The sequence below is a fragment of the Delphinus delphis genome, chromosome 15, assembly GCF_949987515.2.
Source record: "Delphinus delphis chromosome 15, mDelDel1.2, whole genome shotgun sequence".
Classification (NCBI taxonomy): Eukaryota; Metazoa; Chordata; class Mammalia; order Artiodactyla; family Delphinidae; genus Delphinus; species Delphinus delphis.
Window position 1 is genome coordinate 30353886 of NC_082697.1, and position 60138 is coordinate 30414023.

Sequence of the window (60138 nt, forward strand, 5' to 3'; positions counted from 1 at the left end):
AGGAACAAATAAAACCCACATAAGCTTAGAGTCTAGGTAGATGCCCTTTGATGCTTTGCAGAATTCCTGAGGTCTTCTGGAGCTCGCCAGGGTCTACGTCCTGGCCTGATTGCATCCAACTATGACGGTGAAGAACCAGACAGACATGGGTTCAGGGGCACAACTCCATCACTCATTACTGTGTGACTGGGGCCCATGCTTCCACTAAGAAATGACTCATTGTCTGAAATTCAGATTGAACTGGGTGTCCTAAATTTTTATTTACTAAATCTGGCAACCCTTCCAAACCCTCCAAAAGTTGGCCCCCACCTCCAACCCGAGGCCATCGGTAGCAGACCCTGAATTACTTTGAAGTCTGGCATTTCATCTAAAAAACTACATAAAATTTAAGTTCATCTCCATGTTTCTATCCTTGTTTTGATATAAAACAGGTATTAAACTATTGGGTTAGAAAGCAAACATATTTCACTTATTTACACCTGGTTTTGGAGTTGTTAAGGCCTTCCCATCTCAATGGCCAACTTTCCAGGTGGACAGAAGGAGGCCCTGGGCTGCACACGGGGCCCTAGGATTCTCTGCACCAGGTACCAGTGAACTAGGAAAGGAAGAGCAGGAGGGTGGGACTTTCACAAGGTCATGTTTGTTCAATTTAAAGGACTTCATTTTTGTCTTCTTATTTTACCTTTTTGATTGGTGTTTAATTGTCTCTTCTTTCACAAAATGGGAATAATTTTAGTTAAAAAAATTAAATTCCCTTACTTGGTAAAGTAAAGCATAGGCAGGCAAGCAGAGCCAGAGCCTCCAGAAAAGCAGGGAGGAGGCAAGAGGGCACAAATCCCCTGAAAACAGCAGAGGGTGTTTTCAGAGCAGTGGCTACACATTGGAATAATCAGGATGCCCAAGTGGTACCCCAGACCCCCTGCATCAGAACCTTTAGGGGTGGGACCCAGGTGTCAGTGCTTTTTAAAGCTTCCTAGGTTATTCCATTATTCAGCTAAGGTTGATACCTTTGCTTTGGAGCTTTGTTACTTAAAGTCTGGCCTGAGGATCAGGGGCATCAACTTCACCTGGGAGCTGGTTAGAAATGCAGAATCTCAGACCCCACCCCAGAGCTGCTGAGTCAGAACATGTATTTAACAGAGTCCCCCAGTGCTTTGTATGCAGTCTGAAAGAACATGCTTTAGTGGATCTGTCAGGAGGCTCATCTTTTTTTTTAATTAAAAAAATTTTTAAATCTTTATTGGAGTATAATTGCTTTACAATGCTGTATTAGTCTGTGCTTTATAACAAAGTGAATCAGCTATACATATACATTTATCCCCATATCTCCTCCCTCTTGCGTCTCCCTCCCACCTTTCCTATCCCACCCCTCTAGGTGGTCACAAAGCACCGAGCTGATCTCCCTGTGCTATGCGGCTGCTTTCCACTAGCTATCTATTTTACATTTGGTAGTGTATACGTGTCCGTGCCACTCTCTCACTTCATCCCAGCTTACCCTTCCCCCTCCCCGTGTCCTCAAGTACATTCTCTATGTCTGCGTCTTTATTCCTGTCCTGCCTCTAGGATCTTCAGAACCAATTTTTTTTTTTTTAGATTCCATATATATGTGTTAGCATACGGTATTTTTCCCTTTCTGACTTAGTTCACTCTGTATGACAGATTCTAGGTCTAGCCACCTCACTACAAATAACTCAATTTCATTTCTTTTTATGGCTGAGTAATATTTCATTATATATATGTGCCACATCTTCTTTATCCATTCATCTGTCGATGGACACTTAGGTTGCTTCCATGTCCTGGCTATTGTAAATAGTGCTGCAATGAACATTGTAGTACATGATTCTTTTTGAATTATGGTTTTCTCAGGGTATATGCCCAGTAGTGGGATTGCTGGGTCGTATGGTAGTTCTATTTGTAGTTTTTTAAGGAACCTCCATACTGTTCTCCACAGTGGCTGTATCAATTTACATTCCCACCAACAGTGCAAGAGGGTTCCCTTTTCTCCACACCCTCTCCAGCATTTATTGTTAGTAGATTTTTTGATGATGGTCATTCTGACCAGTGTGCGGTGATACCTCATTGCAGTTTTGATTTGCATTTCTCTAATGATTAGTGATGTTGTATCCTTTCATGTGTTTGTTGGCAATCTGTATATCTTCTTTGTAGAAATATCTGTTTAGGTCTTCTGCCCATTTTTGTATTGGGTTGTTTGTTTTTTTGATATTGAGCTGCATGAGCTGCTTGGAAATTTTGGAGATTAATCCTTTGTCAGTTGCTTCATTTACAAATATTTTCTCCCATTCTGAGAGTTGTCTTTTCGTCTTGTTTATGTTTTCCTTTGCTGTGCAAAAGCTTTTAAGTTTCATTAGGTCCCATTTGTTTATTTTTGTTTTTATTTTTATTTCTCTAGGAGGTGGGTCAAAAAGGACCTTGCTATGATTTACGTCATAGAGTGTTCTGCCTATGTTTTCCTCTAAGAGTTTTCTAGTGTCTGGCCTTACATTTAGGTCTTTAATCCTTTTTTTTTTTTTTTTGCAGTACGCGGGCCTCTCACTGTTGTGGCCTCTCCCGTTGCGGAGCACAGGCTCCAGACGCGCAGGCTCAGCGGCCATGGCTCACGGGCCTAGCCGCTCCGCAGTATGTGGGATCTTCCTGGACCAGGGCATGAACCCGTGTCCCCTGCATCCGCAGGCGGACTCTCAACCACTGCGCCACCAGGGAAACTCTTTAACCCATTTTGAGTTTATTTTTGTGTATGGTGTTAGGGAGTGTTCTAATTTCATTCTTTTACATGTAGCTGTCCTGTTTTCCCAGCACCACTTATTGAAGAGGCTGTCTTTTCTCCATTGTATATTCTTGCCTCCTTTATAAAAAATAAGGTGACCATATGTGCGTGAGTTTATCTCTGGGCTTTCTATCCTGTTCCATTGATCTATATTTCTGTTTTTGTGCCAGTACCATACTGTCTTGATTCCTGTAGCTTTGAAAAGTCTGTCTTGATTCCTGTAGCTTTGTATAGTCTGAAGTCAGGAAGCCTGACTCCTCCAGCTCTGTTTTTATTTCTCAAGATTGCTTTCAGAAGGCTCATCTTGATGGGGTGGTCTTAGCTGCAGCTGGCCTCCTTTAATGGGAATCTGAAGGCCACAGGTGCTGGTCCCTCCATTAGCGTCTGCTCAGTATCTCCTGCTGCTGGGTGTACAAAGCTGAAGACTTACAGCAATGGAGCTTGTATCCTTTGGCTGTGTCTGTTAGTGTATTTTCATTAGTGCATCATTATTCCATCAGAATAAATGTACAGTGACCAAGGAAGTTGGCTGAAGATCAGGGAATCCTGTCCTGGAGGAGAAACCTAAGGACACCAGTCAGGATGTGTGGTGAGGACAAGATAAAGTATACAGTTTGGCCTTGACTTCAGATGCAATATTAATATACTGCATGCCCGGTTTTGAGCCAAGTACTCTCTTGTTTTCTAACTCTTTCTTCAATCAGATGGAATAGACATAACTTGTAAAAGGCTGGGAGTGGGGAACGATGATACTCTTTATTTGTCCTTCTATATCAGTAGCTATTGCCACAACAGTGCTGTGCAACAACCATGAAACCTCGGTGGCATAAAACAACTAGTATTTATTTCTCATGTGTATGTGGGTTGACTGAGATGACTGTTGATCTCATGTATCTATAAGTTGGCTGGGTGCTGGCTTATCTAGGCTTGCATCAGACAGGCGCTTCAAGATAAATGGCCTTAGGGAGTTTGGCTCTAAGTGCTGGGTTGAGCTCTGGTCTGCTTCTTGTGTCTTCATTCTTTGGCCCCAGACTGAAGGGCAGTAGTTATCCAGGGGAGCATTTCTAATGGAGATGGTGAAAGCATAAGAAGGAAGTAGAAATATGCAGGAACTCTTAAGACTGAGGCTCACAACTGACACACTACCACTTCTACCCCATTTCATTGACCAGAGAAAGTCATACGGTCAAGCCCAATATCAGTGGGTGGGAAAATATACTCCACCTCCCTGAGTCCATGGCAATAATATGGGAGCACAATACTACACAGGGAAATGAAGAATTATGGCCCATACGTCAACTCACTGCATCCTCCAACCAGAAACTATACTGCCTTGGGAATATGTGACCCATCCCTTCTAGAACTTTATAAACTCCCCCATGGAAGAGGCTGCTGGCTCTTCACCAAAAATCACTTTCCTACCCTTCCTGGGCTCCCAGCTAGAACACATTTCCCAGCCTTCCTTGTATTTAGGTGTGACTATGTGACTTGTTTTGGCTAATGGTATGTGAGTTGAAGTAATGTCATTTTTCAAGCTAAGGCTTTCCTCTGCTGCTGGCATTGTGCAGGTGACTATAAGGCTCTAATGGTTGCTGTAGGCATAAATTGAAATGAGCCTAGATCCCTGAATAACTATGTGGAGGAAGGCCGTTATGAAATGGGAACACTTCTTTATCATGTGGGTAAGATATACATTTCTATTATGTTTGAACCACTGTATTTTTGGGTCTCCTTGCTATAGCAGGCAGCATTATTGTTACTAATACACTTTTTAAAGCCCTTCTTCAAGGGCTCTGTTCTCATAACACAGGGAGACCCAACTCCCTATGATGGTGGGTGTGGAAGTACATTGTAAACTGTGAAGTTCTCCACACACGTGAAGTCTATGATTAACGCTTTACTAATGTTTCAACTCAAAATGCAGTGTAAGTCAGCTGTACTGACGTGGCAGAGACTGATGTTAATAATTACTGATATCTAGAGGGGGCCTGATGGTTTAGACATCAGTTTTCACATCCTTTATTCTTTTAAATTTTCACCACAACCCTGAGAGACAGGCTTTTATCACTACCCCCATTTAAAGGATAAGAAAAGGGAATCTGGCAAACTTGCTAAAGGCCTCACAGCTGGTCAGGTGCCTGAGCCTGACCTTCTTCCTCTTGTCATTCTGGAGAAAACAATGAGGAGCTGTCTTAACTCCAGGCCACTTTGCACAAATCAGGCTCCAAAGTCTCCCTTGGGGGGACAGGAAAACAGGTTATACCCAAGGCTGATGCTGGTGGCTTGATGTGTAAGGAGCATTTAAAGTTCCAGGCCCTAGTTAAAACTGCCTACCCAAGGAATCTGTTCTTGAAGATAAGAGAGAGGTATTTCTTGGGGCTTCTGCTTTGTGGTAGATTATCTGCAAAGATGGTTCCTAAGGATTCCTTCTATTCCTGTATGCACATTTGTTATGGGTTGAATTATGTCCCTCCCAATAGACATCTTGGATATGTTGGAGATATATTGGAGTCCTAATCCACAGGACCTCAGAATGTGACCTTATTTGGAGATAGTGTCTTTACAGAGGTATCAAGTTAAAATGAAGTCATCAGGGTGGGCGCTAGTCCATTGGTGTCTTTATAAGGGGGAATTTGGGCACAGAGATAGGCATAGGCACACTGGGAGAACTCACATGAAGATAAAGGAATGAAGACTGGGGTGTTGCATCTACAAGCCCAGGAACACCAAACCATCAGAAGCTAGGAGAGAGGAACGGAACAGATTCTCTTTCTCTCATAAAAGGAATCAACCCCCCCCGACACCTTGGTCTCAGACTTCCAACCTCCACAAGTATGAGACAATACATTGATTAAGACACCCAGTTTGTGGGACTTTGTTGCAGCAGCCCTAGTAAACTAATATAGCACCCCACTTCCTCCCATCAAGAGGTAGAGTCAGTTTATCCTCCCCTTGAATCTGAGCTGGCTTTGTGACTTTCTTTAGCTAACAGAATGTGACAGAAATAATGAATTGGCAGTTCTAGGCCTAGGTCTTAAGATGCCTGGCAGCTTCCATTTTCACCCTCTGGGAAGCCAGGCTGCCATGTTGTTAGTATATTTTGTTGGAGAGCTCACATGGAAAGAGAAGCCATTTGGATTGTTTCAGCTCCAGACAAGCTTCCAGTTGATGTCCCTAGTCAACACTGAATGCAGCAGAAGAACAATCTAGCTGGGCCCAGTACACCAAAAGAATTGTAAGGAAGAAATCATTGTTCTTTTAAGCCACTAAGTTTTGGGGGTGGTTTGTTATACAGCAATAGACAACTGAAATGTGCGCCTTCATTTTTTGGCAGGTACTCCAGCACCTCTGCCACTGTTGTTCCTAAAGCCAGGTGCCACCAGTACTATTCTCCTCCTGAATGGATTCTGGGTGATGCCTGTCCCCAGACATTGCTCACTTCCATATGAAAATTTGCAATAGTGCATCTGGTTGGCAGGAGTTGGATGATGCCAGGAGATTGGGAAAGAGTGTTTCTGGCTTTGAAAGTAGGTGGTGCAGGAAAGCTTCCCAAACATAGAAGAATGTTCAGAAGGTAGTGGGCACCACTGAAACATAATGAAGGTCTTCAATAATGGCTAATACATTTTTGTGAACCTACTGTGTGCTTGGCACACAGTTTGGGGTCCATTCATCTTCTAATGGTAAACCCTGACTTCACCCTTCCTCACTCTCCATCCCTGTGGTTTAGATGGGATCGACCCCAGGGTTGGGCTTGTGATTCAGGCCCCAACAATGACATGTGACCCAGTCAGAGCCAACTTGCTGTAACCTTTGCTTTTTGCTGGGACAGCTGAAAGAAATGAGGACTTGGGCTGTGAGGATGGAGCCTAGAGTTGCTGGCAGCCATCCTGCTGCTGCAAAGAACAGAGATGAGAGATGAGAAGAGGAAGACCAAGTCGATATTTTTTTGAGCTTCTTGGTACTGGATCAGTCATACCATTGAAGTCTTCTGTTATGTGAGCCTGTACATTTCCTATTTGCTTACAACAAGTCAATTTAAATAGTTTCCCATCATTTGTAATTTGTCACGTCCACCTTTTTCTTTTTTTTAAAGAGTGTAAGATTTTTTAAAAATGAATTTATTTTATTTATTTTATTTTTGGCTGTGTTGGGTCTTTTGTTACTGCGCACGGGCTTTTCTCTAGCTGTGGTGAGCAGGGGCTACTCTTCATTGCGGTGTGTGGGCTTCTCATTACCGTGGCTTCTTTTGTTGTGGAGCACGGGGTCTAGGCGTGCGAGCTTCAGTAGTTGCGGCCCATGGGCTCTAGAGTGCAGGCTCAGTAGTTGTGGCACATGGGCTTAGTTGCTCCGTGGCATGTGGGATCTTCCAGGACCAAGGCTTGAACCCGTGTCCCCTGCATGGGCAGGCGGATTCTTAACCACTGCACCACCAGGGAAGCCCTGTCAAGTCCATCTTAATCTTGTTTAATACAAGTCTTTGGAGTAGAGACCATTTTACAGATGAGAAAACTGATACACAGATTAACTTCCCCAAGGCCATGTGGAGGCAGAATCCAAACCCAAGAAAGCTAATCCTGAGAGGCCACTTATAAATATTCTGCTCTCCTTGGTGACAGGGAAGGATTCACAAAGGAGGGTGTGACATTTAACCTGACATTTAACTCCAAGGGGACACAGCGGTTTGTTAGGAGCAGGGAGAAAGGCTTCTAGGTGGAGGGAATAGCTTGGGCAATGACAAGGACTTTGCACTAAGAAGAAACCTCACCTGAAATTCACCTTGTCCCTGGCCTGCAGTCTGTACTCAAGAGTGTCCTTCTTTCAGGGGAGCATCATACTCCATTTCTGCAGGGAACACCTCTGTCTTCCTGGCCTCTGGACCCATGTGGACCTGTGCTCTGCACTGGGGCCCGGTGGGTTCCCTGTGGGGTCCAGGTTAGGTGGGGCACCCTCCTCAGCCTGAAAGACAGTTCAGGCAGGGACCCAGCTTCCACAGAAGGCTTGCCCCCGTTGGACTGGATCTCTATCAGCCCCAGGAGGCCCTGGAGATGCTCACAGGTTAAACAGAATGAAATTGTCAGAGACCACTGCCCCCTACCCCCTCTTAAAGTAGAACAATGAAAGACTACTGGGGAGCAGAATCTCAAATAGAAAAAGAATAAACAAATAACCTCCAAATCTTTGATTTTTTTTAAGGAAAAAAATGACCCTCATACTTACAGTTGCTTCGGGTTTTATTAAATTCAGGACGAGGCAGTAGGTACCAGTGAAAGATATTTCTAACAGAGGCCACCTCTGCTCAATGTCGTGGCTGTGAAGGGACAGGCTCCAGCGATTTGAATGCCCCCTTTCCCCTTGCAGTTGAAGGTTCGAGATTAATGCGAGGAGGTATGGGAGGGGGTGGTGGTGGCTGGGTGCGGCGGTAGTGTTGCAGAGAAAATGAGGTTGGAGGTGGCCCCTTGGGGACGAGCCCTCTGACCACAACTGAGATCCAGTGGAGGGTCTGCCGGAGTGAAGGCAGCTCCGGGAGGAGAGAGAGGCGCCCATTCCTTTCAACAGGAGGGTTTCGAGTTCTGCGGGTAAACTGAGGCCTGCATCCTTGCTCTGCTCGTCACCTGGCAGGCAGCTTCGGCTCCACGTTACGCCCAAGCACAGGGCGCGCAAGGCTGGGCTGCCTGCTTTTCTTTTGGGGACAGGTGGGGACGTTCTGCGCCCAGCTTGAGGAGGGGGCCGTGGAACCCAGGTGGGGAGCGCTGGGCCCGGGTCCCTCCGCAAGGTGGGTCCCTGAGGTTCTCTGCCAACGCAGCCTCCAGCCTCCCCACCCACGGCGGGCGGGTCGGGGGAGGAGCTCGGCGCGTCCCCGCCCCGAGGCGGAGAGGGGGCCGGGCCTGAACAGATTGGGAGGGGTGGGCCGGGGACGCTAGGCGGAGCGGGGCCCCACACAGGCCGCAGCGGCTGGCTCGGGCCCCTACGGTCCCGGCGGCGGCTGGAGAAGGAAGCCAGGCGGCTGAAGAGAAGGGGAGGCGGAGGAGGCCGAGGTGGAGAGCCGCTCGTCGCAAACTCACTTCCCCGGCTCAGCAGGGAAAGGTACCACGCGCGCCTGCTCCCGGCTCCCCGATCCCCGGTCGCCGGCCCCGCTCGAGCGCAGGCTGGGGCTGCGTCCGCCGCGGGAGGGTGAGGGGCCCGCCGCGGCCCCGAGGGCTCGGCCGGCCCGGGGCTCCGGCAGCCGGAGCGGCGCTCTGGCGGGAGGGCCAGGGTGCCCGGCATTCCCGGAGGCCGGCGAGGGCTGTGGGCGCCGCGCCCCTTCGCTCGCGTCGTGGGAGGCGGCGGTCAGGCAGGGTGGCGGAGGTCCCGAGGCGGGGGGCTGTGGGAGGGTGGAAGGCAGGCAGGACCCTAGGGCTGCGTGCAGCTGGGGAGCACCGGCGGCGCCCGGCGGGCGCGCTCCGTGGGCGCAGACAAAGCCGGGCGCGGACGCCCCGCGACGGCTTGGGCCGCCCAGAGCATGGGCACTGGGGAGGGAAGAGGAGGCGCCGGGGCAACGGCTGGGACACGGGGAGGGGCTGGGCCGCCCTCCCAAAGGGCGTCCAGGTGGTCTCCTCGGGGTATCCCCTGGACAATGTGGGGAGCAGCTGTCTCCGAAGAGCCAACTAGGGGCTAATGGGCTGCGCTGGGCTAGGCGAGATCCAGGCTCGGAATGGGGTAGGGAGTGTCGAATGCTTAATTTGGGAGAGGGACTCAGAGAAGCCACTGCCCAGGGGTGGGGGCTGGGGCTCCGGTAGAGCCGGTGAGGGGCCTGGGGTCCCCCTCGGAGCTTGCACCAGGAAGGGGTGTATGGCCTGATAAGAGAAGCGCCGTGGCTGGCACCTGTGGTGAAATGTGCCCACAGGTTGGTTGAACAGTCTGCCTGTGGTGGCACATCCCGTGCCAATCCGCGGAGGGGGTGGGTAACTTGTCCGTGTTTGGAGCAGGCAGCAAAACGGGAAGTGTCTAGGGGGGTCACTGGAATGGGTAGGTGTGCATCTGAAAGTGTGTGTAGCGAAGGCCCCACGTCTGCGTTTTGCTTCTTTGCCCCCCTCCCCTTTCCTCTTGTTAGCTGGGCTCCTGCCACAGGCTAATGCCTAACTAGGGTTCCAAGATGGTCTGCTCCCTGTCCCCCATTCTTCAAGTTACTTCCCCTCTCTCCAGTATTAAAAGTGGCTACTTTCCCCCTGGATCATTCACAACAGTGTAAGAACATGCTTTGCCACTGCTCCCCTCCATTTTATGGCCCCCTTTTTTGCCTTCATCCCTCATTCTCCCCTAGCTAAAGACACACTTCTCCACTTCCCTTCACAGCAAAACTTCTCCAGAGAGCTGTCTGTACCTGTGGTCCCTGGGTTCTTCAGCTCACTTGACCTGGCTTTGGTCCCACCGATTCACTAGAAACTACCAAGTAAAGGTCTCCCTTGATTTACACTCCCCCACAAGTAGGTCTTCCTTGACCTCCCTTGGTCTTGATCATTCTCTCCCATATCTTTTCTTGGCTTCTCCTGGTTTTCTTCCTTACCAACCCCCCTTTCCCCCCACCCAAGCCCTTCCTTACTTGTCTTTAAGGACAACTCCTTCACTCACTCTGAATGTTGGAGGATCCCTGGGCTCTGTTCTCAGCCCCCTCCTCTCCCCTGAGTCCCTTCTATTTACATACCCCTCAAGCTCTCATTTTTTCTTATAATTCTTAAAATCAAACATTTATTTACAAACACAGGTCTTAAGTGTATATCATTTTCATTCTCATGATTTTAAGTAGCAAATTTTATCTCCAGTCCCAACCTCTCTATCCAGCCACCCATCTGATGACTTAAGGTGTCATAGGTATGAAAAAGTTAATATGGGTGAAACAGAACCCTGACTGTGCTCCCCAAGCATGACTCTCCGCAGGCCTTCCCATCTCAGTAAAGGGCCTGTAACCCACCCACCATTAAAGAAAGGAAACCGGGTAGCATCATCTCCTCCCTTTTCCTCCCTCTCCACATCTAGTGCTACAGCAAGTGCTTTTGGTTCCTTTTGCCAAATCTATCTCAGGCCTATTCTTCATGCTCTGACTCCACTGCTGCTGCCCTAGGCTACTGCCCCAGGCCAAGCCACCTTTTATATCTTGCCTGAATATTGTAGTAGCTTTTGCCTGCTTTCCCTAAGTCTGCAGTTGCCTCCTCAAATCCATTTTAACAGAGCAGCAAGAACAATTTAGAAAAATATTTAGTCTCATTGCTCTAAGACCCTCAATAGCTCCCTGTTGTACTTGGAATTAAGTTTCAAATCTTTTCCCTGGCCTTTCAGATCTTCCAAGGTCTGGTCACTGCTGACCTCCCCCAGCCTTATCCTAACACTGTCCCCTTTTCATCTTCCTAACAGTCACACCTGAATCACTTCTGCCCCTTGAACACCTAAGCTTTTTCCTGCCCTGTGTCCTTTGCCTGTGTTGTTTTCTCTGCCTGGAATGTTCTTCCAAGGTTTTCTACTGGGCTGGCTATGCTCCTTCTTATTTTTCAGGTCTCAGCTTAAATATGCCTTCCCAGTCTTGGTAGAAGCCCATCATTCCCTGTAATTCATCGTAGCACCTGGTTTACTTTCTTCATTGTGCTTATCACAGTTCATAACCATTTGTTGCAGTTGTCTGTTTACTTTTTCTGGCTTTCTAAGGGCTGGAACCTTGACTGAATGGCCCACTGCTGAATCTAGAGCATTTAGCACAGTACCTGGCATGTAGCTGATACTCAGGAAATATTGAGCCAGGTGGAAAGGTCAGGGCAGTGCAGGAGCCCCTTGTAAACCTCAGGTGATCCTAAGGATTTTTATTTTCTTTCCATGAAAGCAGTTGTGCAAATCACTGCAAGAATCTGAGGGGGTCAGTGGGAAAAAGGGAAGGCTCAAAGGCAGGCCTGTATGCCTAGTGGGAGATTGGGTGGGTCTGGGGGTGTGTGGAGTTGATGTGGGTTGCTGTGGGTTGGGGAGAAATGATTTCCTTTGCTCTCTTTGGTGGAAATCCAGCCTGGGTCAACAGAGCGGTGTGTGCCTGTGTGCTTGTGTGTGATTTCTAACTCGTGAGATGTGGATGGCCTGGGCAGCCAGGGCTTTACTTTACCCAGTCTCTTGGGTGGCTGCTGGGTGCCTAGCCCTCAGGGCAGGGAGTTGAAGGGGAGGAAGAAGCTGGAGTTGGGGGTCTCTGTAGACCCTTGTCTTTCCACCCACAGCTCCCCTTTTTGCACAGAGGAGCCAACTGAGAATTGAGCTGTTTGGCTAGTGCTCTCAGAATGGAGGGCTAAGAACTGAGGGACCTCAGATCTGGGAGAGGGAAGCTTGGCCCTGGACAGGGGGACTGGTGATGGACCAAGGTAACATTGGGAGGTGAGCGCTGGAACTAGGGGATAGGGGTTCAGATCAGGGCTGGGCTGGCATGCCTAGGAAAGGCTTTGAGCTAGGATAGATGGAAGAAATGAGGGTATCCTGGGTGGGAGAAATCAGGCAGAGGCCAAGAGGCTAGGCCAGGGCCCTGGTATACTCACTGCGTGCCAGGCAGTGTTCTAAAGACTTTGCAAATATTAGCTCCTTTGATCCTCTTTTCATTTTAATAAATTTATTTATCTTTTTATTTTTGGCTGCATTGGGTCTTTGTTGCTGCACATGGGCTTTTTCTAGTTGCAGCGAGCGGGGGCTACTCTTCATTGTAGTGGCTTCTCTTGTTGCGGTGCACGGGCTCTAGGTGCATGGGCTTCATTAGTTGTGGCACATGGGCTCAGTAGTTGTGGCTCGTGGGCTCTAGAGCACAGGCTCAGTAGTTATGGCACACAGGCTTAGTTGCTCCGCGGCATGTGGGATCTTCCTGGACCAGGGCTTGAACCCGTGTCCCCTGAATTGGCAGGCGGATTCTTAACCACTGCACCACCAGGGAAGTCCTCCTTGAATCCTCTTAACAGCTCTGTAAAGTAGGTCTTATTCCCATTTTACAGACTGGAAGACTGAGGCACAGTCATACAGCTTGGTAGTGACAGAGCAAGGATTTGAACCTAGGCAGCCTGGCTCCAGAATAAATGCTCTAAGACACTCTACTCTGTCACTTCTTTCATGCCTCTCAGATATGCGCCAGCTGAAGTCTTCTTAACAAATGTTTTTTCGTGACCCGCAGAGGTGCCTGGCCTTGGGGCTGGGGAAGTAGGAAAGAAGTCACACCCTGTAAGGTAGAAGGGGTCCTCACTCAGAGTGGGCAGCTGAGTCTCTCTGTTTCTTCCAGGAGGGGCTTTGGGCCCAGGCCAGGTAGTTGGATGTCACGCACACTGTGATTTCCGGGAGCTAGGGAGGACAACTACTTCTCGTACAAAAACAGCTCCCTGCTTGAGATGCCACCATTGGAGTGTCACTTCTCTGGGTTCAGCATTGCCACATTGCCCTCTTCATCTGCCTCTGGAGAGCCCAGAGAGGTGAGGTAGGAACTCTGCAGATAAACTGGCCTGTTTTGTATTCCATCTAGGATGTTGTGAGGTGGAGCTTCAGACTTGGCCTTGGGAAACCTGGATGGGGGTCTGAGTTGGGCTGGACTGAAGGTGGGAGCAGAGCTGGGGGAACAGAGAAATGGGAACTGAAAAGAGCTTAATCCACTTCAGTATTGTCCCTGTCCTTACCCCTTTTTGTCTGTCTGTAAAATGAGATTAGAGAGACTTTTCTTTTTTGCTCCCCAGAGGTTGTAGAAGCCAGGAACTCCTTGAGGTTACATGCTTGAGTACCTTCTTGCAGACCCAGGGTAAAGAGCGAGGACTCCCCATGGGATGCCCGTCTGTAGGAACTGGGCCAGCCAGTTCCTACAGACAGCCTTGTCCTTTGAGGCTTTCCTGTTTGGTCATGAGGACACCTCTGGGCAGGTGACTTGGCCTCCCAGGGGCCTGGCTAATAGGCTGAGAAAGGGTTTGCTGACCACACAGGGCTGGAGTCTGTTTGCTGCAAGTTCTGACCCCAGGGTTTAGGGGATCTGCTCATCTATCTCAGATCCTCCCAGCCCCCCAGGAAAAGAGGGAGGCAGACTCAGTGGCATTCTCTTCTGCATTTTGGGAAACTGAGGCCCAGAGCAAGCACATTGCTGCTGGAAGCTCACTAGGCCCATGTTTCTGAGGAGTGCTCCTTCTCTGGAGTATGCAGGAGGCTTGTCCCCACTGCTTGAGTCCTTGTCTGCTGAGTTGAGGTGAAGGCTGTGGCAGAGCCTGAGTCCAGCAGGCTAGAGCTGAGGGTGGACTTTCCAACAACTGGACACTGGGCCTTGTTACCTGTGGTTGGCATCTGGCATCTTCTATGCCCCACCCTGGTGCTTGGGGCCACTGGGAACACAGGACAGGGTCCCCACTCACCAGGAAATAAGAATGAGCTATGCCAGATGTGATGTAATGAGGTGCAGTTCAGACCAGCTTCTTGGAGGAGGAGGTGCTTTTAGAGCGCCCTGAAGGCTTGGGTAGCTTTGACCGACACAGGAGGGGATGGCATTCCTGAGGTGGAGGGGGAGCCCTGGACAAGTCAGTCAGAGCATTGATTGTCAGGCCACTGAGTCTAGACTTGATTCACTAGGCCCTGGGGAGCCATCGAAGCTTATAGGCCATAGGTGCAAGGAGTTGATTAGAGCAGTGGTCCATAAAATTACTTCCCAAACCCTAGCATACATGTGGACAGCTTGTTAAAATTCAGGTTCCAATTCAGCAGGTCTGGGGTGGGGCCTGAGACTCTGTGTTTTCTAACAAGCTCCTGGGTGGTATGATGCTGCTGGCCCATGGGTTATCTTTGTGTAGTGAGGGTTGAGACTGGGGACTTTGGGCCAGGCAGGTACAGGGATGGGCACAGATCAGGTGAGACCCGAAACAGATAAAGGGGACTGTCCTGGCTCCTGTGAACTGTGTTGGGGAGGCATATAGACTGCTTGTATGGGGGCAGGGCAGAGGGGAGCATGTGGAGGGTATGGGATGCAGGGGCTACTCTGTTGGCAGGGTGGGGCTGGGTGAGGTGCTTCTGGGGACTTGGATCTCAGGCTGGGAGAAAGGCCTGATTTCTAGGGTGCCTGACTTTGAGGAGCTCCCAAAACCATGAGAAAGTGTTTTAGGCGACTGCCCCAGGGCAGGGTGACATGGAGATGGCATGTAGGGTGTCTTATCTTTCCCCACAGCCAAGCCCGGCCCTGTGGTTAGCCAATCTGGGGTGAGCACTCTTCCTCCAGCCAGGGTTGGGCCAAGGAGATTGGGGAAACAGCTGACGCCAGCCTTAGACATGCCATCTTCCCCTGAAAGCCCCTAAAGTTCCCCCAGCTGTTGAGCTCTCACCCCCAGCGAGCATCCCTGACCCCTGCCTGGCCTGCGTGAGTCCTTGTAGCTGCCCTGATGGTTGCATGAGCTGCTGTTGGGGTCTTATCCCACTCAGGCCGCCTCCCCAGTGCACCTGGAAGTGGGGAGGCCTGGATGCTTCATTCTGCTCTGCCCCTGGCTGAGACACTACAGGCAAGTGTGTGCTCTGCTCTGAGGACTCAGTTTCCTGTAAATTGAGGGATTCAGTCCCCTCTCTGGGGAGCAGGGTGGAGAGTTGCAGGGTTTGTTGAGTAGAGCACTATATCTTCCCAGAATGGCAGCTTAATACATTTTAATTTTGGTTTACTATTGAAACTTGCGTGCTGATGATGGAGTCGAATGAGCAATTTGCCCAGAAGAGCTGTCCAGCTTGATTTGGGGATCTCCCAAGACCCCTTGTTCTCTGGGCTTTGCAGAGGCTGAAGGGTGGTATCTGATACCACTGGTCAGATGAGGTCCCTCTAGACCCTAGCAGGAGGGTAGGCAGTCACCTCACCCAAAGAAAGGTGGGAAGGGCAGACACTAAAGGCAGAGGTTCTGTTGCCCTGGGCAGTGCCAAGAGGGGCTTTCAGGCTAAGCTCTCAAAATGTCACTTATAACTCCTAAAAGGATAACCCCCCACCCACTCCCCCTCTTGATTCCTACCCATGTGCTCCCTGCTGTGCCAGGCTGTCCTGAGGGGGTGGGAGGAGGTGGCATTTCTCAAAGACTGTTCTGAGAAACCTCAAGGGTTCAGGGAACAAACAAGGGTAGAAACTGGAAAATCCACTCCACTATCCTATGGGAGATTCAGAATGCATTTAAGAGAATTAAAGGCTTTGACAAGTGCTGTAGAAAAGAAACTGGTGTTTTCTAAACTGATTAGACCATAGACAATTTTTTTTTTGAAGACATCCTAATAATGACCAACTGACCAATAGAACACCTGGTTGGAAGGGCTGATGTGGGAGGATGCTGCTCCATGAGAGACTACAAACACGGGTGATGGGTGGGCCCAGAAGTGCCAGGGAGGGAAGGTCGGATGGAACAATAGCTTCCTGGGGGAGGTGGACTTGGTGGGATGGGTACATTTGGAGAGTTAGTGGAAGAAAAGGGTACTGTAGAGGGAGGGATGGCCTGGAGGGGACTGGGGCCCAGAACCCACCCTGGGTTCTAGTGGCAGCAGCTTTGCTTCACTGGGTGGGTGGGCAAGGGACCCAATAGTAGCCAGGCCTGGGTCTTCTGGATTCTGGGAGGGCCTCCTACCCCATCCTTCCCTCCCATCTTCTTGCCCTGCAAGTTCTTTCCCAGCCTCTCATCTCAGAGAGTGAGGTTGTGATCCCTGGGCAAGAAGGTAAAACCTCTCTGTGCCTCACTGTCCTCATTTGTACCGTGGGGATAATGTTACCTCCCTGATAGGGTTGTTGTGACACCCAGATTCTTGTTGGCTGCTCTCAATGTGATTGACATGGCTGCAGGCAGTGTCTCCAGGAAGGACCCAGGGAAGGGGACACTCGTCAGGGATTTGAGAGGCACAAAGGTCAACAGAGAGCATGTCAGGCTCAGGATAGGGTCTTGATTAGAACAGAGGGGTGATTTTCCAGAAAGGCAAGAAAAGAGTGAGGACTGACTTCCTGAGGGAGTGGCTAGCAGGGTGGGGATATCTGGGCAGAGTGAGGAGACTTCACAGGCCACCCTGGGCCCTGTGGGCCTAGTCTGGGTATGGGAGTCCTGGGATCCAGTGGGTGTATGTAGGAGACAGTGGGGCTGAGGGCAGGGAGGAGGTGTCAGGGACCTGCCTTCATTCATTAGCCCACTGGGAGCCATTGAAGGTTTTTGAGCAGGGCAGTGGTTTGATCAGATCAGTGGTTTAGTGAGAAAAGTGGCAGGGTGTGATGGTGGGTTGGGGGTACAGGACCCCTCCCCCCTCACTGGGCTTCCTCAGAGAATTGCTGTGTGCTTTCATGTCTCAAGCATGGGGAGGGGCGAGTTGCTAATATGACCCTCAGATTATCAGAGCTCTGAGTCATTTTCCCAACAGTTTAGGAATCTCACTCTTGTCACCTTCCTGGAAGGGGTGTCTAAAGTGTAGGACAGGGAGAGTCCCTGGGCTCGTGCTCGTCCTGCCTCCCCTGTCGCTGGGAGAGAAGGTCAGTGAGGCCACCCTGCCTTGCCCCTCACCACACCTCATATCCTCTGAGGTGTGAGGACTCTTTGTTCAGCAGCTCAGGTGGAAGTGATGGGGTGCAGCATTTCAGACAGCAACCCAGAAGTTGCTGTAATGGTGCGATGTGGGTAACAGGCCTACGTAGTGACAACAGCCCTCAGGGAGACCCTGGTAGGGGGTGCTCAGCGAGCTTTCTTACCCAGTTCAGCTGCACTTTCTTCTTCCTTTGACCCTGTCTCTTTCTTCCTCAAATAGGCAGGAGCCCAAGACTTTTTCTTGCTCTCTCTAAATCAGGGGTCAGTAGGAGGGAGGATGAAGAAAAGCATTTGGGTTCAATCAGACCAGGGTAGCTTGGCTGTTGTGCGGCGAGGGTAAGTCCAGTACCCCTGCCCCTCAGTCCAGATTCGTTTATCATCTAGCTGCTTCTTGCAGGAGGGTGTTAAGGAAGGTGTGATTTAAGACCAAGAGAAGCAGCACTTGGAAATGAGTTGTAATTTATTAGGAAACAGAACGAAGAACCCAGCCACCCTCTGCAGCCTTGTGCCAGGCCCTGGTAGACCCATAATTCCTGTCCTCCCCATGTAGCCCACGGGGCATGAGCTATTTCACAAATAGGAACACTGGCAGTGCCAGCAAATGGCATGACTGGGTCTCAAGCCCAGGTTCTAGGACATCTGGTTTCATGCCCTTTCCTCAAGTCACAGACCCCTCAGAGCCCGTCTCCAAACCTTCAACCATGCCTTCCTACCCACAACCAGACCTCTTCCCCAAGCCAGCCCAGCCCAGCTCCCCCAAACTCCTGACTCTAGGGAGAAGACACTGATGGGTGCTCCTAGTGGACTGGCAAATAACTAGACCTTGAGTCAGCTAAGTAGGAGACACGCAGGACCACCAGTGGGCAGACATTCATAGGAAAGATTTTAAAATGAGGCCTTTAAATGTTAAATAAACATATCTCTTTTATCTTTTCTATTTTGGAAAATTAAAAAATCATATACAATTAATGGAAAACTTTTGAGTTAATCTGAGAAAGTAACTCAAGAAAAGGTGATAAACTTGATTCATTCCTCGGTTTTAAAAAAAGAGTAAAGCCTGAGCTTTAGTATCTTACTGAGTATATTTTGGAGTGCCTTATGTTAGATGACAGGTTGTGGAAACTCTCTGAAACTCAGTTTCTTCCTCTGTAGAAGGGGGATAGTGACATGAAGATTAACCGAAATATTCCACGTGAAATGCTTAGCATTGCCCTCTGTACCTTGGACGTACTCAGTGAAAAATAGTGGTAACAATGATGATAGAATTATAAGAACAGACATTTCTTGATTCCAAAAGCTCTCTTTGAACTCAATAAAAGAACTTGAAGAATATGTTTATTGTCTAAGCTCAGCGTCTTAACTCCATAGGTGTTTTATGGATTGAATCATGGGGCCCATGGGTGCATTTTGAAATGAACACCACTGGCTTTTCAGACCAAGTTCCAGCTCTTTCTGAGGTTGGCAGGGGTGGGGGAGGGTGGTGTTCTGCTTCAGGGTTGAACTTTATGAAGAGCCCTTTATTGGGTGATCCTGTGTCAGGAGATCCTGTGCTAGGACTTGTTAGGAGAGCACAGTTAAACCACCTTGGAGTTACCAGGAGGGGAAAATCTTGGGCCAGATGAACAGCAGGTGACTGTTTAGAGGGAATTATCATTTAGTTGCTCTTAGAATTTTCTTTTGTGCTGCCAAAAGCCATTAGACCACTATCCTTGTCACTCTTTATGGAGGATAAAATCAAGGGCAAAGGGCTGTGGTCTGGCCAGCCTTAAGCCAGTCCCTGTGGGGCAGGGAGACCAGGGTGGCTGGCCTGCAGCCCACCTGACTAACGCCCTGGCCAGGAGGCAGGTGATCTCCCGGCGGCAGCCCCAGTTTTGGCAGTGTAGCTGGGGTAAGCTGCCAGGCTTGGGGACACCTCCTGCTAGCCCCGGGTGCGTGGTACAATGTGTGCAGTGTCAGTGCGTGGGGACGGGTAAGACAGAAGTGCCAGGCTGAGGGCTGTCCTTAGGCCTGCTGCCCCGGGAGGCTGAGTGAGGGCCTGAGAGGTGGGCAAGTGCTGGGTAGAGAGAGAAGAGCTGAGCATTCTCAAGCCCTGCTTTACCCCTCACTCTGTCTGGGTGGCCTCCATCACACCTGTGAACCTTTCTGATATTTCCTCATCTATAAAATGGGCACCAGGTGTTTGGGAGGATTAAATGATGCCATGAATGGAAAGTGCCCAGCGTGGGACCTGGCACATGAAGGGCTTAATAAATAGAGATTTGCTATGGGGGTTATCTGTTGGCTGGATTTTTGGGGGATGTTTTCTTTTTTCCATGTTGTGTTCATGCACGCCACCTTTGCTCTGTGATAAACCATGCTGAATGGGGGTTGGGGGTGGGGGATGAGCATAGAAGAGGGAGCTTTGCAGGAAGAGAGTTTACAGTGGAGGGGACCCTCTTCCCACAAGTACTGCCTGAACCCAGCAAAAGCCTTGGACAGCCCAGCCTTGCTGTCAGGGCTACGGTCTGCCCTGTGGGCCAGGAGCACGAGTCCTGGGCTGGGCAGAGTGGGGACCCACCCGTGGCTCAGGAGAGAGGATTGGCCTGCAGGAGACCCCCCTCCCTCCCCCGCCTCCCCCAGGGGCTGGAGCCGAAGCACAGACGGGCTTTGTGCAGAGTCACGAGGGGCCAGCAAGGGGGAACTGCACCGGCTGAGCTGTCTCACAAGCCTCAGTTCTTGTCAGTGGTTTTGAAAGAGTCAGGGGAAAGTGCTGACTGTGCTGTCCTCCTTCCCTCCAGAACTGTGAGGCCTGTGGCTCCTGTCAGGGAGAGGGGAGGAGCCTGCCGGGAGGCTACCTCTTCATCTGCCAATTCACACCTCCCAGGCTTCAAGTGCCCCATCTGCTGAATGGGTGGATCTCCATGTGGGGACACTAACCCAGGTCAGGGGCTGGTCAGGGCCATGCCTGCATGTGATGCCCTATGCAGTGGGGCTAGGAGAGGGGCCCTGGGCTGTGTGTTTGGAGGCAGGCTCAGCCCTTCGATGGGAGATGGCCTGGAGAAGCGTTCCCAACTCTTGTGATAGCCCCAAGGGGAGAACTGGGCTCTGGAGTCAGACCACCGGGGCCCTCCTCCCACCTGTGGGTCTTGCACCAACTTTTTGTCTTTCCTACCTCACAGGCTTGTTGTGAAGGGGAAAGGAGATGACCACTTGACACAGAACTTGTAAGGGTTGGTCCTGGTGTCATGACTGGTCACCCAAGTCATCCTGACCCCATCCTTGCTCTTACCCCCATATTTCATCATTCAGCAAGTCCCTAGGAGGTCACCATAGCACTTTTTGCCCTCTGGTCCTCTCCTGCCTGTCACTTCCTCTGTTCTGGTGTCCCCTTGTCAGAGAGGCTTCCCTGACCTCCCTACACAGAGCAGCTGCCTCTCCCCTTTCCTGCTTTGCTTTGTGGCACCTGTCACCCCTGATCCTCCAAGGGGAGGCATCTGGCTGTTTCAGTATCTCGAGTGCCTGGTACAGAGTAGCACTCACTCAACTTTTTGTTGTTCTTGTTGTTTTTATTGTGGTAAAATATACATAACATAAAATTTATCATTTTAACCATTTTTAAGTATAGAGCTCAGTGGTATTAAATATATTCACATTGTTGTGCTACCATCACCACCATCCATCTTCAGAACTATTTTTCATCTTCCAAAACTGAAATTCTGTATCCTTTAAACACTAACTCCCCATTTCCTCCCTCCCCTGCCCCTGACAACCACCATTCGACTTTCTGTCTCTGTAGTTTGACTACTCTCTAGGTACCTCATGTAAGTAGAATCATACAGTATTTGTCCTTTTGTGACTAGTTTATTTCACTTAGCATCATGTCTTCAAGGTTCATCCATGTTGTAGCATGTGTCAGAATTTCCTTTTCAAGGCTGAATAATATTCCATTATGTGCATGTACCACATTTTGTTTATTCATCCATCGATGGAGACTTGAGTGGATTCTACCTTTTGGCTATTGTGAATAATGCTGCTATGAAGGAGTGGGAAACTGCCTTGAGGGAGACAAAAAATAAATCTCTCTGAAAACTTCTGAGTGGTAGCCTAATACCTATTAGAGAGCAGAGCAGGTGTGATGGCAATACTCATTTTGCAGATGAGAAAACAGTCTTCCCTGGGTCACTCAGAGTTAGACCCCGTCCCTGCACCCTGGGTTCTCTCTGAGGGAGCAGTCCCAGTGAGCAGAGGTACATTACAGGTGTTCAATGCAGAGTGCTTTGGGAGTCGGGCAGCAGCTGGGGAGGGAGGACAGAGGGAGACCCTCAGCCTAAGCTGGAAGGTGGGGAGTGGACCTTGGGTACTGCCTGGCCTTTCTGCTCTCTCTGCCTCCTCTACTCCTGTACAGGCAGATCCCAGATGTTCTGGGCTGGCCTGGAATCTGCATTTGGAATCTGCTGTAGAGAAGTGATTCTTAACCTTGGCTATATGTTAGCATCATGTAGAGTCCTTAAAAAATTTCCATGCTTGGACCCCACCCGGAAGAGTCTTAGATGACCCAATCTCTGGGCTTGGTATCCGTCTTTTGTAAAAATCTCCAGGTGAGTGTAATGCACAGGCTGGGAAGGCATTCCTGTCTCCTGGGCCTTGTATGCTGTAGGGCCTGGGCCAGGCTCTCTGCTCACTTAACCCCAGCCCTGAGTTTTAGAAAAGAGGGAGCTGGGACCCTGAGTAGGATGGGGAGTTTACCTTGGGGTCTCTACTCTGGGGGGTTTCCAAGGAGAGAGAACTGCTGACTGTTAGTTACCTGGTGCTGTGTAACAAACTACCCCAAAACTTAGTAGTTTAAAATGACAATAAACAGTTATTATCCTCATAGTTTCTGTGGGTCAGGAATTTGGAAGCAGTTTAGTTGTTTCTGGTTTGAGATCTCTTAGGAGGTTGCAGTCAAGGTGATGGCTGGGAGTGCAGTCATCAGAAGGCTTCACTGGGGCTGGTGGATTTGCTTCCAGGGTGGTTCAGTCACATGCTTAGCAGGATGGTTTGGCTGATGGTAGGACTCAGTTCCTTGCCTCTCAGTGGGCTTATGTGGGTTTCTTCACAACATGGTGATTAGCTTCCCCTCTTGTAAGCAGTCTAACAGAGCAAGGTGGAAGCCACAGTGTGTATTATGCCCTAGTTTTGAAAGTCACACTCCATATTTCTACAATATCCTATTGGCTACACAGATCAGCTTGGGAGGGGACTGTAGGGCATGAGTACCATGAGGGGAGGATCATTGAGGGCCATCTTGGAGGCTGGTGACCATACAGGTTGTCCTGTTTTTGCAGTTTCAGCCTCACAGACCTTGCCTGGGTGGAGCAAGTGCCCCCAGTAAGTGGTGTGGCCCTTCTCTCTTACTTCTCTATTCCTCCCCGTCATCAGACCATAGCAGTGCCACTGTGGGGTGGTGTAGTTCTGAGGCCTGGAGGTCTTGCTTTGGAGTCATCATGCAGGAGGGTCTGTGACCTCTCTACTGGCTGGATTTCCCATCCCCACCCATGTCTGATGTCCTGGCCCAGCCATCCCTGTGGTGACCCCGGTAGTGTGCAGACTTAGGCCTGTAGGAAAGCTAATATAAAAACCATTGCTGCTACGTGCCTGGCTCTGGGCTAAGCACTCTGCATTGTCACACTCAACCCTGTGAGGCAGGGACTCTTTATCCCCATTCTAATGATGAAGAAACTGAGGCTCAGGTCACTCATCTAAAAAGTTGTGGAGCCTCAAACCCCTGGTATTCAAAAACAAGGGCCTGTATGAAAACCATGGTGCAATAAGGTATTCCCAAAGGAGGAGGCTATTTAGCAAGCTGAGTCATCAAGGGAAACATAAGGGAAGTGTGTGTGTGTGTGTGTGTGTGTGTGTGTGTGTGTGTGTGTGAGAGAGAGAGAGAGAGAGAGAGAGAGAAAGACTAAAGGGAGGTGGGGAGAGAGGGAAAGGGAGAGAGAGAGAGGAAGAAAGGTGTCTTCCTGGGGTTCCCCAGGGGCCATGGTGACTTGGGTGCTTCAGAACAGGGCTGGTATGGTCTTGAGGCTGGTTTTCTCTCTCCAGATTCAGCCTTTCCCAGGGTAGTGAGTGACTGTGAGTACCATCTCCCATCAGCCCTCCGCTGCTCATGGCCTGATTTGATGTCACTAAGGGCAGTCTCACACCAATGTAGTCACTGGCATAGTAACCAGTTCTGTGGTCTCTTACATTTCTGTGGTTGATGACTTCCTAGGGGGGCGGGTTTAGAGTTTGGGTGTCACATCCTGCTCAGAGGGAGGGAATACAGGCCATGAGTTCTCATCCTAAGGATTGCTAAAGGGAGCCACAGTGAAACCTGTTCCTTTAGGACTTTGCTGAGGAAAAGGAAACTGGCTAATAGGGTCTGGGGTCAGGGCTGGCCTCATTCAAGGTAGGGGTGACTGTTCCCATTCTACAGATGGGGTGACTGAAGCTCAGGTGCTAATGGACTCACCCAAGGGAATGCTGGTTAGGGACAAAAGCTGCTGTCTGGGCAATTTCATCTTCTCCAGGAGTGGCAGCCATCATGTCAGACCCCTGACCTCTCTCTGGGCTGAGGGAGCGTGGGCTGTGCCTGCCTCTGGAAGATCTGGGATCTAAGGGGAAGAATGTGGGCCTTGCTTGCAGAGAGGTGACCTGGCCAGTTAGGACCTCTGTGTGCAGACACACACAAAGATGGGAAACCAGGGCATGCATGGATCAGAGATGGAAGCTGAGCTGGTGGGGCTGGCCCAGATTTTGAAAGGTTCATAGGAGATGCTTAGATGACTAGTACCTGATCTGATCTATTGTCAGAGCGTGATCCATTCATTTTTGCTGAAGGTGGATGGGATCTCTAGGATGGAGTTTGGGATAAAGCTCTTTGGGTGTGAGTATGGGGGCAGGAATGCAGTCCTGGACTCTGCCCTGGTCCATCTGCACCTCTGTTTCTCTCTCCACTGCCAGCTGAGCTTTATGCCCATCAGAAAGACCCAACCCTTTCTCTGACTTCTGTCCATGCTTTCTTCCCCTCCTCCACCCTCACTCAGGTAGTCTCCAGTTTCTGTCTCTGCAGGCAGCTATAAGCTGGGGGTCCTGAAACAATTCACTCAGGTCTATCCCACCTTGCAGAGCATCAAGGGGAACAGAAGCCAGCCAGAGCACTCACCTCTCCAGGAATACCTTCCCCTCCTGCCCACCAGTGCCTTTGTGGGCCATGCCTTTGGCTCTGGCCTCCCCTCCCTCAAACACTGAGTTTAGGGCTGTCTTTTTCCATGCAATACAGGCTCCCCACTTCTCTTCTGAAAAAGGCTTAGAAAGCCTTTTAAAATTGTGTTTTTAGGGACTTTACGCATCTGGTTGCAGGGAACAGGTGTGGGTAATAAAGACATTGTGCTTGGAGAAAAGTCTAAGTGCCAGGAAGGAAGATGGGGCCCCTAGAGCCCCTTCCTCATGTCGGCCTGTGAGGGCCAGAGAACATTGCTGGCTGGAGGGCTCTGCAGAACGAGGCCCCTGTGCCTTGTCTCTTTTATTGATTGAGCTTAGGGTTGGCTAACGGCCACTGTATCTGATGCCTACTCCCCACCCCTTCTCTGGCCAAGACTGGTGGGATGGTCAGGCTGAGTCAGGGTTGGGGGTCAGTCAAACACAGGCTGTGGGATAGTCTGACTGATGTCAATATCAAGGTCCACTCTGATATTAGGGTTGGGGCCAAGGTTGAGGCTGGAGTCTAAGCTCAGGTGAAGACTTGGGTTCTTTTACACATGAAATGGAGCTCTGGGTCCTGGGACAGGTGGCTCCCTCCTCCGTACTAGTCATTTAGGGGATTATCCTCCCTCTCCCTCCCACTCTGAGGGGGCCCTGGCAGGTGGCCACACCTTTTACCTGTGCTATCATTTAATTCTCCCAGCAGTCCCACCAGGTAGCTGTATCCCCATTTTACAGATGGGAAAGTTTAAAGACTGAGGGAGGCAGGCAGTTAAGCATCAGACGGGGCTTAGATAACTACGTCCAGGAGGCGGGGTACAGATGCTGTGTCCTTGGGGTGAGTTCAGAGGTATTGGCCAGGTGAGGCCCAGAGAAGGGAAGACACTGGTCTGGGGTCACCTGCCAAGAGAGACTGAGCTGGGGCCCGAATCCAGGTCTCTGGGCTCCCAGGCCAATGTTCTCTCCCTTCCCCCTGTGCCTTCTGGGCTGACAGGCTGCTCCTGCCCTGTCCCCATGTTTATCCACCCCAATCTACCTTCCGTGGCTGGCCAGGCCTGGCCCAGAAATCCGACTTCTTTCACTTCCTGGCTGACTGGCCTGGGTGAGGAAGACTGGGAGGGTCTGGCTGGGAGGAGTTCAGGCTCAGTCTCTCCTTGGGTTTTACGGGTGGGAGGAGCCTCATGGGCAGACACAGAGTCCCTTTGTCTGGGCCACTGTGCAAAGCAGCTGGTCTGGGATTTCTGGGCGTTTTTTACATTTGAAGAATAATTGCATTGTCTGGGGGGGTCCTCGAGAATCCAAATCTGCAGCCCCCCCCCCCCGCCCCCAAACTGCCAGGCAGTCCAGAGAGATTCCTCAGGACCAGTACCCCAGCTTCCCTCCCCCTCCCTTCCTCCTGTTAGAAGCCTGAGGCAGAGAGGGATTCCTTCAGGGAAACTGAGGTTGGGTTGCTGCCCTAGGGCACTAGGAGTATCTGTTGGGAGGTGACACTTGTAAGTCCCTGATGGGGAAGGTGCAGGTGGCCCCCAAAGCCCTGGACAGAGCTCACATGAGCAAATGTGTGGCTTGGAGGAGAGAAGCCTGCTTATTGGAAAGGGTGGGCCCATTTTTTTTTAATTAATTTTTTTTGGTCACACCATGCGGCATGTGGGATTTTATTAGTTCGCTGACCAGGGATCCAACTCGTGCCCCTTGCGTTGGAAGCACAGAGTCTTAACCACCGGACTGCTAGGGAAGTCCTGGGATGGGCCCATTTTAGAGTGCTTCAGCTGTTGGAGTCTGGACCCTAAGGTCCAGGTGGGCTAAATACCTTGGCCATACTCTTCTCTGGGAAATGGTCATTTATCCTGGAGTGACCTTGGGGAAAGGACAGGGAGACAGACATATTTGGGAGTAGGCGGTGTTCAGAAGGGAGCCAAGGATGGGCAGACTTCTTTTGTTTCTTCTGAGGGGCAACTCTGGAAGGGTATGGGGCACCTGGGAGGCTGGGCCCCTTGTGGCATTGTTTTTGTTGTAGTGGTCAGTGCTAAGGAGGGAAGTGACCTGCTGATTGCCTGATGAACTGAAGTGGACTCCAACACTGAGGAGGAAGGGGTGTCCTGCACCAACCTGGGCCACTGACCCTTCTTGTGATTCACTCCCAGGGCCTCCTAATCTTCATCCATCCTTCTTTGGTGACCCTGCCATGGGACAGGACCTTTCTTCCCTCTTCTTTCCCTGCTGCCTTCTTTCCAATTTGGCTTCTTGGGCAGGTTCAGTCAGGGTAGTGTTGGCTCTGGCCTGCAGGGGGAGGTGGTGGCCTGCAGGCCAGAGAAGTGGGGGTGGGGGTGGGGGTGGAGCGGGGTGGGGTAAGGGTGGGAGGCAGTGGGGCATTTGGGCATGTTGAATGGGGGTGGAACTGATTTCTTGAAGCTGCTAGGCATGGCCTGCCTGGGGACACAGTGGCCCCAGCCTCCCACCCCTATTTTGCCTTGGAAACAGGAGCAAGTAGGCAAGTGTCTGTTGCCCTGTGCCTCCCTCCTCCCCCTCCCTGCCTGGCTGAGCCAACACTTTTTTCTTCTCTCCTTTATCTGCTCAAAAAAGTTCAGGGTGTTCTGTTTCTCCTGTGCATACAGATCAAGGAGGGGGATGTTATTTATTTATTTAATTTACTGAAGGCAAGAGAAGGACAGGGAGGCACCAAGGAACATTAAGTGATTCTTCTTAGGCATTTTCTCATAAGATTAAAAAAATTCCAAAGGAAGAGATGACACAAACCAACAGAAAACAAATGTGCCCCCCCCCGCCCCGCATCCTGAGATAAGAGGGCCCAAAACTCCAGTTCAGCATTTAGCTGAGGGCCCAGCACACAGTGGGTGTTGCTACATACAGTTTTCTCTCTTCCATTCAGTTTGGACCCCAGGGTACATTGGCCCCATGGGCCATTATGGGAGACCATGAGGCAGATGCCTCATTTTTGCCATCTGTGGACTGTGCATGTGGTTTCTCTGGCTTCTTGCGGGAGCCCCAGGGGTTGACAGGCTCATCTGGGACAAGGCCTGCAGAGAGACAGAACTATGGGGTTAGCAGTGAGGGCCAGGGGAATAGGTGACCTATATGGTCCCTGTTTACTTGCTCCCACCATGGCACCATATGTGTGATGTCTCTTTGAGTTGAAGGTCTCTAATATGTTGGGAACTTGGGGTCCTTTCTGTGTTCATCTTAAAGGCAGACTGCCTGCCTGCATTTCCCACAATCCATTCCTGAAGCCTGTACTAAAGGCAGTGTATTCATAATTTAGCTACAGAACTTTACAAATGATTTTCCCGCACAAGGCTCTTAAAAATGCTGACAGTCTCTTGACATCCATATAGGGCCTTATTTAACTGTCACATAATGCAGTTAGGACAAGCTGGGCCACTTCAGAGAGAAGGAAAGGGAGGCTGGGAAGCCAGGAAGTTCAGGTAGCCCCCTGGGAATGCACCACTGCCCCAAGCATTCCTTACCTCTACCCAAGGCTGCAGTTTACCCTAATCCCTGGGTTTTCATAGGTGGTGCTCCAGGGAGCCTGGGAGGTTCTGCCATGAGACCTTAGGGACCTCCGGAGGTAGCGGGAACTCCAGTTTCAACCCAGTTACACCCTGGTCTCCACAGGAGCTTTTCGAGAAGGGGTTCCACCAGTAAGGTCTGAAAACCACTGTAGCGATCCCACCCCTTTACTGTGTAAAAGTGGTTGTTTTGGGGAGGGCCGCCTCAGGCTGGGGGTGGGACTGGAGGCCTAGAGAGCAGCACACAGGCGGAGCCCCCCAATCCTGGGGAACTGGGGCGTGGGGGCGAGGTGGGCAGTCTCGACTCTGGCTTAGCATAGCAGGGTGCCCAGCTGTGGAGGCCGACAGCAGCAGCTCTTAGCTCCCTGTGTGTTTACAAACCTGACGCAGAGCACGCTCCTTGCCAGCGCCGCGGGGCGGACTCTTCCTCCCTGCTGGCCTCTGGTGCAGTCAGCCACACCCTCACCTCTAATTTTAGTCCTCTAGTCTTCCGCCAGAACCTGGGGGAGGGACGGGAAGGTGGCAGAGGGGGAGAGAAGGAAGGGTAAGGGGGAGGGGAGGTAAGGGCTTGCGCCAGCTCTGACCTCCATGCTCCCAGGAGGCCGAACAGAACATCACTGGGACGGGGGTGGGGGGTGGGGTGGACCGCAGAAGGACAGACAGACATAGGAGGGAGGAATGGGAAAGCCGGGACACCGACTCTCCTAGAAGAAGGCAGGGATCCAGGCTGTGTGGGGAGCCTCTGCCTCTGAGGGTTTCTGGGCCTCGGGCGCCACCTTCCGGCCCTCTAGGGAACCAGTCCCGCACCGAGTTGGCCGCCCGGGGGTGGGGGTGGGGTGTAGTTTGGAGGGAGTTTGAGAGCAGGAGTGGGGTGACATTCCTGTCCGTGCCCAGGTGTGGCATCGGCAGGTGAAGTGGGCGGGGGAGGTGCAAGGAGCAGCTTCTCAGACTGAGAATATTTAGAAAAAGACCCCTTCTAAAATCTGTGATAAAAAGATGTTAGAGGTGGAGTGGAAATCTAAGTGGTCAGACCTTGAGGCGTGTGAAAGAGGAAGTTAGCGCACAGCTTTTATTTTATTTTTTATAGTGAACCAGGAATGAATATCTGAATAGTTATTGAGATGTATATGCATACATATATGCAGTGAGTGGCACAAATCCTAAGTATACAACTATGTACATTGTGTAACCACCATTCATATAAAGATACATATTCCTTCCACCCCAGAAAGTTCCCTTCTGACCCTTTTCACTCATTCCCCTCCTCCCAGTCTCTCTTCTGTCATCACAGATTCATTTTACCTCTTTATGGATTTCACGTAAATGGAGTCATACCGTATGGAGCTCTTTTGTCTCTGGCTTCTTTTGTTCAATGTAATAGTGTTGAGAGTAGTTTAGTTCTGTTTATTGCTGAAGAATATTCCCTTGTATGAATATGCTACAAATAGGACAGTATATTTATCTATTCTTCTGTTGACGGACCTTTGGGATATTTGTTTTTGGTTATCATGAATAAAGCTGCTAGGAACATTCTATGTCTATTTGGTGGAGTATACCCTGTTTCTCTTGGGTGTATTCTTGCGAGTGGGACTGCTGTGTCATAGGAAGTGTTTTACTTAGCTTGATTAGGTATGGGTGACAGCTTTTTATATGCCCCCTGTCCACTGCCCAGCAGCTACTTTCCACTCACACTCACTCCCCTGTTAGGTCCTGGATACTATGGATGGTATGGGTAACTAACTGGACAGTATGCAACTTCTGCCACTGAAACCTTAGGCAGCTTGGGTCAGGAAAGGAATGCGGACAGGATCAGATCTGAGTGGCCCCTTGGGATGGCCCACAGATACCTTCAAACCCTTGTAGTCACTCCAGGAATAGAAGGGTAGCCTCTCCCAGCCCTGGGGCCAGATTCACGGACCCCCTTGGCCTCCCGTCAGCTCCCTAGGCTGGCGTCTCTGAGCAAGCTGGCTTAACGTAACTGTCAATTTGATGTCTGGCCTCTGGTGCCACGGGTCCTCACGGTCCACTGTTTCCTGGGCTCTTCGCTGCTTTGTGGTGACTGAGAGGCTGGGTGGCCTGGGAAAAAAAACTGGAGACCTACCCGGAATAGCAGAGGTTCATTCGATACCAGCCTCGTGGCACTTTCTGGGGGGAGGGTGGGACTGTGTCCTGCCTACCAAACTGCCACCTCATTGAGGCTGTGAAAAACTAGCTGAAAGCAAGAGGAGAAGAGAAGACAGGGCAAGGGAGAGTGAGTGCCAGGGAAGGGCCAGGGGAGGGAGGGAGAGCAGAGGGTCTAGTGCAGTGTGTGCAAGTATCCTGGGGTTGGCTCCAGCACCCTGAGGTCTGTACAAGCATCCTGGGGTTCATGAGAGCATCCTGAGGTCAGTGTGAGCTGGACCACAGCAGTGGTACTGGGCTGTGCTGGGCTGTGCTAGGCGGTGTTGGTCCAGGGTTAGCAGCACCAGGATCAGTTTCTCCTGATTTTGACCTTCTTGGTCATACAAGACCAAGACTCTTGTCTTACTGACTCTTGTCTCACCCTTGGGGAAGAGGCGGTGCCTGCTAGGTTTGAGATGGGATTGATGGATTTCAGGGGTTTGGGGTGGGCTGTCAGCTCTCCTTTTTGCTGATGGGGGCCCACGGTGCATCCTCCCTGCCTGTTTCCTTCCCTGTGGCTCCCTCCCTCCTTCCCCACATCCTTTGGAGTTGGCTCTTCTTGCCCAGGTCCTCGGAAGGGCTTGAGAGGGCTCAGGGTCCCCCCTTGAAGGCAGAGCCTGTGAGCATCTCTTGGGGCAGGTGGGAAGTGAAGGCAGAGCAGGTGAGCTGTGACCCCCTGCCCCCTGCAGGTTCCTAGGAGGCGAGTGTGGACGGTATGCAAAGTTGTGAATCCAGTGGTGACAGTGCGGATGACCCTCTCAGTCGTGGCCTGCGGAGAAGGGGACAGCCTCGTGTGGTGGTGATCGGCGCCGGCTTGGCTGGCCTGGCTGCTGCCAAAGCACTTCTGGAGCAGGGCTTTACGGATGTCACTGTGCTTGAGGCTTCCAGCCGCATTGGAGGCCGCGTACAGAGTGTGAAGCTTGGTAAGTGCCTCAGTTCACCTCAGTCCAGTCATCTCCTAAGGTCACTTCTTATCTCCCAGTGCCCTGACCTAGCCTGAAATCTCGTTATTTTATCTTCTTCCCGGGGGTTAGTGTTCTATCATGCATGCTGCCTGGGCATTTTCCCTTCCTTTGCCCCTCTCAGCACCCTTCTGAGGTGGGCAGGATGGGGCTCTGGCCTCTATCTTTGGAACACGATCTAGAGTTCACAGTGTTTAGGAGGGAAAGGACACCCAGGACCAAACTTCGCAGTGGGTAGACTGGTTTCTATTTCACAAGAAGGGGAATTCTGCAAGTTTCTATTAGTTGTTAACTTTTGAGTATGAATTAGTGTTATCATGACTGAGCGCTAGCCCTGGGACAATAGGAGGTAAGGGCAATGGAGGTGGAAGAAGACTTTGGGCCTCCTTGTGAGTGATGGGCAGGTCTTAGGATTGTCGAGGAGGAGGGTCTCTCCAGGTTGCAGAGAAATAAGGCCTCTGCAGAAAGCAGCCAGATAAGAGACATACCCTAGGGCTGGGCAGGTTTTGCCAGGGGTCCTAGAGGGTGGGAAATTGCCTGAAATGCAGGTAGAAGTCAGAGGGGTTTCCCATCCAGGGGGTCTGACCATGAAAATGGCCCAGTGGGACCACTCATGGTGGCCTGGAGTGTGTGGGCTACACTGACCCTCCAGAGGATTTTGTGTCTGTTGCTACATGGGCAGCAAGGCCAAGCAGATTCTGTGTGCTTACTTTTGATGAATGGGGCAATTGGCTCAGAGAAGTAGGTGGACAGACTTAGAATAAGCAGAGGTTGAGGAGCAACCTTCTCTCTTCTTTCAAAAACTTTGATCACATTAAAAGTCTTCCCTTAGAGTATTTCCTGGAAGGTGTATGTGAAATTATGTCTGTCTTCCCCTGGCACACACAGGAGTATGTGTTGGCAGTGAGGATGAAAGTGCAGTCCAAGGCATGTGCAAACCTGGGGACAGCCAGCTGGGAAGCCCTGAGACTCTTTGCTCAACACCTGATTGGCTGACTAGGAGCCTTAGGGATGGGATGGCTCCATTTGTGGTTCTTGAATCTTGATAAGACATTCAGGGTCTGACATAAAAGCAGAAGACGGGAGGACAAACAGCCCAGTTTCAGTGGTAGTTGGCAGCCGAGACGTGCTGTGCAGGGAAGTGATTGTAGAAGGGAGGGAGGTGGAAAGGATGGGGCTGCAGGAGGCTGAGGGGATGCACATGGCAGGAAGCCTTCCTCAGAGGGGAGGGAGCTTGGGTGGACCTCAGGTGATGAGGGGAGTTGGCTAGGTAGTGAAAAGAAGGAAGGGGGTAATTGCACACATGGAATTGCACACATGATATATGTGAAGAATCAGATCAAGGCAGACCCTGCCAGGATACGGGAGAGCAAATCCAGGCAAGGGCGTATGTGTGTGTGTTGTGTGTGCAGACACCCAGGGCTGAAAGCCCAGGCTGCAGTTGGACCTGCAGCAGTGTGAGATGCTAGCTGTGAATCCCGGTGGTAAGGGCAGCGGCGATGACCAGAAGCCCCAAGGACACCGTGAGGTAGATGTGGAGATGGTGCCTGGTACCCTTTGGATGCAGGATGTAACAAGGATGACAAAGGTGAGAGGCCTGTGGGAGAGGGCAGGAAACATCCTCAGACTGAGGTGTACTCTGGGCTACCCCACCTCCTTGTAAAGCTTGGGGGATGGAGTGGAGCACTGACCTTGCTGCTGACCTTGAGCTGCTCACCTCGTTCCTGCTTATGCCTGGATACCCCATGCCTGGACATCACTGCCTGGTGACTATGACTTGGAGCTCCCTGGTGTACCCTGGGAAGGGTACAGGCCCCTTTTGCTCCTATTGGGAGCTCAAACCAGGCAAAAGACCTTGGGGAGCCTGAGGCTCTAAAGGAGAATTAGTAATAAATGTCCCCAGTGCCCCCCACCCCCACCCCCCAGGAACCCCGTGGAGGAAGAAGGGCACTGGGTTTCTAGCTTTTCGTGCCTTCTGGTCTGCCCACTTTCCCTGGACAAAGGGACCCACACATTCCTGCCTCTGATTCCAGAGTCACCAGGAAATTCTGTCTTGCTGGCTGTGGCTTGAGGTTGATTGTGTTTTCTCTTGCTCTGTGTTTGGCACATAGATGCACACAGAGCTTTTCTTTCTTTCTTTTTTTTTTTTTAAGTAACTGATGGTTTAATTAGAAGCAGCCCAGGAAAGAGAAGACACAAAAAAGAGAAATGCCCAGTTCCTGGGGTGAGGGGTGAGTGTTGTCTGTTATAGCGTATTAGATAACTATTGCTGCATTAACAGACCACCCTAAAATGTAGTGGCTTAAAACAACATCATTTTATTTGCTGATATTCTGTGGCTCCAGAAATTTGGGTTTCTCTTCATGGTGGTCACAGTCTAGAGAGTGGAAGCCACACGGTGTCTTGAGGCCTAGGCTCTGAAACCACAAACATTGCTTTCATTGCATTCTGTTAATCAAAGCAAGTCACAAGCCAAGCCCAGAGTCAAGGGGTGCGGAAAGACTCCATCTCTTGATGGCAGGACTGTCAAAGTCACATTGCAAAGGGCCATGTGTGTAAGGATAGGAGGGATTATTGTGACCATCTTGGCAAAAAAGTTACCACACATGATGTCTTGAATCAGGCCTCCAAAAACAAAACGAAACACCAAAAAATGTTCCTGTTTTCCTTTCATTGTTTCAGCTTCCCTGGGAGCTAGGCAAGGGAGGAGACAAATGTATCACAGCATGCAGCATGAGAAAAGGAAACTGAGGCCCAGAAGAGGAAATAGGCACAGGCACAGTGACAACTTGCCTCAGAGCATCTGATACCTTGGCTATGGATGGGGTGGTAAAATGAGCCACCAGCCCTGTCCCAACTGGGCCCAGGAGTTTCCCTCTGCCCCAGTCAGACTCTTAGGGTTCTGCCACCTGTGCCATAGGATGAGAAAACTTAGTTTTCTCCAGAAGTCTGTTTTAGACTGCCTTGGGGAGGAGTCTTCCAAACTGGAATGTTTGCCTTCTTTCTTCTGCCCCAGACTGTGTTGGGAGGTGACCATTTTCCATCTGGCAGAGTGGCTTAGACTCTTGGGCCACTGGATTTTGAGGAATTGGAATAAGGCCAAATGGGGACCTTGGGTCTGGAAGGCTGGACCTCCTCACTGGGTATTTCAAGGATCCTTGCTCCCCTCACTGGGCCCATTGTACCCACTGGTACCCATAGAAGTTCTCCTGAGGAGGAGGAGAGGTCTGTTGTCTGGTGTTATCTTAGGAGAGTCTTCTAATTATTCCAGTGAGATGACTTGGTGTCAGATCATAGAGTTATTCAGGGTAGAAGTTAGCTATAAAGTAGAATCCATTTTGTGCCACATGTGGTTTCTGCTGAGATATTTTCACTGAAGATTTTGGTTTGTTGCTAGAGCGGTACCTAATCCCCTTCCTTCCCCCTGTTGTTGGGGATGGAAGGATCCTCTTGGAGGAAGGAGGGTGAGGCAGTGTTCTGGCTCTCTTCCTTGCCCCTATAAGAGCCTATTGTCGCCATCAGGACACGCCACCTTTGAGCTGGGAGCCACGTGGATCCATGGCTCCCACGGGAATCCCATCTATCATCTAGCAGAAGCCAATGGCCTTCTGGAAGAGACAACTGATGGGGAGCGCAGTGTGGGCCGCATCAGCCTCTACTCCAAGAATGGCGTGGCCTGCTACCTCACCAACCATGGCTGCAGGATCCCCAAGGATGTGGTTGAGGAATTCAGTGATTTATACAACGAGGTGAGGTATTAGGGGGATAGTTGGGCACAAGGGTTTGTGGGGCAGGGAACGCCCTGGCAGTGTGTGTGTGTGTGTGTGTGTGTGTGTGTGTGTGTGTGTGTGTGTGTGTATGTATCAGACTTGAGGGGCCTGGGCGACCTGCTGGGGTCTTCTACGATCCTGGTCATGTCTGCACATTCTCTGGGCCCTGCATTTGGAAAATCAGGACAATCTGAGGGTAGAATGAAGACAATGAGTGGAGCAGTACTAGGTAAGAGATTAGTGATACTCATGATCAAATATTTCCCCATAAAGTCCTTAAACATCTTTTATTAGATTTATTACTAGATAAGTGGGTATGATTACTGTTGTTATTGCTCTTGGATACTCTTTTAAATGGTAATTTTAAAATACTTTATTTTCAAATTGTTCCCCGTGTATAGAATTATAACTGCATCTTTTTTTTAATTGAAATGTAGTTGATTTACAGTATTATATTAGTTTCAGGTGTGCAGCATAGTGATTCAACATTTTTATACGTTATACTCCATTTAAAGTTATTACAAAATAATGGTTATATTTCCCTGCTGTGTGCAATATATCCGTGTTGCTTATTTATTTTATACATAGCAATTTGTATCTCTTAATCCCATACCCCTGTCTTGCCCCTCCCCACTTCCTTCTCTCCACTGGTAACCACTAGTTTGTTCTCTATATCTGAGTCTATTTCTGTTTTGTTCTGTTCAATTGTTTTATTTTGTAGATTCCACATATCAGTGATAACATAGAGTATTTGTCTTTCTCTGTCTCACTTATTTCACTAAACCTCTAGGTCCATTCATGTTGTTGCAAATGGCAGATTTTCATTCTTTTTTATGGCTGAGTAAAATTCCATTGTGTGTGTGTATATATATATTATATATATAATATATATAACTATATAACTATATATTTTATATCTGTCTACCTATCTGTCTAACATCTTCTTTATCCATTCATCTGTTGATGGGCACTTAGGCTGCTCCCATAGCTTGGCTATTGTAAACAATGTTGCAGTGAACTTTGGGGTATAAATATCTCTTCAAATTAGTGTTTTCTTTTTCTGTGGATATATACCCAGGAATGGAATTGCTGGGTTATATGGTAGTTATATTTTTAATTTTTTGAGGAACATCCATACTGTTTTCCACAGTGGCTGCACCAATTTACATTCCCAGCAACAGTGCACAAGGGTTCCCTTTTCTCCACATCCTCACCAACATTTATTATTTGTGTTCTTTTTGATGATAGCTGTTCTGACAGGTGTGAGCTGATATCTCATTGTCATTTTAATTTGCATTTCTCTGATGATTAGCTGCGTTGAGCATCTTTTCATGTGCCTGTTGGCCATCTGTATAACTTCTTTGGAAAAATGTCTATTCAGATCTTCTGCCCATTTTTTAATCGAGTTGATAGCTTTTTTGATATTGAGTTGTATGAGCTGTTTTATATATTTTGGATATTTACCCCTTATTGGTCATATCATTGGCAAATACTTTCTTCCATTCGGTAGGCTGGCTTTTTGTTTTGTTAATGGTTTCCTTTGCTGTGCAAAAACTTTTAGGTTAAATTAAATTAAATTTGTTTTTGCTTTTGTTTCTTTTGCCTTAGGAGACTGATTGAAAAAAAATTGCTACAATTTATGTCAAAGAGTGTTCTGCTTATGCTCTTCTAGGAGTTTCATTGTTTCCATTGTTACGTTTAGGTCTTTAATCCATTTTGAGTTTAGTTTTGTATATGGTGTGAGAAAGTGTTCTAATTTCACTCTTTCACATGTGGCTGTTCAGTTTTCCCAACACCACTTATTGAAGAGACTGTCTTTTTTCCATGTATATTCTGCCTCCTTTATCAAAGATTAATTGTGTGTGGGTTTATTTCTGGGCTCTCTGTTCTGTTCCATTGATCTATGTGTCTCTTTTTATGCCAGTACCATGCTGTTTTGATTGCTGTAGCTTTGTAGTATAGTCTGAAGTCAGGGAGTGTGATACCTCCAGCTTTGTTCTTTTTTCTCAAATTTCATTGACAATTTGGGACCTTTAGTGGTTCCATATAAATTTCTTTTTTCTTTTTTTTTTTTTTGCGGTACATGGGCCTCTCACTGTTGTGGCCTCTCCCGTTGCGGAGCACAGGCTCTGGACATGCAGGCTTAGTGGCCATGGCTCATGGGCCTAGCCGCTCCGTGGCATGTGGGATCTTCCTGGACTGGGGTACGAACCCGTGTCCCCTGCATCGGCAGGTGGACTCTCAACCACTGCGCCACCAGGGAAGCCCTCCATATAAATTTTAAGATTATTTTTTCTAGTTATGTGCAAAATGTCATGGGTATTTATAACTGATTTTTATTTATTGATTTTAGCTACCTTGCTAAATTATTATTTTAACTCTAATACTATATCTATTAATATACCACATTAATTTATGTTCTAATGGTATTTTGGAATTTTATGTGTATAATCCTATATACCAAAAGAATGAGAATTTTGCTTTTTCCTTTCTAATCCTCAGACCAGCGTTGTCCAATAGAATTTTCCACGATAATGAAGATGTTTTAGACATCTATCCAGTTTGGCAGTCACTAGCCACATGTGGCCTTTGAGCTCTTGAAATGTAGCTAGTAATACTGAGAAACTAAATGCTTAATTTAATTTTAAATTGCTATAGAGATCTAGTGGCTATTGTATTAGACAGCATAACTTAAAACTATTAATTTTTTTTTCTTGCCTTACTGCACTGTCAATCTCCAGTACAGTGTTGGATAGAAATATCAATGACACACATCCTTGTCTTATTCAGGTTTTTAAAAAGAATGTTAATATTTTTAGTAACTTTCAGTGGTGCTGTGAACTGCAAAGAACAAGCAAGGTAACATGTAGATCTTGCCTTCTGATAGCTTGTCATTTATAGTGTAATGACCCTTCACTTCAGGTCAGTAAATTGGTCAACAGCCACCTATTGTACATTTTCTATGTCTTTTGGGCATGGGAAAGGAGAAATGACTCTTGCTTTGGGGTTATCCCTGCTCAGTGGAGGGCAGGCACACTCACTGTCTTATGTGTGTGCACCCACCTAGTATGTTATGTACAATCCTATAGTGTTGTGTGTTCTCACTTCTAATATTATTATTAAGCAGGTAAGAATTAGTATTCTTCAAAGTAGACCTTCTTGGTCTACTGGGAATCAGTCACATGATTCCCATGTTATTGTTATTGATTCCCATCAATAACATGATTCCCATGTTATTGTGAGTGCTTCAAGCCTGGATGCCTCTTGAGAATGACTTTCAGGGTCCATGACTTACTTGTTCTTTTAAATATCCCTCAAAGTAGATCATCATCAACTTCTGCTTGTGGGTTTGATTTTTGAAAGCCAAGAGTGTGAGTCATGGAAAGTAGGATGGATAAAGGTGGGTTATCACTCTGGGTGGTGCTGCTTTGGGTCAGAAGGAAGAGGTGTTAATGAAGTCAAAAGAGAGATTTCCTTATATAGCTGTTAGACAGTGCTGGAGGCCATTCTGAAGAGGTGTGCTCTAAGAATGTGAAGCCTTGCCTGAGGGTGGTTTCATAATAAATATGTAGCCTCCCTCCCAAGGTGATGACTTTGAAGGGCTACTCATTTGAATGTATTATATTTGTTAACAAATAAATGAGTTTGTTCAGTAGTTAACATATAGAGCTTAATCTCTGTAGCAAGATTACCTTGATTCAAATATTGGGTTGGCTAAACAGTTCATTCGTTTTTTTCCGTAAGATGGCTCTAGTGGTACTTTGTTGTCTTTAAATTCATTCAGAACAATTTTGTTAGATGCACGCTGATATGACAGCTGTCATATCAGCGTGCATTTAAAAAAAAACTTATCAAAATTGGTGAATTTTTATGTAGCCATTTTAATATTGAAGATGGAAGAAAAATAGCAACATTTTCAGCATATTATGCTTTATTATTTCAAGAAAGGTGAAAATGCAACTGAAACGCAAAAAAAGATGTGCAGTGTATGGAAAAGGTGCTGTGACTGATCAAACGTGTCAAAAGTGGTTTGTGAAGTTTCATGCTGGAGATTTCTTGCTGGACAATGCTCCATGGTTGGGTAGACCAGTTGAAGCTGATAGCGATCAAATCGAGACATTAATTGAGTATGATCAACGTTATACCACGCGGGAGATAGCCGACATACTCAAAATATCCAAATCAAGCGGTGAAAATCATTTGTACCAGCTTGGTTATGTGAATCACTTTGATGTTTGGGTTCCACAAAAGTTAAGCGAAAAAACCTTCTTGACTATTTCTGCATGTGATTCTGTACTTAAACATAATGAAAATGGTCCGTTTTTAAAACAAATTGTGATGGGCAATGAAAAGTGGATACTGTACAATAATGTGGAACGGAAGAGATGGTGAGGCAAGCAAAATGAACCACCACCAACTACACCAAAGGCCGATCTTCATCCAAAGAAGATGATGTTGTGTATATGGTGGGATTGGAAGGGAGCCCTTTATTATGAGCTCCTTCTGGAAAACCAAATGATTAATTCCATCAAGTACTGCTCCCAATTAGAAAGCAACAGTCGAGGAAAAGTGTCTGGAATTAGTCAACAGAAAATGCATAATCTTCCATCAGGATAACGCAGGACCTCATGTTTCTTCAATGACCAGGCAAAAACTGTTACAGCTTGGCTGGGAAGTTCTGATTCATCCGCTGTATTCACCAGACATTGCAACTTTGGATTTCCGTTTATTTCGGTCTTTACAAAATTCTCTTAATGGAAGAAATTTCAATTCCCTGGAAGACTGTAAAAGGCACCTGGAACAGTTCTTTGCTCAAAAAGGTAAAAAGTTTTGGGAAGATGGAATTATGAAGGTGCCTGAAAAATGGCAGAAGGTAGTGGGACAAGATGGTGAATATGTTGCTCAATAAAGTTCTTGGTGAAATTGAAAAATGTGTCTTTTATTTTTACTCAAAAACCGAAGGTACTGGGACTTCCCTTGTGGTGCAGTGGTTGGGAGTCCGCCTGCCAGTGCAGGGGACATGGGTTTGAGCCCTGGTCCGGGAAGATCCCACATGCCTTGGAGCAACTGGGCCCGTGCTCCACAACTACTGAGCCTGCGCTCTGGAGCCTGCGAGCCACAACTACTGAATCCCGTGTGCCTAGAGCCTGTGCTCTGCAACAAGAGAGGCCACCGCAATGAGAAGCCCATGCACCACAACGAAGACCCAACGCAGCTAAAGATAAATAAATAAATTTATAAAAAACAAAAAAAACCCGAAGGTACTTTTTGGCCAACCCAATACCAGTTCTACCATTTATTAGCTGTATAATCGTGAGCAAGTTATTGAGCCTCTCTGAGCCTTACTTTCCTCACCTGTAAAATGAACACAGTTATACCTACTTCATAGTGTTATGACGGTTAAATGAGATCCCAATGAAAAGTGCTTAATGAGGATTGGGGTGAGTATTATTAGCTGTTACAGACCTGTCCCATTTCCCTTGCATCACATTGGGAAGATGTCATTTAACCCAGGACAGGAGACTGAACATGACAAATGCATGTTCAGTTAAGGCTGTCCTAGTCAGTGGTTGACACAAAGAATCACATAGATGGACTAAATTTGTTTGTCCTCAGTTGGGCATTTTGGCCTTTAGTTAACATAAGCTGACTAGCTACTGTGTTGCTTATCACTGAAGGGAAAAACCCGGGGTAGGGAGGAGGCAAGTTGAAAGCCTGACTCCTTGGCTGTGGAACTGGGTGAGGAATTTGCTGAGGACTCCAGTTAAGACCAAACGCCCAGCATCTTGTGACTGTAGGGAGAAGAAAAAGGGATAATTTAAGTCATTTTCTTCTTTATATTCAGAGACATGTTTAATTCCTGTTTCTATCTTATGTGGAGGCTTTTCCCTTGAGTGGAGTGGTGGGGGGTGGGCCATGCCACTTTCCTTCCTCTACTCAGCAGCCCCAGGGCCGGGCTGCAGGGCAGACATATTCCTATGAATGTGTGTTGACCAAATTCAGACTCACTTTAGGAGGGGAAACACGCCATTAATCAGCATCAGCCACAGATGTTTGGCCAAGGAGCCCAAACCTACCAGTGTCCTGGGAGGGAGAGTGGGCATGTGATCATGCTCACAACCCTTCAGTGATGCCAGGGTCTTTTTTTTTTTTTAATACATTTATTTATTTTTGGCTGCATTGGGTCTTTGTTGCTGCTCACGGGCTTTTCTCTAGTTGCGGTGAGCGGGGGCTATTCTTCCTTGCAGTGCGCGGGTTTCTCATTGTGGTGGCTTCTCTTGTTGCAGAGCATGGGCTCCAGGCGTGCAGGGTTCAGTAGATGCGGCACGCGGGCTTCAGTAGTTGCAGCGTGCAGGTTCAGTAGTTGTGGCTCATGGGCTTAATTGCTTCGCTGCATGTGGGATATTCCTGGGCCAGGGCTCGAACCCATGTCCCCTGCATTGGCAGGTGGATTCTTAACCACTGCACCACTAGGGAAGTCTGCCAGGGTCTTAGATAAAGTCCAGGGTCCTTGACATGACTGTTAGTTCTTCGTGCCCTGGCCCTTGCCTGCCTTTCCAAAGTCCTCTCTTGCAACTGTCTTTCTCCTCACTGCCCACTTCAGCAAGACAGAGCCACTTTGCATCTTACACTCTCCCTCTCCCCTGTCTTTGAATATGCTGTTCCTTCTGCCTGAAATACTTTCCCTCTCCTTTCCACTGCCTACTTGGTTATCTCCTGACTGTCTAAGGTTTTCTGAGCTGATCTCACAACCCCTGGGTTCTTTCTTGTCACAGCACATCAGATAGAAACAGCCCAGTTATGATATCTCTCCAGCTTGAGTGAGGACCAGAGCTTGGTTCCATGTCCGTCTTCCTCAACATTACAACTTGTGTTGGGCACATAGCCCAGTAAGTGTTTGTTGAGTGAGTGTTGGGGCTCAGACCTTGCCCTTTGGGGATCCCAGCCTGACCCAGGACTGGCTTACTTTCCTCAGGGAGACCTGCCCAGTGTTTGGTGGGAGTTATGTATCAGGCAGGCAGGGAAGGCAATAGGCCCCCACTCCAAGGAACTGTTCATTGCTTTTTGTTGATGAAGTGTGGTCTGGAGTTCTTGCCAAAATATGCCCGTGAAGTGTACTTCCATTCCTTGGTGCACTGGGGCCTCCTTCCTCTCCACATGCCCTGCCCCAACATGGCCATCTTCCTTAAATGCGTCTGGGTCCTGCAGTAAAGGGTACACTTTGTGTGGACCTGAGTATGATTGGGAGGGTCTCCAGAAAGATCAGATTTCAAGGCCCCTACTGCTCCCTCTCCCCCAAAACACTGGCCAGACCACAGCTCCAGACTGCCCTCCTGGGATAGGGTGAAGCAGATACACTTGAGCGGGAATGTCAGGGGAAGAATTTGTGCATTTGGTTCTTGGAAAAGGGAAATGTGTGTAGACCTGGGTTCTTCAGTGGGCAGTATGCTCAGCCATGTAGAGCGCATGTAGGGGCAGTACCTTCCCCACAGGCTGTATAGGCACCAGACATTTCACTTTGTTCTAAGCAGGGGCTGAGTAAGAGAGCCTCTGGGACTCACCCCACCTCCTGTGTGTGGAAGCAAGGAAGCTGACTGCCCAGATTCAGCCCCACACCTCGATTTGGTTGGTTCAGCCTCAGTGCAGCGCTGAGCACGACGTTGATTTACCAAAGGAGAGGCCCCGTGGGCTTAGCACATCCGGGAACACCTTGGAGGTGGTGACTACTGAATTGGAGCTCTTAGGTCTGAGATGGAGGTAGGATGAGTGAATGTGTTTTCAGTCTCCTGGGGTCTCTTTGTAGGTCTATAACTTGACCCAAGAGTTCTTCCGGCACGGTAAACCAGTCAATGCTGAGAGTCAGAACAGCGTGGGGGTGTTCACCCGAGAGGAGGTGCGCAACCGCATTAGGGACGACCCTGATGATCCAGAGGCCACCAAGCGCCTGAAGCTCGCCATGATCCAGCAGTACCTGAAGGTATCTTTGCCATCTCGGAGCTCTGTTGAGTACAAATGCCAGAGTGAGGAAGACTGACCCTGGGGAATCTGGGTCCGAGGAGGGCGGCACTGCCCTAAAGTCCTGCTCCTACCCCTGCCCAGCCTTGGCGGTCACCTGGCTCCCCTCTGGCTCTTCCCACAGGTGGAGAGCTGTGAGAGTAGCTCGCACAGCATGGACGAGGTGTCCCTGAGCGCCTTTGGGGAGTGGACTGAGATTCCCGGTGCCCACCACATCATCCCCTCGGGCTTCATGCGGGTTGTGGAGCTGCTGGCTGAGGGCATCCCGGCCCACATCATCCAGCTGGGGAAACCCGTCCGTTGTGTTCACTGGGACCAGGCCTCGTCCCACCCTTGGGGCCCTGAGATTGAGCCCCGGGGTGAGGGTAACCATAATCATGACACTGGGGAGGGCAGCCAGGGTGGAGAGGAGCCCCAGGGGGAGAGGCAGGATGAGGATGAGCAGTGGCCGGTGGTGGTGGAGTGCGAGGACTGTGAGGTGATCCCAGCAGACCATGTGATTGTGACCGTGTCGCTGGGCGTGCTCAAGACGCAGCATGCCAGCTTCTTCCGGCCAGGCCTGCCCGCTGAGAAGGTGGCTGCCATCCACCGACTGGGCATCGGCACCACCGACAAGATCTTTCTAGAATTCGAGGAGCCCTTCTGGGGCCCCGAGTGCAACAGCCTACAGTTTGTGTGGGAGGACGAGGCGGAGAGCCACACGCTCACTTACCCACCCGAGCTCTGGTACCGCAAGATCTGTGGCTTTGATGTCCTCTACCCGCCTGAGCGCTACGGCCACGTGCTGAGTGGCTGGATCTGTGGGGAGGAGGCCCTTGTCATGGAGAAGTGTGATGACGAGGCAGTGGCTGAGATCTGCACAGAGATGCTGCGGCAGTTCACAGGTGCGTCCCTGTCCCTGTCCCGCTGCCTGCTCCATGGGCCTCGCTGCGTCTGCCCTCCTCCGCTAGACCCTCTGGGTCTCCTGAACTGTGTGCTAGCATCCTTGTCCCTAGGTCGTGACACTGAGGTGGTGTGCCCACTGGGAGAGATGCGGTAGGGCACTGCGTCTTGGCCTTGGCCTCCTAAATTGCAGGCTCTCCCCCTGTTTGGAACTTGAGACACTCAAAACCACAGGCTCTGTATTTCTTCTCTGTTTCTAAGGGCTGTTGGTGAAAAACTCAGATTTCACCGCAAAACCTCAGATTGCCGATTTCCTACTCATGTTGTCTTGCTAAGAGATGGATTTGTGGTTTTTTTCTGTCTGATTTTTAGTTGAACATCTTTCCTCCACTATCCCAGAAGAGCCTCACAAGAACCCCTAAAATTGGAAGGGGGAACATTATTATCTGGAATGTTTTTCAGATAGGAAAATTAAGGTCCACAGAGAGGAGGTATTTTGCTGGGGGTCACAACGAGGCGTTGAGGGGTACACAGCTTGAACCCCAGCCTCCATCCCTCCCTCCTCCATACTCCATGTTTATCCGTAGCAGCCTGGCCTTCCTGGAGCCCTAGAGGTAGAGTGGGAGTTGTCTTCTCAGGGGTGTCTTCTGTGTGCAGCCATTTCATATTCTCCCCCTCCTTGGCTCTTCTCACTCCCCAACAGGGAACCCCAACATTCCAAAGCCTCGGCGAATTCTGCGCTCAGCCTGGGGCAGCAACCCCTACTTCCGGGGATCCTATTCATATACACAGGTGGGCTCGAGTGGGGCAGATGTGGAGAAGCTGGCCAAGCCCCTGCCATACACGGAGAGCTCCAAGACAGCGGTGAGTGTGGGTGTGCTGGGTATGTGAGGGAGGGGGTGCAGAGTGAGGGGATCTGTGAGGGGTGCGGTGGGCATTTTGTATGTGTGTTTGGTCCAGGGGAGGAGTGGGAGGGTAGTGTTCACTGAGGAGTGCCAAGGTAAGATAGATGGAGTAGCTCCCATAATGAAGGAGAAAACAGACAATGTGCACTCAACATCTGGAAGAACAGAGTCAAATTGAGATGTGTTAAACTCTTTCTTGAGGTTATAAAAACTGAGCCATTTAATGCTGTGCTGTCCAATATGGTAGCCATTAGCTTTAAAGTAATAAATCCAACATTTTGTTCGTCAGTTGCACTAGCCACCTTTCAAGTTTGAGAGCCACGTGTCACTCATGGTTACAATGTTAGAGTGTGTCACTATAGAGCATTTCTGTCATCGTGGAAAGTTCTTTTGGACAGCACTGACCGAGTATGTTTTGTTTATTTTCCCCAATATGTTTTAGAAAATAAAATTGAGAATACTGACCCTCCCCCAAATTACATCAACTATGTAATAATATACACAGAAAAATAATAAATAGAAAAGAAATTATCTCTATATATTTCTGTTCCCATGAAGTAAATTTTGAGTTTTCCCCACCAAGCACACACATACAATAAATGTTAAAACCCCAACAGAATTATATTTAAAATAATTCTTTGGTGTAGTTGGTGAAGAAGATTGTAGTCAACCAATATGTGTTGTGCCTGCCCTGGCTGTGCTCAGGGGGAGAGAGGAAAAGGCCTTCACTGCTGCTACAGCCATCCTCCTGAAAAGCACACCTTTTCTTGTCACCTGCATCAGTTAGGACTAGTGCATATAACAAAAAGCAAAACAAAACAAACCGTGGTTTAAACAAGATGGAACTTTACTTAGGTCACATAAAAGGAAATCCGGAGGTAGGTGTCAGGGCCCAGCATCAGTAGCACCTGGCTCCATCTTCCAGGCCACCTTGTGGTCCAAGAGGTCTGTGGAGGCTGCTGCTCTTGCTCTCATATCTGTGACAGGCTGATGGGTAAAAGAAGGGAACCCCTGGGCTGAGTCAGTGTTTCTGAGCAACAGTGAACTTGAAGTTGATTGGCTAGAACTTAGTCACATGACTCCACCAGCTGCTAGTGGGATACTAGGTTGGGATACATCTTTTTTTTTTTTTTTCCCGGATGGCAATGGACCCAGTTAAAAGACAGGATTTTTGTTACTGAGGAGAAAGAGAATGGATGTGGGAGTAGGGAGCTTGCCCTCTGCCACAATATGTGCCCCCTTTTCAGCTTAACCACCTCTGTGGGCTCTTTGTTGGTGGGTTAAAACCTCACTACTCAAGGTGGGTGGTCCATGGACAAGCAGCACTGGCATCATGTGGGAGCATGTTAGATGTGCAGACTCTCAGCCCACCCCAGACCTGGTGAATTAGAAACTGCATCCTACCAGGGTCCCCAGCTGGTACCTTTGCACATTCAGTTTGAGATGTACTGGAGTAAAATCCAAACTCAAGCTTGGAATGCAAGCATTAGTTCTGTGCTTGGACCCCACCTAAACAGCCTCCTTTCTTAAGGTTGAGCCCTGGCTATACCAAAATTCTCACTGTCTCCTAGACCAGGCCTGTTTTGGTGCATTTTTGCCCCCATTTTTCCTTCTTCCTGAAACGTCCTTTGCCTGTTTATTTATCCAGCATCTTCCGAGAAGAAGCCCAAAGGTCCTGTCCTCTGGGAAGCTTTGTGTGATCTCCCTGACAGTGGGCCTCTTTCCTGGGCTCTCAGCACCTCGCCCAAACACCCATCACGTCACGTATGACGCCATTTAGTAATTGGGTTTCGTGTCTGGCTTCCCCACCAGCAAGGAAGCTCCTCAAAGCAGCTGCCTGGTCACCTTTTATCTTCCAAGTGCCCAGAACAGTCCCTGGAACCTAATAGAGGCTCCATAAAGGTTTGTTAAATTACTGCCTAACTTTATTGAGTGCTTATATTCTTTCAGGTTCTGAGTCCTTTCGATACATTATTTCACTTAATTCTTACACCCACTCTCAGAAGTAGAGGGTATAAACCCATTTTGGAGATGAGAAAATCAAAGCTTAGGGAGGTTAACTCATTCCCTGAGTTCACTAGTAAGAGGCACAGTGAGTCTCTGAAATTGTAGAGACAGGACTCATGAAAGCCTCAGAGCAGAAAGGACTGAGGCCTGGATGTTTGGGGAAGAAGCAGGGGAAGATGGGGATGGGCAACTCCTCATCCTGTGGAAATAGTACCTGCATCTCAGATGCCTGCTTATTCCTCTCTGACTTGTAGTATGGATGGGTGGTTCTGGGGCAGACAGGTAGCCTTTCTTGCTCCTCCACCTTCACTTCCCTGTCCCCCTGCCCAGCCCATGCAGGTGCTGTTCTCAGGTGAGGCCACCCACCGCAAGTACTATTCCACCACCCATGGTGCTCTGCTCTCTGGCCAGCGCGAGGCTGCTCGTCTCATTGAGATGTACCGAGACCTCTTCCAGCAGGGGACCTGAGGGCCTCCTCGCTACCGAGCGTGTTCCTTAAAGAACCACTAACTTGTGACTTTCAGCCCTGCCCCTTGCTGTTGTGTACTCCTCATTTCCTAATCCTCTGGAGAATGGATTTGTATCTTTTGTAGAGCTAGACATCTAAATGGCTTCAGACCTGGCCCTGTAGCTTTTCCTTTTCTCCTTGCTGGGTGGTGACCAGGGTGGGGTCTGTTGATTTACCTCTGTGCTCTGACCTCTGACCTCCCCATGCCTCCCCTCATCTCTGAACTTGTTATTGTAAGTGCCTTCAATACTCTGCATTTTGGGATAATAAAAGAGGCTTGCCCTTCCTGTGCTCCTCAGCTTCTCTCTTCCGTTTTTCTTAGCCTTGTGTGTATATGTGTGTGTGTGTGTGTGTGTGTGTGTGTGTGTGTACGTGTGTGTATGTGTGTCTGTGTTTATCTGTCATATCCTCTTTGAGTGAAAGGATGGTGGGGGTGCTGTGGTCTGGTTATACCCCCAGAAAGGAAGGTGCCTGCCTTTAGTGGAAGGGGCATCCCCTCACCCCAATCTGTTTGTGGTTGTTTCCTTTCCTGCCCGTGAGACCCCTCTGGAGTAAGGGCCCCTCACTGCCCAGCCTCAGCTCCTTCAGGACAGGCCTGGGTCTGCCTGTTGGCCATTTGCCAGACTTCTCAGAGCCTGATCGGGTAACATGGCCACATGGAGTGAAGGTGAGTTTTATGGGAGGGGACACCTGTTGTGGCTCCATGCCAAGCTCAGATGTGTTAATTATTAATCAGTGTCACCTGGCCACAGGGCCCTGGGTCTGGCCCTTGGCTTAGCTTCTGTTGACTTCTGGGAAGGTGGATAGTCCAGCCATTTTTTTGCTGAGTGAAAACACAGACACTCACATATACACCCCTTATATACCCACACACACATACATCACTCCCACACAGATACACTACCCCACACCCTTACACCTATACGCAACTACACTTACACACATGCATAAAACCTTAAAGAACATTTAGTCATTTTCTTACTCCAGATTTCTAGTGACAGAGTTTGAATTCTATAGGGTTGAGGGGTTGGGTGGTGGAGGAAGTGATGAAAAGTCAGGTGCACCCCCTGGTCTAACTCTATGAACTTAGGTTGGGTCCACTCTTCAGAAGTATAGGGCAGTGCCCTTGATATGACTCTACGTCCTTTCCCCCTTCACCTCAGGCTGTGATGGACATGTCTAACACATAGATATTCCTCTGCACGCCTCCCTGCACCTGCCTGCACATCCCTACATGCACACCCTCCTACATGCATATACACCCCTACACACACGCCTACATGGACATATCTAATAGGCATCCTTGCTTTGCCAGGGTTGACCCACCAGACATCCCTCATGGAGTTTATGTCAGGGATTCATGTTCGCCTGATGCATAACTTGAAAAACTGTAAGTATATATTTAAAAAATTTTTTTGAATAGAGGATCTATCAATGTAGTTAAAGCTCTAAAGTCATAAAAGGATACACTGAACAACCTCCTCCCACGCCTGTCCCCAATACCATTGCCACTTCCAATGGCCCCGTGTTATTAGTATCTTGTGTATCCGTTTTTAGATATGTCACTGTAAATGTATACTGTTCTCTCTCCTTTTTATGCTAAAGTGACAAAGTATTCATCCTGTTCTGCATTTTGCTTGTTTTAGTTAACATAATGTATCTTGGAGCTATTTCCATAACAATACTTAAATGGACAAGTGATACAGTCTTGGACCCTCCCCATGTCCTGGATTTTCCCCACCAACTGTGCTAGGGAAAGTGGTGAAAGAAGTGGCCCATCACATAAGTATGGGGGATGAAAGTAATACTTAGAGTCTCTGGATCACAGGTGTAGGAATTTTGAAGAACTCTATGAGGGTGAAGGGCTGGAAATGTTTATTTGGTGATTGCATGTTGGGGAGCTTCAGGTGTGCCCAAGTCAGGAGGGTAGTCGTAAGTGCTGGAGGTAGAGTCTCTTAATTTGACATGGATGCCAGCTCAGGCTGGGGAGGGTGATTCATCCCATCAGGGAAGCAAAACCTCCAGAGAGTTAAGTAATGCAAGTAATGCGCCTAAGATCACTCAGGTAGGTGGTGATGCTGAGACTTGATCCAAGGTCTGTTTGGTGCCACAGTGCAGGCTTATTCTAGTTACTATGTGATAAAAAGAAGAGGCTGGTGCCATCAAAAAAAATCTTAGGCCATTACCAGACAGAGTGGAACTGGGTACAGCCACACTGGGAGACTGTGGTGGCAGGTTCTACTAAAGCAGGCCATGTGCCTGCCAGCATTTCCACTCCTGGAAATATACCGAAAATATACCGAAATATACCGAAAAGAAATGAGTGCATATGCCCACCAGAAATATGTACCAGAGACTAGATGTACCAGGGACACAGGATGAGTTCCTTGCTGTGATTAGGTTCCTGAAACAGCCGTGGCATTGATTGAAACCCAAATGACTCTTAGTGGTATCTAATATGGCATGCTCAGGCCAACACCTGTGCCTATGCCTGCTATACAATTTCTGTCACCTGTGGGAGGTCACTTGAGAGGAAAGTTCTTTCCTGGCACTGGATTCTATGTAGAATTTGTTGCATGGTTTCTTGTGCTGTGGGCATTAGTGAATCCATGGGCAAGGTGTTCAGTTATGGCTTTGTGGAAGCCTCAGAAATGTTCCTTCAGGGGGCCTGGGTTACTTGGCAAATACTGTCTCTTTCCACTGTTGCTGCTCTGGAACAGGTGAGGAATATTAGCTCCGCCTTCATGGGAGCCACTTGGAATGTCTGCCCTACCTACAAACAAAGGTAGGAGTGAAGTGCCTTTGGTTTGAGTCACTCTGCATTTGCTCGGGGCTGTCAGGATGAGCCCACAGGTGATCCCAAGGTGCAGAGTGAGGTGGGCTGCTGGTTCAGTTCTAGAGAACTGCCTGTCTAATTAATGGTCTGCCAAACATAATGGTATATTCACATGAAAGCCGTGTTTTCTCATAATGACCAGCTGGTGTCCCTTCTTCCATGCTTGGCCCTTTTAGCCTGTTCTCCACACAGCAGCCAGTGTGATCCTTTAAACTATATGAATCCAGTTATTTGCTTCCCTGGTTTCCAGCGATTCCCACCATACTGAGCATAAAAGGTGATTTCCAATGTCCTGTGTGATCTGTTCTGTGGCCTCCACTTCCTTCCGTGGCCCCCTTCTTTTGGCCCTAGCTGTCCCCTTTATCTGGAATGCTTGCCCCCAGGTAGTGCAAGTCTCTTTCCCTCATTGCATTCAGTTCTCTAATCAGCTGTCACTTCTCTAGGAAAACTTCCCTAAGCACCCCGTTTCACAGCACTCCCAGCACTCTTTGTCCCTCCCCTTGCCTGTTTCTTCATAGCCCTTCTCTTTCCATGATGTCATATTTTTTTTGTTTATTTATTTGTCCATCTGTCCCCCCGACCCCTTCCCCAGGATGTAGGTTACATTGTCCAAAATAGTGCCTGGTATAGTGGGTTATCAATGAATATTTGCAGAATGAATGAACGAGTGAATGAAGAAGCTGAGCTGAATGGCGTCATCCCCCAGACCCACCATTGGTGCTGGCCAGCAGTCCTCGTGGGCTTCCCTTGTCAGCTCCCCTTCAACTCTGACACCTCCCCTCCCCCACCAACTGTCAATAGGCACCATGGTCTCCTGCTTCACGGACAAAATAGAAGCCACCTGGAGGCAACTTCCTCGACAAATCTACAAACTGCTAGCCTTCACACCTGTCCTTTTAGACCAGGGGTCCCCAACCCCTGGGCCAAGGACCGGTACCGGTCTGCAGCCTGTTAGGAACCGGGCTGCATAGCAGGAGGTGAGCGAAGCTTCGTCTGCTGCTCCCCATCGCTCCCCATTGTTTGCATTACCGCCTGAACCATCCTCCCTGCTCCCCCGGTCTGTGGAAAAATTGTCTTCCACGAAACCGGTCCATGGTGCCAAAAATGTTGGGGATTGCTCTTTTAGACCTTTCCCAGGCACGATGGAAGTGTGTGACCCATCACTTGTGCATCCCATGCCCCAAACTCAGGGACTTTGCTTGTCCTTTCCTATCTGCATTCTCTCCACTCCGTGCTTGCCACCCACACTTCAGTGTCCTCACATCTTTCCCATCACCAACCCTCATCTTACTCCCACTTTTCCTTGCCTCTCTTTCGGCCAAGCATCACGTTAGCATTTCCTACACTTGCTCTCTCTGCATCCTTACTATCCTCACCCTAGCAGTGGTTGGTGGGGGTCCTCAGGCCGCAGAGGGAGACACAGGAAGGACTGGGCTGGCTCTCCTTTTCATGGCTGGGAGAGGTGAGGAGGACCTCTAGGTCTGCGGAAGCACAACCTCATGGGCTGAACCACATCCTTTGGCGCCATCTGCTGGCCATTTTGGAATGCAACCCTCTTGCTGCACAGGGAACATTTGTGTCCTGGATTCTGTGAGCTTTTCTGAATAAAAAAAAAAAAAATTCAATGAATCATAGAAAGTACCTTTAATTAATGCTGAATAAGTTAATAAAGTAAGATTCCCCCCAATATTGGCCCCCAAGATATTTTCTTTTTTATTCATTCGTTCATTCACTATTTTGTTCATCCAGCAGACTCTTGTGTGCCAGCTTCTGTGCTAGAAATGTTTAATTATGCTTCAGTAAATAAGTTTATTAAGTAAATAAATAAGAAGTATGAACTTATTTTATTCCCCAAGTGAATCTGGACTGTATGATTTCAATTCTTTTAAGTTTGTTGAGGTTTGTTTTATAGCCCAGGATATGGTCTATCTTGGTGTATGATCTATGGTGCTTGCAAAGGATGTGTAGTGTGCTGTTGTTGGGTGGAGTGTTCTACAGATGTTGATCAGATCCTGCTGGCTGACAGTGTTGTTGATTTCCTCTCTATCCTTGCTGATTTTCTGTCTATTTCTACTGATTGTTGAGAGAATAGTTGAAGTGTCCAATTATAATTGTGTATTTCTTTATCCTTTCAACCCTATCAGTTTTTTTGTATTAATAGACTTTTTTAAGAACAGTTTTAGATGTACAGAAAAAGTGAGTATATAGACCCTACCTCCATTTTCCCTATTATTAACATTTTACAGGACTTCCCTGGTTGTCCAGTGGCTAAAACTCCACGCTCCCAATGCAGGGGTCCCGGGTTCGATCCCTGGTCAGGGAACTAGATCCCACATACTGCAACTAAGAGTTTGCATGCTGCAACTAAAGACCCCGCATGCCGCACTAAAGACCCTGCATGCCACAAGTGAGGACCCCACATACCGCAACTAAAGATTCTGCATGCCGCAACTAAAAGATCCCGCATGCCGCAAATAAAAAAGATCTCACGTGCTGCAACTAAAAGATCCTGCATGCCTCAACTAAAGATCCCACGTACTGCACCTAAAAGATCCCGCATGCCGCAACTAAAAGACCCCACATGCCTCAACTAAAAAAGATCTCGCATGCTGCAACTAAAAGATCCCCATGCTGCAACTGAAAAAGATCTTGCATGCTGCAACTAAAAGATCCTGCATGCTGCAATGAAGATCCCATGTGCTGCAACTAGGACCTGGCGCAGCCAAATAAATAAATAGATAGATAGATAGATAGATAAAATATTTTAAAAAATCCAACTACAGAAAAAAATCTTAACATTAATATGATACATTTGTTATAATCAATGAACCAATATTGGTATATTATTATTAAATAAAGTCCACAGGTTAAATGAATAAACTAATGTCTTTTTCTGTTCCAGAATTCTATCCAGGATGCCACATTACATTTAGCCATCATGTTTCATTAAGTTCCTCTTGGTTGTGATGTTTTCTCAGACTCTCCTTGTCTTTGATGATCTTAACAGTTTTGAGTATAGTCAGGCATATTGTAGGATGGACCTCTATTAGAATTTGTCTGATGTTTTTCTCATGACTAGACTGGGGTTATAGGTTTCTGGAGGAAAACCACAGAGTTAAAAGTGCCATTTTCATCTCATCACATGACCTTGATCACTTTGCTGAGATAGACTTTGTCAGGTTTCTGTACTGTAAAGTTATCTCCACCCCTACCCCCACCACCACCCACCTCCCACCCTGCGCCATCATACTGTCCTCTTCGGAAGGAAGTCGCTTTGCAGCCCACACTTAAGGAGTTATACTTCCCTCCTTTAGAGTAGAGTATCTACATAATTTATTTGGAATTCTTCTACGTATGAAAATTGTCCCTTCTCTTCCCTTACCTCTCTCTATTTATTAACTTATTCAATCATTTATTTATATCAGAATGGACTCATGGATATTTATTTTATACTTTGGATTATAATCTAATACTACTTTATACTGTTGTTAAATTGTTCCCACTTTGGTCACTGGGAGCTCTTTCATTTGGCTCCTATGTCCCTTTGACATGCCCCCATCAATGCGTGGGTTTTTTTTCTTTTTTGGGCACTTCCTTACTTTCTGCACTATTAAGATGCTCCAGGCTTATCTTGTATATTTCCTGCTTCTGTCATTGAAACAGCCATTTCTCCAGGGAACCCTGATTCCTTTTAATAGAGCTTGTTCTGGCTCGGGGCAAAAGCTAGATTGGTGTTGCCAGTTGTGGTTGTTAATGGCAAAAGTGACCTCAGTTCTTCATTTCTCCCTGCTTTGCTGTGTGATCTTGCATCTCCTCCCACTAAAGAGGTTGTTATTGGCTGAATTATGTCCCCTCAAATTCATGTGTTGAAGTCCTAACCCAGCTCCCTATAATGGATTAAAGATTATTCAGCAAATATTCAATCTCTTTCCTCTTCCTCTGGGAGCAGAATATATTTTCCTGCCCCATTGACTTTGGGCTTGGCCATCTGACTTGTTTTGACCAACAGAAAATGAACAGACATGATGTGGTATGAGCAGAAGCTCCCAGCATGCTTGCACAGTTGGGTTTGGCCTCTCGTTTACTTGCCATTTGTCATAAGAAGAACAGGTCCCTGATAGCTGATGTTTCAAGGAGAACATGGAGAAAGGGGAATAGATGTGAGCCTACAGAAGCCTGGAACCAAACCTACCACCTGCAGACAGACACATAAACAAGAAAAACAAATGCTTGTTCTTATAACCTGTGAATTTAGGGGTGGCTTGTTTTGCAGCATTATCATGGCAATAGTTGACTGTTACACCTCTCTATGGGGGAGTCATCTAGCCCAAGAAGGATATTTCTAGGCACTAGTGATAGAGTGAGCAATGGCCCATAGACTGGGAAGCCATCCACGCTACAGGGTGGTACAGTTCCAGCAAAGGGGCCTGGCAGGAATGGGCCAAGGGATTCAGATTCCTGGAGGATTCATTTCATGGCTTGACTGTGGCTTAAGGAGCTGGAAGAGATAGAAGCCAGTGGCATTTTTTTAGTTCCGTTCTACCAGACTGCAGAAAGATCTTCTAACTGCCACTGCCCAGTTCTCAGCTCATGAGGAAGAAGTTTGTTCTAAAAATTCAGAGTTGCTGCTACTCCTCTTCCACCAAATGGAGAACCTGAGAAGCTACAATGTTTCCCTCTGCTCTCAAGGTCCCTTCTGACCCAGACCCACAAGTTTGGACAGTATTAAAGTCTTTTCTGAAGGTAGAAAGTTCCTGCAGGGAATCAGGAGGATGGGTGATCATTACTTTGTTCTCAGCTGCTCAGAAAACAATTCTTGGCAGTAGGACAGTCCTCGCTAATCTGATCATACCAGGTCTCCTCCTAAGTTAGGACTTTGCACCTGCTGTTCCCTCTGCCTGGAATGCTTTCTCCCAGCACTCTGCATGGTTTACATCATTACCATCTTCAGGCCTTTTCTCACACATCACCTTCTACCTGAGACCTTCCCTGGTACTCAAACTGAAAGTGCAACATCCTGTAGCCTCAACACTTCCTGTTCCCTTTCCCTGTTATATTTCTTTTGCTTATCACCATTTACTATATGTTTTGTTGTTATTACCTATCACTCCTGTCTCTCCTGAAATGAGAACTCCATGGAGACTGACATTTTTTTTTAAATGGATGTATCCCCATTGACTGGGCACATAGTAGGTGGTCAGTAAATATTATAAAATGCATGCATTGTTTATTGATCGTCACCTGGCCATTTGTTACTGGTTGAGAGGCATCAGAGGGCACCTGGGCCCATCTGAGCAGGTGCATTTCCCACCTGGGGTTGGAGGAATACCAAATGCCTAATCTGTAAGAGGCCCAGGCATTTGGTACTTGTAGGCTTGTCTACTAGGGTGACTATTCCCTGAGAGCTTGAACATAAAAGCTCTCAAGACCGGCTTCTGAGGGTTCCACTCTGAAATTGGACCCATGATAAATGAGATTAGAGACAAGTAAAGCAAACTTCAAGGTACAGAGTGAGACAAAAGGCTGGGATTGAAGCATGAGATGGGAGGATGGAGAGGGATATATGATGGAAACAGAGGCACAATGCACTGGGAGATGGAACCCTGGCCTGGGGACCGATCTCCATGCCTGGTGCACTAAATAAGTGACTCTTCCTTTTAACTTCCTGGCTTGGTCTCTGAACTCACTAGTGGCTTTCAGACTACAGTTTGACTTCCTATCAGGTTCATTTATCATCATGAGGACATTGGCTTGTGTGATAGTTAAATTATAGTTCCCATTAAAAATGAGCACATTGGCTTTGGGCTTATGATCTTCATGTCCTAGTGAGTTAGGCCATCTGTGTCAGCTTTTATGAGACTGTGGAACACTGTGGAACACCGACCAGACCCATTTTCTGGACCTGTAATACTGAGGACCTGCCCCTTGGCTGGAGGCAAGTTCATTGAGCAAATAATACCTCATTGAGCCTTTTGGGGCACAGCCAGCCAGATATTTCGTTGTGTCCCCTTTTACTTTTTACTAGTCTCTTTCAAAATCCCACACATTTGGTCAGTTAGGGAAAATGTCCTTGAGGTAGAGGGCTTCCAAAAAAAACCCCTTGTGTTATGTTTGTGGTGAGAGGGGGAACTGTTAGCTTATGCTGTTTCAGATTAGATAACTGTCACAGGCTTGCAGTGTGGTGACTCGCCTATGTGACAGACACTGAAAGCTGCCTGCCTGATATCCATTGCTTCCTTCTGCTGCCAGAATCGTGATTTTTTTCAGAACAGCAGTGTTACCAACAGGAGGCAATGATCCACGTTGCCCTAAAGCAGGGTCGACAAACTTTTCAACAAATTTTTTTTTTTTTAATTTAGGCTTTGTGGGCCAAGAGATAACTTTCATACAATACACCTGTCATGAAATATTCTCCTGACTTTTTTTTCTCCAACCATTTAAAAATGTATAAACCCGTTCTTAGTTCATAGGCTGTACAAAGTCAGGTGGTGGGCTAAATTTGGCCCACTTTGCAGACCTCTGCTCTAAACCAATCACTCCATCTTGTTTTTTATTTTACCAGCCTCCCTTGCAGGGTGGGCATGGCACCCACTTCTGGCCCTTAAGACCCAAGTGGAGGTGTGCTGGGGAAGGGTGGTTTGGGGCAAACTTTATTATCTTGATAAAAGGAGGCAGATTCCATAGCCCAGACCCTTCTCCGTTTTTCTCCCCCTTGAATATGAATGTGAGTTATGGTGCCATTGGTCATGGTGAAGCAACAAGGAGGATAAAAACCAACACACCGAAGACTATGAAGCAAAGACAGTAAGAGCTTGTGTGTGTGACTTACACTGCCAGAAACTACCTACTTCATAAATTGTCAGGTGAGAAAAATAATGACCAATGTTTAAGCAGCTTCCTTATTACTTGCAGCTGCATTTTTAACTGATCCAGTGTGCTAGAGATGTCCTTCATTATGTGCTCCACCCCTCCCCCATCTAGGAGAATTACTTTGCCCACAGACACCGGTACACAGACAGCTGTGTTTTGTATCACATGCTCCATCTCATTCCCATCTGCCTGCTCAGCTGTTCAGACCTGACCTCAAATTAGTCAATCCATAGGCTGGCTAGTGAACCATGATCTTTGTGGCTGGTCTCAGGAATGAGAGCTGAGACTCCTATGGTTTCTGGCAGGACAGAAAAAGGTGGATGCAAACAGCATGATGGAGTCACATGAATGGCGAACTCCTGGAAGGAATGTCCACAAATGTCATGGGTGAGGTACTCCTCCAACGCATCCTTCCCTCCTGCCCCTGGCTCTAAAAGCTCAGCCTGTTGTGGCCCCAGTTCCTGGATTTCTTCTTGGTTCCAAATTCACCCTGGAATTCCTGCTTCATTCTTCTCCAGACAAGAGCAATTTGAGAATGTAGGCCAGGGGCTTGTTCAGCACTCCCTTTGTTTCCCTGCTTCCACCAAGGGGTGGATGGGGGAAGGGAAGAAACGCCAGCCCAGACCTGCAGGAGAGCTGAGTGCAGCCCCACTTCCCAAAGGTACCACCCCCAGCACCACCTGGGTCCACTGGGCTCCCCAGAGAGTTATTCTGAGCTGAGAGGCTATGGGACGGATTTAGCCTTTACAAGCATCTGGTTTTGTGCTTCGCTGAACCACAAGAAGAAGAAAAAAAAGGAAATTCTTTTCCAAGTGGACAGTGAACATGTAACCTCCTGGGGGTATGACAGGATGGGAATAGAAACAGGGTCAGGAGGGCACTGAGGAGTCAGGGATCTGACAGGTCACCAAGGTCCCAGACCTTTCCCCAGGACCTGTCAGTGCCTGGAGCAGGAGGGACTAAGGGACTAGCTTGTAGTGGTGGTAATTGTGGTGAGGGGCCTGCAGGGGAGAGTGGGGCTCCAGGTGGGAGGGGTGGGTGGGCTGCAGGGCACCTGGAGCAGGAGGACTTCTTTCTGCAGAAGTCCGGGGTGTAGCTGGCTCTCTGGCTGGGGAAGAATACAGGCTCTAGCCCCTTGAGGACTGGTGGAACCAGCTGAGGGGAGGGTCTTGCAAAGATGGTGATGTCAGCCAGCTATCAGGTTGGCACTGGGGCAGTGTCCCAGGCAAGGGTAATGGGGCAACTCCTTCAATCTAGTATTTAATGAACACTTATACCTAGTCTTGAGCAGCCCAGGGTCAGACAGTCCACTTCCTCATAGTGGATGAAGACATGGATTCTATCAGTGGACTCTAAGCCAGGATGAGCTTGGTGTGAGCTACTGGAGAGGCTGAGGGCTACTCAGGGCTTAATTCTGAACAGGGGGTCTGGGAAGAAGGTCTTGGGAAGATAATGGCAAGTGGAGAGGGCGGGCAGGCTCAGGGCCTCTGGGAGCCTGAAGCCTCAGCATCAGTGGCCTTGTCATGCCTGCATGGAGTAGAGGACATGGCTTTGCATGAGGCCGGTGGGCTTGTATTTGGGGTGTCTGGGGTCATCCAGGGGAGGGTGAGCACGCATTTAGAGCTAGAGTAGACCCTTGGGATCCATTTATGTACAAGTGGTCATTTAGATGATTTGGAGTGGATGAGATTGGGTAGCAAGTTGAGATAAGAAAAAAAAACCCTGAGGGACACTTAAGGGCATAGAGAGGCACCTGCACAGGAAGGGGGGGGAGAGAGAGGGGGGGGGAGAGGGAGGGAGAGAGGGAGGGAGGGATGGAGAGAGAGAGAGGGGGAGAGAGAAAGAGAGAAAGCGGGGGAGAGAGACGGAGGAAGGGAGAGAGAGAGGGGTGGGGAGAGGGAGGGAGGGAGGGAGGGAGAGGGGGGAGAGAGAGAAAGGGGGGGAGAGAGAAAGGGGGGGGGAGAGAGAGAGAGAGAGAGAAAGAGAGACTGAGAGAGAGAGAGAGATTGAGAGAGAGAGAGTATGTGGTCAGGGGACCAGAAGATCCCAGGGGTGTGGTTCAGGCTGGGAGAGGAATATTTCAGGAAGCAGGGAGCAGCCACCAGTGTGGACTATGGCAGAGACGGGGGTGGGGAGGAGATTGGGGAAGTGAAAGGTCCCAGGTGACTTGCAAAAGCAGCCCTGGGGGATGCTGGGTCAGAGGTCCTGGAAAGAGTGTGGGAAGCAAGCAAGATGGGTAGCAAGAGCCCAGCTGGAGAGGAAGGGTAGACTGGAGCTGGGGCCTTGGGAGGGAAGTGGGAATGCAGCTTTCTAAGGAATTGCGTGTGTGTGTGTGTGTGTGTGTGTGTGTGTGTGTGTGTGTGTGTGTGGTGGGGGGAAATTGGGCAAATACCAGTGCCCTTGGAGGCTTGCTTCTGTTTCTGTCACATTTCACAAGACCATCCTCCTTCCCACTCACAGAATCCTTCAGGCTTCACTCAATCCCTTGAGGATTGTGTAAAGGAACTCCTAGTCCCATTTTGATGGGTACTGAGAGTCTTCCCCGCTCCCCCAGTCACCTTGACATTTCACAGGGGCCTCCTGCAGTCTAGGGCCCCATTTTTTATATGCACCTCAGGGACAGTCTCTTTAATCAGTTGTATGGGCTGGGCTGGGGTACCTGAGGACCTTCTCCCAGATGTCCCAGAACCACTTGCAAGAGGCTACCTCCTCTAGAAGGGCTGTTGCTATTCCCTCCATTCCTCTTGGCCACTCCAGGGCTCTTTGCCATGTCCTGAGAACAAGGTCAGCAGCTCAGTGCTTTACTGATGATTAGAACTGGGATGCTGGATGCCTCTGCTGTGGCACAGCCTCTCTGGGGCTCTGTAGCCCCATCCCGCTCTCCTGGAAAGCTCCTTCCCTGGTGTGGAGGGCACAGGAGGAGGCAGCTGTGTGCAGAGAGTCCCGTGTGCAGGAGACATGAGCTGAGGCTTAAAGGTCAGATATGTTTTGCTGATTGATCATCAAGCCTAGAGAAAGTACTGGGCAAGCTGCTGACCCCACCTGCCTCTACACCCACTGTTATCCAGGACAGGGAGGCCCCCTAAAATCCTTCTGATGAAGGCTCCCTCCCTACATTTCTCCCTTGTCCTCACTGTCGACCTCCTGTGGGCTCAGCTGCCCTGGCATGTGGG

The 60138-nt window shown here is 48.7% G+C and overlaps 1 protein-coding gene across 4 annotated transcripts; it reads left to right on the forward strand.

The window, feature by feature from the left end:
* Positions 1–8701: 8701 nt before the first annotated feature.
* On the forward strand, positions 8702–47557 carry SMOX (spermine oxidase). 4 transcript variants are annotated; one of them, XM_060031180.1, is made up of 8 exons: positions 8702–8872; positions 30899–31132; positions 34694–34920; positions 42746–42919; positions 43082–43841; positions 44543–44703; positions 46557–46646; positions 47082–47557. In XM_060031180.1, the coding sequence occupies exons 2-8, from the start codon at positions 30925–30927 to the stop codon at positions 47217–47219; spliced, it is 1758 nt and encodes a 585-aa protein (XP_059887163.1). In that variant the 5' UTR covers positions 8702–8872; positions 30899–30924; the 3' UTR covers positions 47220–47557. The 4 variants fall into 4 exon arrangements, with proteins under 4 accessions (XP_059887163.1, XP_059887166.1, XP_059887164.1 ...); XM_060031183.1 differs by having other exon boundaries at positions 43487–43841; XM_060031181.1 differs by lacking the exon at positions 46557–46646.
* Positions 47558–60138: the final 12581 nt, after the last annotated feature.

Bases quoted from the DNA above. Each gene is read 5' to 3' on its own strand.
- SMOX (XM_060031180.1), top strand. From the start codon at position 30,925: ATGCAAAGTTGTGAATCCAGTGGTGACAGTGCGGATGACCCTCTCAGT. The intron at 31,133-34,693 runs GTAAGTGCCTCA...TGTCGCCATCAG, and splicing joins CGTACAGAGTGTGAAGCTTG to GACACGCCACCTTTGAGCTG. The intron at 42,920-43,081 runs GTATCTTTGCCA...CTCTTCCCACAG, and splicing joins TGATCCAGCAGTACCTGAAG to GTGGAGAGCTGTGAGAGTAG.